General features: G+C 31.6%; 3 protein-coding genes across 3 annotated transcripts; all 3 read left to right on the top strand.

Moving 5' to 3' along the window:
* The first annotated feature begins 4,898 nt into the window (after positions 1-4,898).
* Positions 4,899-8,775, top strand: LOC132736579 (interferon-gamma-inducible GTPase 10-like). Its single transcript, XM_060723738.1, has 2 exons — positions 4,899-4,975; positions 7,102-8,775. The coding sequence occupies exon 2, from the start codon at positions 7,124-7,126 to the stop codon at positions 8,348-8,350; it is 1,227 nt and encodes a 408-aa protein (XP_060579721.1). The 5' UTR covers positions 4,899-4,975; positions 7,102-7,123; the 3' UTR covers positions 8,351-8,775.
* Positions 8,776-35,182: 26,407 nt separating this feature from the next.
* On the top strand, positions 35,183-41,822 carry LOC132736572 (T-cell-specific guanine nucleotide triphosphate-binding protein 2-like). The gene is made up of 2 exons (XM_060723728.1): positions 35,183-35,300; positions 40,577-41,822. The coding sequence occupies exon 2, from the start codon at positions 40,599-40,601 to the stop codon at positions 41,820-41,822; it is 1,224 nt and encodes a 407-aa protein (XP_060579711.1). The 5' UTR covers positions 35,183-35,300; positions 40,577-40,598.
* Positions 41,823-52,406: 10,584 nt separating this feature from the next.
* On the top strand, positions 52,407-69,712 carry LOC132736608 (amiloride-sensitive sodium channel subunit beta-like; the record flags this gene model as incomplete). Its single annotated transcript, XM_060723772.1, has 8 exons — positions 52,407-52,985; positions 60,465-60,601; positions 60,860-61,010; positions 61,762-61,955; positions 62,908-62,988; positions 65,774-65,865; positions 69,230-69,393; positions 69,623-69,712. Coding segments are annotated over exons 1-8 (1,008 nt in total), but the record flags the coding sequence as incomplete, so codon positions are not given.
* Positions 69,713-72,089: the final 2,377 nt, after the last annotated feature.

Genomic DNA, 72,089 nt, shown 5'->3' with positions numbered 1-72,089 from the left:
TTAACAGATCAAAAATGACTGCTTTTTCCGCAACTTCATATGCAAGTGGGACTCGCCTTTGTCTTTGTTTAAATAGAGGTGCATCTGCAGTGTCAATTAAGTGTTCTGCAAGTAATGTCAAGTCGATGTCCCATTTGTCTTTTGAGAAGGTTTCACTATTGCAAGTCCCGCTACAGCATTTTTTCTGATTCACTTTTATTAGCTGTGGATTTCTCAAATAGGTTTTGCAAATGATCCGGTACTTCATGAATATTAAAGTTCAATACATCAGAATTACTTTTACTGACTTTCATTATGATGTTGAAACGACATAATTATGGAAGTTTTCACATTCTCCTTTATCCCCCTTATCAGTTAAAAAACTTACTATACCCTCTACTTGCTTCTCCAATTTGTGCATTCTTATACAGTGTCACATCTGCTGGCATTGGATTCAGTTCCTTTACTTTACATGTGGGACTTCTGTTAATATTTACAAATGATGAAGCCATAACTAACTGATATTTCTGCCTAAAGATTTGACCTGGTTCAACTATATACTCTTGATGAATATCATAAGCATGAGGTTTCTCTCTTTCTACAAACACGTCTACCAACATCTCATATCTCCCTGGTATACAAACATCATCCGCAACTGTAACTCTTCTTGATCTTTTCCCCTTTCCTACCTGGAAACAAGGAATTTCTACATCATTCAATTCTATTACTTCTCTACTCAACAGCAAATTAGCCGGCCCATGTACAGCTCCCTTTAATGTATAATACCCTCTTAAGGCATCATCTTCAATATCAGTAACTATCATTTCTTTCTTCATTTATTATGACCCCATTGTAATTCTGAATTCGCCTTTACCCAACTCCTTTGTAGGTGCATCATTAGCATCACAAAGATTACTGCATTCTGTAACTTGGGGCTCTTACTCAAATCTAAGTTGCTGTAGCCCCTTTCGGACAGTCTAGACTTAAATGCTGCTGTATCAGCAGTAAATATTATGTCTACTCCTTGTATGCTTCCCCTAAAATAAACCCTATCGCTGAGCCCCTTATTTTGTTTTGGCTCTTCTTCTACCTTTTCACCCTGCAGGTTTTTTCTTTGGCCCTTACTCTCTAGTTGGACCCCATCCTGGCTACATGGGCAGGTCCCTGAAATTTTGAATTACTGATCACCTTTGTTTTCTTATCATTCGTTCTATTCCTTTAGTTTCTCCTAGATATATCTTTATCTGGACAATCTCTAGCATAGTGACCTGTGTCAAGTCAACTAAGGCATTCTACTTGTCTCTTGTTTTGAGTTGGAGGATTTTTGACTTGATATCCTCATCATTCCAATGGTACCAATCGGCAATGGTCTCAAACCTGGTAATGCAATCATGCAAGTCTTCCATACCAGTGAATATGAGAATTTTGATGTTATCAAATCCCTTATTGCGCAAACCATAACCACTATTATTCACTTGGTGATATATGTTCAAAGTGGTTATCATTTTCCCCGTAGTTTCTTCGGTTGATTATTCTACCATAAGAGTTATTTGTATATGAACTTTCATTCAACTGTGACACATCTGAATAACGGTTATACCCTACCTCGGTGTCATGTCATCATCTTGAAAACTAAACATTTCTATTTATATATTGAGCATGTTCACATAAATTATTGAAGCTCTGGTTTTCAGAAGGCCTATTAGATGATAAATTATTTGTCTAATTATAACCTTGCAGAATTGTCTGTTAAAGGACTCTTAAGTTTTTGGACTTCTTATTTGAGATATTGCTTGAGTCTCTTGAGCAGACCCTATTCTAATTACTTTGATCATTAGATGTGTTGACTGCTGTTGCTGTATATGATCTTGACAAACATCAACATCAGACAGTGTATTGTTTGTATGCAAGCTTTGAAGACGACTGGTCCTAGATATTGACCCCTGATTCTCAGAACGCCTAAAATACTTCAGCATCACTGCCGACAGGTGTATGAAAATCCATATCTCTATCTATTTATGTACTTGATAATGGGTTGAAGCATGTGTTCGAATCTCAGGATCCTCTTCAAAGTCAAAATGATCCCACCGCTGCTATCAAAGATAATGTTGCACGGCGGTGATGTCAATGTATTGGTAGCGCAAAGAAGCACCGACCTCGCAACAATGTGTTTCTTTTGTTCCACACAATGTCGTAAAGTTGAAGTCTCTGAACCAGTGAAGCTCAATGCCACAGGTTATACAAGCTGATCTTTTCTGATGCTGAAGACTTTGGTCTCCACAGGGAATTATGGATAGTCATAGATAAACAAGGGTTTTTTTTTTTATAAATTAAATGCAAAGGAAAAAGACTTATATATGGCAGTACTTTCTCTCTATTCAATATTATATTAAGTAAAAAAAAAATTGTAATGTATGCAAAATAGTCCCGAAATGTTGTTATATATATAAAAATAAATAACTCTTGTACACTAAATTGCAAGAAGGAAAATCCAAAAAAAAAAAAAAAACCTACGCAAAAATTCACAATGATCTGTCGACTATTATGGGAGTGGAGATATATCTCAATTGATAATTTATCATAAATCTTGTATTTTGCTAAATTTATGGAACAAATAGTTGTTTATCAAGAATATTACTAAAGAATGCTTCAAGGATATATTCAATTCATTTATACTATTATATGAAAGAATCCTATTCACTTAAAAATTGTATTATTTTGTTAACTTTGAAATTATCAGAGATCGTTCAATTTGTTGCTTGAGAATTGGAAAGGAATCTGACAAAGATTTACCCTAGATGTTTCTAAGTTGTGGAGACCCCGAATGACGGGAACAATCAGTTTATATGCCCGAGGACTGAGCGCAAAAATAGTTTGTGTGTGCACAAAAATAAGTGCTGGTACACAAAATTGTACATGTACAATACAGGAACGCCACTGGATGACAAGTGTAAAAACAAACTGTGAACTGGAAACCAAAAAGCGATGTCAAATTCAAAATTTATGCAATAAATATTTCCAAAAAATAATAAAATAATAAATATGACAAAAATATATCAAAGATGAAGAGTTTCTTACATTATAACTCTTTAGACTCATGTCTCCAGAAAAGTGTAAAAAAAACACTGATATTTAAACGTTCTACAGTTGCTAGGGAGAAATTTACCCAAACACCGCTTAGCAATACCCGGAAATAAATTAAATTGACAGTAATAACCGAATATATACGCCTAATAGACAATTATTTCTGTTTTGAAATAATTAAAACATGTTAGCACAAATGATATCTTAAATCATAAGATAACAATCAGCTTATTAGACCCAAGTTGATCTTTTCAAAAAGTGTCCAACATTCAGATACGCAGTTTCGTCATACAAAATAAGCTAAATGTGAACAATAGACGTATTAAAGATGAATCTTTCAAGTACATGCTTGCCAATTTAACATTTTACACAGCATTTATTTTAGTGAACACATTATTTTACATATGAACTTACCTGAGTTTGTTTTACACAAGAACTTACTGAGTTAAAAAGTTTTATTAAAAATAACAATACCACCCATTAACATACACAATCTTCTTAGTTCACCCATGCACATGAACGCATCGAAAATCACTCACATGATTCATTAAGTGTCCTTTACCGTGCTTATTGATGTGTTCAATAGCTATAATGTTTATAATTTTCATATCTTTTGCATATCACTCAAGTATTTATAAATATAATTGCCTACCGACTGCGTAGATGATGGTGATAGAAGTTCCCTTACCAATACACAACTCGTTCATTTAGAAATACATACATCTAACAGTGTTCCATATTACATACATCTAACAATGTTCCATTTTTTTCAAGATTAATAAACATTGTTAAAACTTTCCATTAATTATTCTGTCAATTCTAACAAAAGTGTTTGTACATGTTTTTGATTTTCAGTGTTTTTCAGTATTTCCCATTGTTGAAACCAAGGCCGGCTAAAAGTTTTTTTACAGAGTTATATATTTTTCAAAGCTTTTCGTCAAAGCTGTTTGCATTAAAAGAATGATAAAAGATAAAACGTTCACATCCAGTTTGCCAGAGGCTCGCATAACTTTTTTTCAAATCGTTCAATAAATTCAGTATCGGAATTACACTCATTCAATATCCTCTATTTATACCATTCAGTTTATAGATATAATCTGGATAATTATGTTAACAAACATCTTTTTGTATTGACACTTAAATTGAATAGGACATTGTGTATCAATACGTTGTCAAATATTCTTTGTCTACATTTTTTTTAAATTTCTTTATTTCAGTCTCATCTTTACATGAAATTACATATAAAACGTAAAACACATACATAAAATACATGAAAAGCCATTCTAAAAGAATTACAAAAGACTATTTATTTTTACCTCTAAGGGGTGACAAATCCATATACCATATCACAGCAGTTAACTGTTTTATGTACTGAGGAGTTGTCCCCCCTAGCTACACAAATTTCATATAATCATTATCATTCATTAAAAGGTTGTTGTATTTTAAACAAGATTGCATTTGTAAAAAATGTTATGCCACCGCATTAATACAACACTAAATAATAATGTAGGAACAGAATTGTTATGTTTCTTTACAAATGAAGATTGCCATATTGCATTTATCACTGACCTATCTAATTCTTATTATTAGATTAGTGGTTAAATCTATTGGTATTCCAATAAAAGATCAGAGTAAGAATCTATCAATGCAGTTGAGTCTAGTGAATTTTGTGATGAAGGGCCAAAATACCATGACTGTACATCTACAAAATCTAGGCCAGCTGATATCAAAGTTCACTTTACATCTTAATCTGTGCACATGGTTCAAATTTCACAGCTTCAGATAAAAGGACAAAAATTTACAAGTCTACATACATATTTATATTCATTGATATGTAACCAACTAAGCAAGCAGAGTATTTGTTTTGACTTCAAACATTTAATCTTAAACCTTGAAGAGAGGAGGAATATAGGTAAGAGTTAATACAATTTTCTTTGAAAATAAAATTTGTAACTTTGATTTGACATAAGGAATGAAAACGCCCGAAAACACACGAATAAGAAATAAATAAATTAAATAATTTCATAAAAAGTACATTGTTTAAGAGATCCCCGGAAAAAAATCATATACCTGTCAAAGGATGTTGTTTGATTTCTTAACTTTTCTACAATTTGAATAAATGTATGTCTAATATAGATTATTTCCCTAAATTCCACAAATTAAAGTAAATAATACCCACTTGTGCAATTCCGTGTATTAGACTGTTAACATGTCGTTATAAGTGAAAGAATGTAACGCTTTCTTATTTTAACGTTTAAAATAATATTTTTTTCCTAAATTATATAATGAGGTTTAATAACTTGAAAGGTAACTTGAAATAGTTTTTTTGTGATTTGATCAATATTCTCCTGCAACACTGTCGCCATAGGTTTTACCCACGACTCAGTAAAAAGCAAAAAGAATGTAAAAATGAAATGACACTTAAATAAAATGATTTGGATATTTGTAAATATGTCTTAAGTATTGCTTATAAAGTCATGATAATGCAGAATACGAATAGATAAAACATCGTGAATTTCCCATACATGTAACCGCCCATTTTTTTTAAATTACAAGAGACTCAATGTAAATAAAGCATTGTGAATAAAGTAAGATGAACAGCTTAACAAGTTAAAGAAGCAAAACACACGACAAAGGGATGAAGACTTATGTTGGTCATAATTGACAACACAAGTTTAGATTTTTTTATCGGTTGTTTATTTTCATTGAAATACATCAAGGTATGAATCTATATTTAGGTAAAAGTGGTATATTTTGTAATTATATTTCTTTTGCAATAAAAAGAACCAGATAAGTGATCATTTTCACTAACTCGTTATCATATCAAATGAAAATGTTTCAAGTAGTTATAACTAAAGATAGTAATAAATTGTTTCGACATTGACTTAAGATAATTATTAAAATCACGTGTTTCAAAGATTACATTCATTATGTCAACATGTTTATTGTAGTGGATTTTTGACAAAAAATAACGACAAAAACAGGTGCATATTGGTGAAATTATATTTCACAACGAAGTATAGATTTTATCATGCGTTGATATTCATTGAAATACAAATTTTGTATACATTAAATACAAAATTAATGATATATGTTATTAAACTATGAGATATATGTTTCCTAACTTAATCTTTTTAACTATTAGGCAAAATACGAATTTGAAAATGCCTACACTAATTAATCTGTTGCATGCACCAAGGTTATCATATCAAATTGAGATATCAATTTTGGCATCTTTAGTGTTTGCACATTGATAAAATCAAACATAGCAAACATGAAAGTTTTAAACCATCAGTTAATAAAAATTTCTTTAAAAAAAAATAATTTCATCAATGTCAGTAGAAACAAGAAGTACAAATGTTTAACATGCAAAAGTATATAATTTAAAGTTTTCCATATTAGCAATGCTTGTATTACAATGACATGATCTTTCTTGTACTTATTAAAAAAAAACCCATTTTGAAAACATTGAATTTCAGAAATTAAATTATAATACCATACTGATATTGGTGATTTGTCAAAGAAGACCAACGTCTTTTTAAGGTGACATTTTGACTTGTTTTCCGTCTGACTTCATAAATTTTGTAATCATTTACAAATAAGTCTTAAAGTTAAAAAACTATCCCCATTCCTGTACATTTAATTATAGAACTATCTTTACATTTTATTTTATATTGACACAACTATCCCTTACATTTTATTATAAAGCTATCTTTAAAATTTTATTTTAAAATTGTAAGAACTATCCTTAACTTGTTTTTACAAATTATTTTTGAATGACCAATGAAATTCACCGATTTTAGTTTCTAATTTTAAAATGACCAATAAAAATTCTACTTATATTCAGTCCTTTCCTTATAATATTACAGGAAGTCAAACCGATAACAGACGGACTTCGTCTTTAAATATAAGTACAAATAAACTCGTAAATTGGATGTTAGTTGTTTTGTTTTAAATTCGTAAATATTTGAACGAAACCAATCTTGCTGAAATCGATTTTACCGCGATTAACAAGGATGTAATTTTTATATATTTCAGTGCCATTTAAAACCAAATTTAAATGATGGCTAGCGGAAAAAAGGTTGAATATAACAACGAACGTACTGAAGAAGAAGAAGCTTTACTCGATGACGTGTTCAAAACGAAAGGTTTTGAAGGTATACAAAAATATATCAAAGAAGGATTAGATAAATGGCGTGAAACTGAATTGCATATTGCAGTTACTGGAAAATCAGGAGCTGGAAAATCGACTTTTATCAACGTCATTCGCGGACTTAAAACGGGAGAGGATGGTGCCGCTGATACTGATGTCGAAGAATGCACGAAAACTGTTCAGTCTTACACCCATCCTAAAAACAAAAAAATAGTATTTTGGGATTTACCTGGAGTGGGAACGAAGAAGTTCAATCGAGAAAAATATAGTGATCAAGTCAAACTAGCAACATATGACTTTTTCCTTATATTTTCATCACAGCGATTTTTTGATGACGATGAATGGCTGGCAAACAAAATAAAACAGATGGGAAAAAAGTTTTACTTTGTACGAACCAAAGTGTCCCGTGAAATTGACGATGAGGAAAACGGTAGGACAGTCGCACGTGGTAGAGATGTAATCTTGGAAAAAATACGGAAGAACTGTTTAAAGAACCTAGAAGAGATTGGTATATCTGACAGTTTCGTTTACTTGATCGACAGCTTTAAAACAGATGACTTTGACTTCAATAAGCTACAATCATGTCTAATCGAAGATTTACCACAACTGAAACGAGAGGTCATAGTTTTTTCAATTATTGGTAAAACCGACGATATGATGTCACAGAAAAAGAAAGAACTTGAAAAAAGAATTCCACGCATTTCACTGATATCTGCAGTGACTAGCGCGATTCCAGTTCCAGGGATTAACACGGCTGTGGATTTTTTTTTAATGAAGAATGAAGTCGACTTTTACAGAGACCAGTTTGGTTTGACCAAAGATGCGATCAACAGGAGTGCGCAAATGCTAGGAATGCGCGAAGAAGAGCTGAGAAAGGATCTTAAAATGAGAGGATTGTTCATGGATTACACAGTGAAAGGATTAATGGCGCTCTGTCAAACAATTGCCATAACGGAAGCAGTGGAAGAAGTTGCAAAATTCATGCTCCCTATTGTAGGAAGCATTGCAGCTGGAGCGATATCATACAAATCAACTCAGTACTGGATGAAAAAAATTCTTGAAGGCTTGTACCAAGACGCTTTGAAAATCAACAAAATGATGAGTATGCATTCAGCGAAATCATCGTCGGTTTAAGACTTTGTCTCTTTCTTATCATATAAAGAAAGGGGTCAACAATAATTGGTGCGAGAATATCTGAATGAGAGTGTTTGGTCTGGGGAGATGCAAGACAAGATTGATCCAAGATGTTTTGATATTTAATTAACTTTTTTGAATCTTTTCAAAATAATATATATGTCATTACATTCGTTTTAAAGTAACCATAAACACCATTATTTTAATGGTAAGAAAACGACATCGCTGAAAAACACATTGTTGAATCACAGCGACTGTTCATCTTTTGTCAAGAGAAAAAGTGCATATACATTTGTATAAGAAGTTAAATCTCTACATTATAACTGTTTATAGGGTTAAGTTTGTGCATCTAGTTTCACCTGACTGATTTAAAACTTTCCAGCAAAGAAAAACATTGTCGATTTTTATTAAATTAAGTTATTTTGAAGGCGATTTGGAAAGGAATTGGTTCTCATGTTTATTCAGTGTTTTTAAAGGTTACCAAACGGACATTGTCATTTTATTTTAAATAATGTTGTTGTGGAGAGGATTTGGATAGGAATTATTAAGTGACGCTTATCAAAAAAAAAGGAATATGAAATGCTATGCTCTTTATTTAGACGTGACGTTTTATCTTTAGCAATTGAAATCATTTCTTATGCATACTCTTCTATGAATATCCACTTATCGTAACTTTTGTTTTTGTTTTTGAGGTATTTCAGATAATAGACATATATATTATGTTATAGCTATACTATAGATAGCGAGATTTTTATGTAGAAATATCATGGCTTGGGCGACATCGAAGGTTTTCTCAACAGAAAAAAATTTAGGTCGTAAGGCCGATAACATTTGGTGAAGGGAAAACCCGAGATGCCGCTACAGGCCAATATATTTCTACATAACAGTAGAGGTCGATATATTATAACTTTTTTATTGCATGATAACTAGAAATGAGAATTATGATTAGACATAAAATTGCTTCTCTGAATTAATGAAATTCCCCACATTGAACCTCGGTTACTTGTTATGGTACATGTCAATGACCGTTTTATGTATTAATCAGATGTATGGTGGGTGTTCCTGATTGGTTGGATGATCAAAGACACATAAAAACATTGCTGTAAATAATTGTGACGCTCAAATATTAAGCTAAGCGCCTTTTGATCAGCATTTTTAATGACATGCCAACAAATGATTTCAAATTTATTTCAATTAAAACAATTATTCTTATTTCCTCGGGGACTTGGAATTGATAAAAGTGCATGTATTGCTACACATGAAAAGGTTTATAGAGAAAATGCCCCCTAGCACCAAATAGCATTCAGGAAAATGGGTTAAAAGGTTTTCAAACAAGTACGTTCATGCAACAGACAAAACTTTTTCTAAACTGAAAGCCATATCCTCAGTACCCCATTGCCTATCCCCTATCTGAATTAATACGCTTTTTTTCCAGCCAAATTTTGGTACAGTCAAATGTTTTTTGTCTTCGTTCACAGTTTTGAACCAAGTGTACTTATTTTACTGTGCTTTTTTTTTAAATAACGCACACTTTTTCTACATAAGTGTGCGTTATCTGAGATATTGTCCTATACGTTATTGCCAATAAAGCATATTACTAGTGTATAACAGTTGAGGAAATTCAAAGTAAAATCATGCGATAATAATATAATATCGGACTCTTTTTTACCGAGTTAATATCTGATGCAACATTTATAAATCATGGTATGTTACAGCTTGTGATTATGAATAAAACACGGATTTTAACGAAAATATTTTACATTTCCTTATTTCTTTGTTGATTTACTTCGATGTTTATTGACTAACGTCGCATGACTTGCGAATTTCTCACATTCAAAAAGCCTTGCATGTATTAAGGGATATATAATGTCAAGCCGGCGGAGAGTGGCTGCTAGTCCTCGGGAACAATTATTTTTCTTAAACTTAGTTACATAGAAAAATGGGTTTTCACATGCTTATCAGTACTTGGAGTTTATGTTTTCATTCTAACTCATTTATCATGGGAAAAATATTTCTTAAATGATTCTGGATACTACTGCTCCTGGTGAGTATCTTCTGTAAGACATTGCAGGTTGGGTCTGTAGAGCGAAAAATACAATTGGCAAAGTTTAAGGAATATTTATAGGAAAGGGTAACATTACCTTTGAAGCAATAACATGACTTCATATATTGACGTCACTGAATACCCACAAGGATAATTTGATTTAATTGACATCACATTGATTCTATCTTTACTGGATTAAAGTTAGAACTTATTCTAGGTCTCCATCTGGATTTCTAATCAGCACCAACTAATAATGGGTGAAATATAAGACATGGCACAAGTTTTATTTTGTAAAAAAGAAGTTAAGCTTACCAAATATCCTTCTTTGGCAACACTAAATTTAATAATATATCAAATAGGAGTCCAGGTATAGAAGCTGGAAAAAGAATTACATGTATCCATAACAATAAGCTTAAGAAACAAAATCGTAGCTGATGAAAGATTGAAAGACATGTACATGCATAATGCCGGCTTGTGGAAGATTGATTGTCGTAACTGATAAATGAATGTTGTAAAATGCTCAACAATGAAGAACTCATGGTCGTTCATGGCCGTTCACTAACGCTCGCTTTCTGAAATATATCAACAGTCTGTTGCCTGCTTATCATAATCGGTAACATTGTTTAGATGTAGCTTCCTATGACTTGAAACGGGCTATAACTGACCGGACAGTTTAATCTTGAAATAGACCATAAGATGTTAATTAGGCGGGTGCGATGTGTTGATTCTAGAATTAGAAAATCACGAGTCCGAAGTATCTTAATCGCTTGATTCCGTGACAGAATCAAGCAAGAACTAATAAAGCTCTTAATTAAAAGCTTCAGAAACTAAAATGATATAGTTTTTCCTTCTCATGAGAAGAAAGAATAATATAAGATAAGGCATTGGAAGCCATAGATTTTAGAAAGTATTATACAAACAGAAGGGTATTACCACCCGTTGTTATTGCTACCATTTCTTACTTTCAACAAAGAATCCTGTAAAACTTATTCAGAAGCCACCACCATTGTATCACGTGACTGCTCTTCTATTTCTGTGATTCTAATTGGTTCTAAGAACGAAAACTGTTTAATTGATCGTGTCAGAAGTGCTACAAGAAATCGTAACAAAACTAATAATAGAAATATGGTAATTGATCCCGATTTTGTTTTGACTCAGAACATTATTTACCGGTGTACGTTCCAATACCGTGAGTTTTAACAGCGTTGTTTGGCCTTGTAAGTATTTGTTTAACTTTAATTTTTCTATTAATATATAGTTTCATATATATTTAAAGTCTTGCCACAAACAGAAGTAAGTAAACCTTCGAACATCAATTTAGACATGTTTCTTCTTTTTTAATTTTGAAAACAAAAATGAAGTTAGACAGCGAATTTATGAAATGTAAGCGTCTCCTTTATTCATAAGTGATAAGCTTAAGGTTTAAAGTGTATATTTGAAATACTTTGATTCTGAAACAAATTAAACAGTTCGTGTTTTTTTTTATATTGAATGGATGTTTTTTTGCAGCGGAAACATTAGTTTAGAAAACTCAAGTCACCCTCAGAAGTATTTCATTTATATGAAATAACAGTTTAAGTAAATAAAAAGAAACTATTTTGATCAGTTAAAATTAAAGCTTTTATTTTATTTCATTTTTGGAAAAGATCAACCATTTTAATGTTTTCGCTATATTCGCTACTTTTCATTTGCTTTGTTTTTCTCTTCGTAAACAGTGGCGTTAAAAGTATAACGGACCCTAACGGACTTTAATAAGAATCGGCTTTTACTACCTTTATTCTTTTTTTATAGTATAAGAAACAGTAGTAAATTTCACAATTTAATTTTTAGCATTATTTATATTTCTATTACCATGTTCATTCTTTGCTTTTTATTCATATTTCTTTGACCATGGCCCAGGAATATTACTTTTTTAATGAAAAGAAATTACTCTATATATATGGTATATTTTAAAGACAACGGTGCTTTTTCTTTGAATTTCTTGGGTAACATTACAACATGGTACACGAATCATTTACCTAAACCGGGATTCGAGCCCCAGACTTCTCCATATAGGATCTGTTATTCATAAAACGTAAATGGAGGTAATTTACCGAATCAAACAATATGACAATAGACCTTTTGCAATACGATATGATCATAGAAACGATAGTTTCCGTGGTAAAATTAAGTAACATTTTTGCATTTACGTATTAAACAGGGGCTTTCAAATTCGTATACAAGCATAAGTAAGAATTTACCATCTCCTCCGGTTAATATTCTCGTTCTGTTCTCATACTTAAGGACTTTTCAAGTTATGTCACCCGGCAAACAAAAAAGTTTAGTAGGACTTTAAGCTTTAACTACGTAAAACGTGATTGTGTATTTATATTAAACATAAGAAAATATGCAGGACTTACTAATTCAATAATCCAACAACGCGTAAAAAGTCCTATGTTTCAAGTATCATTAGTCGACATTTTCAAAAGTAATTTTAATTGAAAGAGCAGGATGTTTACGATAAAACTTCATTAACCAAGTATCACTTTTCCTTTGATTATGTGCAATGGCAAGGTGGTAAGTGTCGAACAGATAAACACGAAACCTGATTTTTAGCTAGCATACAATATTATTTAACCAGGACGGTTTAGTGCCATGACATTTCTATTAATTAACGTACTATTATGATAATCGCAATTTACATATACCTATCATTTCAATGTTTGAAATTAATTTTGTGAAGTGACGTATACTGTTTGATCCATTTACCTAGATTTTGAAAATGTGTTACGATAAACTGGATAAAGTGTGTTATTTCACTACCCGTCTGGGCATTGTTCTTAACTTCTAAATGTGTTAGATTACTGAAACATATCCATGTGACAGTTTGGCAACAGAGTCAAATTGGATAAAGAAATCTGGCAACTATATACAAAAACATGAAGAATATCACATATTCTGACCTTTTTCTTCAGAATGAAAATTTACGTTATTTAAATCTCTTTAGTTTTCTTATGAGAATAATCTCAAGAAGAAAAATATAAAATATAAATATTTTTTAATCGTTTGAGCGGATTATTGATTTTTTCGTGAACATTTTTTGATAATGTCACAGTGAAAAATAATCAAAATATAATTTTACACTTTTCAATGACGAGAATTCTTTTCAAAGATTTTCCCCACGTGGTACCTCAATTTTATATTTGCTTACAATTGTGACAATGTCAGGACTGTTTAGAGAAAAGTAAAGCAGAAATTAATAAATAACTTAAATTTCAAAAATAATAAAAAGACAAACTTACTTCAATCCATTTCAATAACTAATCACCAAATATCGTCTCTTAATTTTTTTGTTCAATTTTTACAGTCTATTCCTTCCACATGCAAAACTGTTCTTGATGAAATTTGGGTATATTTAAGTATCCTATAAGCAATAACTGCCTAATGCATTTTGAACAGCAATGCCTGCCACCAGCTCGAATAATAAGAAAACAACCCAGCGTTTGTAAGACAGCTTTTCAACAACTCCATGTTTTCCAACTTCTTAGTTGCGTTTTGAATGTTAACACAGCTGTCAACAAAAATTTATTGCCTGTAACAATCCTAAAATAAGTTTTCTTTCTTATAAATAGATGATGACTTATAAATCCAAATGAAACCCCTCTGAATCAAACCCAATTATTTTCCTTCCGTGACACACCTTTTAACAAGAACTCCGCGGGTGGGATGTGTCGTCATGTCAACAGTATCACCGTAGGGTACGTGTTACAGTATCGCGTTTTCCAGTTACAATATAGAATTTCAAAGATGAAGGATTATTGGTTGGGAGGAAAGGTAGGTGACTTTTATTACGGTCCATACTACAAGTAGTTTAGTTTCTAAAAGATGTTTTGTGCTTTGCTTGAAAGGAACAGAATCTGGTATCTAGTCATATAATTCTTCAGACTCTGCACCGCAGATTTATCGCTATATTGTCTCATAAATGTGCAGATTTGACAGTTTAAAAATTTGAATCGAGTGACCAACGCATTTTTCTCCAATTTCGACATTATTTATGCATGCCTAGAAAAAGTAAATCTGCGAAACGTTAGTCCTTTATGTTAGGAAACGCTTATAAAAGTAAATGACCAGTTGAACCTATTTTCCTGTTCGTTAAATGCGTTTGAAAAAATAAACAATTTTACAGTATAGAACGAGGTGATTTGTGAAGGGTTACAGCATAGACCTAGCGATTTTTATTCGATTTTGTTACAGTTTATATCCAGATTTCGGTTACTGTTTAGACTATGATATTTTCTATATATACTAAGTAAAATGTATAAATGTTACAAAGACTTTTAAATCTCTGTGAGCTTATTGGGCCGATGGCTATTCGTCCGTCTGCCGTTCAAAAGTGTGTGCAATCTCATCCGCCCCGTAACTACTTGACTAAATGTGATGAAACTTTCTACCAATTAAGTTTTTCAAATGGTTTTGGTTGCAATCGGGGATCCGAAAACCCAAAACATAGATTTTGAACATTTAAAGACCCTTTTCATCTCAAACCAAAAGCATTCAAATCAAATCATGATCATGGCGACATTTCGAAGGCTTCTTTGTTGAAGTTGAGATTATTTTGTCATTATTAAATTAAAAGTCGTTTTTTGTGCCCCCACTTTAGTGGCGGGCATTTAGATTTACCCTTTTCCGTCCATCCGTCCGTCCGTCCGTTCTCTTTTGTGTCGCCCTCGCCTTATTGCCATTGACTTAGTAAAATTTTGCAATTTTCAACTTGTGTCGCATGTAACTCAAAAAGGATTTGACATAGAGTCATGAAACTTTACAGGAATATTGATCAGCATGTGTAGTTGTGCACCTGGGTATTTTCGTCTGGATTTATATAGTATTTTTAGAGTTATTGCCCTTGACTTGGGAATTTATTGCAATTTTCAACTTGTGTCGCATGTAACTCAAATAGGATTTTACATAGAGTCATTAATCGTTACGGGAAGGTTGCTCAGCATATTTAGTTTATGTACCTGGGGTTTTGCTTGTAGGTTTATTCAGTATTTGTGGGTTATTTCCCTTGACGTAGTAAAACCCGTTTCATTTTGTTGTTATTTGTTCCTTGAGTGCTTGAGTTAGAATCAACCAACTTTACAGGAATAATGATCAACATCACTAAATTATAGGAATAATGATTCATATCACTGTGAAGCTATTAACCTGGGACTTTGCATGTGGATCTTGTTTCAGTTCTGTTAGAGTTATTGCCCTTAACTTACAGTAGTATACATTTGCAATTTTCAACTTGTTCATGCATAGCTCAAAAAGTATGTAATTTGTAGGCCTGAAAGTTTACAAGAATGTTGGTCAGCATGTGTACTTATGCACCTTGGGGTTTGCTTGTGGATTTATTCAGTATTTGTAAAGTTCTTTCCCTTTACTTAGTAAAAGATTTTTAGTTTTCAAAAAATATTTGACCTAGAGTCATAAAATTGACAGAACAGTGGCGCGGTGGGGGCACCCGTGTCCTATGGACACATTTCTAGTTATATTTCAGACATCCTGTATAGCAGTTTTCATGCGTTTTCATGTTTCTGAAAAGGAAAATAATATTAAAAGTTAAAGAGTATAAATTAAGGTCAGACAATTACAATATCTTCTCTAATGAACCTCATGGAGGTACATAATAGTGGCAGAGTCGGTAAGGCCGTCGACTTAAAATCATCTTTCATTTACTGCTGTAGTTGAAATCCAATCATGACTTTAGATTCTTTGTATGTGAGGAATCAAGCTAATTTACGGAAGGTCGGTGGTTCTAGTCAGGTGCCCGCTCGTGTCTGAAATGTTTCACAAAAAGTATCTGGGGTCTTTCTTTACACTAAAGCAGTAATGTTTTCACATGACCTCAGTGTCGTTGAAATTTAAAATTCAAGAAAGCCAAACGTAACAAACCCTTTTAAATACTTACAAAATATATTATGGTAGATGGAAAATCCAACTTAAAATAAAATTTAAGGTTGTAGTATTGCTCACTTAAATACTGTTTAATCATTCTTAGGGTATTGCCTGCTTGTTAGTTGTGTCTTTTGACAGCTTATCTATGGTATGCAGGCTTTATAACCTCCGATCCCCTCTCAAAATTTCATGTTATTTAGTTTCACTCATTCTCGTTTAGGGCACACGCAATTTTTAACCTGGGGTAATATGCCGCTTTTAATAGAATGGCAATAACGTGTCACATTAAAGGTTCCATGATAACCGCCATATGAACACATCCACAGATGTTAAATAATCTAAAGTGTACCAGTTCATGTTTAATGTGAATTCTGCTGAAGCCGGTGCTAGGAGCCGTGGACGATAGCTTGTAGTTACAACTACCGTCCATGAACAGGTTTAATCAAACTAAGCCTGCAACATTTTCATGTTTTCCGTGTTGAACTTCTATTAAGAATTCATTTTCTCTATTTTATTTTTATAATGTGTAATGAAATCAAGCAATAACCTTTCTTCTCTCAATACAATTCGATAAAAGTTACTATTGTTGTCGTGAAAACAGTCCGTACTTAGGAAATTACTTATTCTGCAAAAAGTCTCAATCTGAAACTTAAAGTAAGAAAAATAGCACATTATAACTTATCTGCTGAAGAAAACAAGTAATACAACCTTTCAAGAATGTATTAAGTAGAAAGGTACGAATTATTTTATAAAAATAATGGATACACGAACTTTGTTTGACATTTGGCAAGTATCTAAAATGTAACCGAAATCTGGGTATAAACTGTAACACAATTGTAACAAAATTGGATAAAAGTCGCAAGGTCTATGCTGTAACCCTTCAAAATTAACCTCGCTCTAAACTGTAACATTGTTTATTTTTTCAAAGGCATTTTACCAACAGGAAATAGGTTCAACTGGTCATTTACTTTTATAAACGTTTCTAAACACAAAGGACTAACGTTTTGTAGATTTACCTCTCTTCCCATAAATAATCCTCCATCCTGAAAATTCTATACTGTAACCGAAAAACGCGATACTGTAACACGTTCCCTACGGTAAGTATAGCTGTCAGTAAGGCATTTTCTTCATAATTATCAGTTATTTTTAAACACTGCTCATGTAATGCACATGTACTGGTAGTTGAACTGATTGTAACAATGTTACCACAGGATAAATAAAACTGTTATATTGTCAACAAGTCGGATGTATCTTGTCTACACTATAGCTGTAAGTAAAGCATTTTCACCTTTAACATATATTATTCATAAGCACTGCTCTTGCGATGTAAATGTACCTTAAACTTTAGTGGCATTGAACTGATTGTAACAATGTTACGTCAGAATTAATAAAACCGTTATATTATCAAAAATAAAAGTACCATGAAAACTTTTACACTGACAGATTAAATGGAGGTGTCTGTGATGGATTCTTGTGCATTGCACTTCAGGTCGATGAATAAAGCTTGAATACCAAATTTGGAGTCAATTAAACTTATAGTGACCAAGTAAGGCTCTGGACAAGCCTATTAAGTATGAAAATGAACAAAGGGCAATAACTTAAATATCATGAAGTACAGATTGTGCAAAAATAATGTATGAACATTTTTAAAAAAGTAAAAAAACTCAAGACGTAAAAAGTGCAAACAATTCTTGCACACTGCACTTTGAATCATTGAAATAAGCTTGCATACCAAGTTTAGAGTCGATCCCACCTATAGTAACTGAGTAATGCTCCGGACAAGCCTAAGTGGATGCCGATATTAACAAAGGTTAATAATTAAAAACACATGAAGTACAGAGTACGAGTACTTGTGCTCTGTACTTGTTCTCAATGAGATACATCAGCCTATGAAGTTTCTAGTCAAAAGCTTTTTAAGTGTAGGAGAATTAAGTATGAAAGTATGAAAATCAACAAAGTGCAATAACTAAAAATCAGTACAGAGTACTGGTTTTTATGTACTGTACTTTCTTTAACTTTATGCGTTTTTAATTTTTTCCAAATAAAGTTTCTAGGTTTCTAGGAAAGCTTTTAGTTTAAAGGGAAAAATGGCCGGACAAAAAAAAGTAGGTAAATTAAAACAATAAAACCAAAAAAAACAAAAGAATGGGGCAGATAACGATTTTTAAAAACTTTCCCCTTGAAGCCTTTAAAAGAAGCAATAAAACGTTTCGGGTTTAGCCCGCCCAAATAAGTGCCCTGAGTTATCCCTCGGACAAAGGGCCTAAGGGGAAAAACCCCCCGGCCACCGACACCGGCGAAAAAGTAACCCCCTTAAAAGGGTCGACTCTTTTAAAAACCCGGTAAAAAATTTAAAACAAAAAAAAACCCCAAAAATATCAAACTATTCCCAAACTTTTTCCTTTTTTAAAAGGGGTTAAAAAAACATTAAAAATAAAATTTTCCCCTAAAATTTAAAAACCCCAATTAAATATTAAAATTTTTTTAAGGGGGTTTTGGGGGGGAAAATTTTCGATTTTTTTTCTTAACTACTTTGCTGAGAGGAAATTTAAAACCCGGGGAATATACCAAAAAATTTTATAAAAAAGTATTTTAAAAATTTAAAAATTTTTTTTCCCTGTTTTATCAATTCCTAAAAATTTAAAATTAAAAAATTTTGAAATTAAAAAACCGGAAAAATTTTTGACAATTTAAGTTTATTTAATTGTTAAAAGCTTTTGAATTTTTTTTTCCCCCAGGGAAAAGGTGACAGGGAAAAAACGAAAAAAAAAGGTGAAAAAATTCCCCTTTGAAAAAAGGGAAAAAAAAACCCAAATTTTTCCCCAAATTTGTATTTTAAAAAGACACAAACTTCCCCATAAAAAAGGAAAAATATATCTTTTATATGTGGGATACAAAACCTTTTTTTTTAAAATTTTAAAGTCAATCCCGGGGGGGGGTTTGGGCAATTTTTTTATTTTAAATAAAAAAAAATTTTTGTTAAAAATACAATCAAAATTGGGAAAAAGTTTTTAAAAAGGGAAATTTACTTAATCCCCAAAATTAAAAAGTTTTTGTGGACAAAAATATAACTCTTGTCAATATTTATCCCCCCAAATAGGGCCCAACCCAAAAAATTTTTCTTTTTTGACAATGTCTCAAAAAAAATGTCAAATTTTAAAGAGGAAAATTTATTTTATTTTACCCGGGCCCTTAAAAATTTTTGGGTTTTAAATCCAGAGCGGGATTTCTTTTTAATTATTTCATTTGAAAACCCTAATTTTTTGCACGTTGACAAAGTTCTTTTTTAATATCCAAGTATAACTTAATGGATTGTTGGAGGGAAAATAATATTGAAAAAAAGAGAATACACTTGATTTAGAAGAAATCCTATTAAAAAGGCCCGTCTTGATTTTTTTTAATTTCAGACTATCTCTTTACTGATCTTGACATACTAAGATTTTTATCTGGATATCGCACAGATCATTCTTTAATTTACATGTCATTAGAATTTGGAAAATTTTCAAAAAAGGTAATTCATATTGGAAATTTAAACAATTCCCTTCTTCGAGATGATATTTATGTAAAGACAGTAAAAAACGGTTATTTTAGATACAAAAACCCAATATGCAACAAAATATACCAGAAAATAATAATATTAATGATATTCCTCTATCTGATTTGAGATTTGATATTAATGACCAACTATTTTTTTGAGACATTTTTAATAAAATTATTAGGGGAAAGATTTAAAAATACCCCTCCCCCATAAAAAAAAAATTTGGGGTAGTTTAAGAAAAGAGTCTCACTAAAGACATAAAAGAAAATTGAAAAAAAGAAAAAATTAAATTTTAAATTATGGAAATTCTGGAGAAAAAATTAAAGCTTTTAAAAATTTAGAAAAAAAAAAAGGGGAAGGAAATTTTTATAAGACCAAAACCCAAAGGGATACGAAGGAGAGAAACCCCAAAGTATTTTGGGCAATTTTAAAAAACAAAAACCCTAAAAATTTCAAAAATTTAATAAATTAAACATAATCCCCAAAAAAATTTTGGTTAGATTTTTAAAAAAGTCAAGAAAAAATTTTTTGGGTTGAATGAAGGGGTTTTTTATGAAATTTTATACAAAGAAAAGGGAAAGTAGAAAAACCATCCCCCCTTTAGTAAAAACAAAATTGTTATTCCTAAAGGAAACAAAGATAAATTGTATTTGAAAAATTGGAGACCTGTCTCTTTACCAAATGTTTCGTACAAGATTGCATCATCCTCAATAGCTTTTAGACTGAAAAATAATTTAAAAGATATTATAAATGAAGATCAAACTGGGTTTTTGCCAGGCAGACTAATGGCTTCCAACATTAGAATGTTTTATGATTTATTATTTCACTCTGAAAAGAATAACATTCCAGGGTTATTGCTTTTAATTGATTTTGCAGCTGCATTTGATACTGTGTCATGGAATTTTATGCACATGGTCATCGAGTTTTTTAATTTTGGTCCCTCAATTAGGTCTAGGATTAGATTATTTTACACAAATACAGAATCAAGTGTTATTATTAATGGACACATGTCAGAGTGGTTCTCACTTCAGAGGGGTTGTCGTCAAGGTGATGCCCTGTCAACGTACTTGTTCATTTTATGTGCTGAAATACTTTCAATATTAATTAGGAAAAACCAAAATATTAAAGGAATCAAAATAAATGGAATTTAATATAAAATTTCTCAATATGCAGATGACACAAGTTTATCCTTAGATGGCACAGAACAGTCTCTTAAAACAACAATGCTGACTTTAAAATTATATGCTAAAACTTCAGGCCTTAATATAAACATGGAGAAAACAAAGGTAGTTTGGTTTGGTACAAATAAAAACAGTAACATGATTTTATGTCCTGAATACAACCTTGACTGGAATAATGATGTTTTTACTTTGCTTGGTGTAAAATTTTCTACGGATTTAAAGAAAATAGTTGAACTAAACTATGACTTAAAAATAGAAGAAAAAAAGAAATTATTTACAAACTGGTCAAAAAGAATACTTTCTCCAATTGGCAAACTAGTCATTATAAAATCACTTGATTAGCAAAATTGAACCATCTTATTTTAAGTATACCAAATCTATCTTTGATAAAAATAAATGAAATACAAAATCTATTCTTTAAGTTTTTTTGGAATAATGGTAGAGATAGAGTCAAAAGAAATATTATAACTCAAGAATATAAATTTGGAGGATTAAAAATGATAGACCTTAAATGTTTTATGTGCAGTTTAAAAGCTACATGGCTTAGAAGACTTTTGAACTCAAATAACAAATACTGTCAATTGGTTGAAGGAACTTATCCTTAAGTTTCATAAAACAAATGTATAAATTTGGAACAGATTATATTAAGACAAAATTACATTCAGACATTAATCCTTTTTGGAGAGATGTTATTTATAGTTATTATACACTCTCTATGAATTTAAAATTATGCAATACTAAGTAGTACTATTGTGTGAACTTATGGTATAATCCAAGCATAAAAATGGGAAACTCTAGTATTTGTCTAAATAGATGGATAATAGGTGGTATTCTTTTTATAGGAGATCTTATCAACCAAGAAGGGGAGTTTTATACATATGATGAATTTTCCACAACATTTAATGTTAGAACTAATTTTTTAGAATATAGAGGTATAATAGCATCAGTTAAAGAATTTTTAAAAAAAGAAAATGTTCAAGATTTACCAAAACAACATAAATATAACACACCTATTCCAAATCCTATATGTATAATTAATAGAGATAAAAAAGGAAGGCGTTCTATATATAGAGCAATGCAAGCTGAAAAACAGTATCCAAAATCATTACATAAGTGGAAAAATGATTTAAGGAATATAAATAACAGTGATTTTTTTTTAAAAAATTCTTTGTATAATTTGGTTTACAAATATACAGAGAACCCAAAGTTAATATGGTTTCAGTATAGAATAAACCATAGAATTCTTGCAACAAATTATTTGCTTAAGACAATGAATATTATTAATGATGATAATTGTTCATTTTGTCATAATGAAAAAGAAACATTGATTCATCTTTTTTATGACTGTGATGTAACACAATATTTTTGGGAACAACTACAAGTTTATATTAATGATAGATGCAACCTTAACATTCAAACCTGGAGTCAGTTAGATATATTGTTTGGCAGTGCACATCTTGATGAAGTTATAAATAAAATAATATTACATGCCAAATATTACATATATTACCGTAGATTAAAACAATTAAGGCCTGACATAGGAACCTTTAAACAACAACTGTGTGCCAGTTATAAAATTGATAAATATATGTCCAAACAGTCATTCAAGCATAATGAATTTGAAAAAGCATGGGAAAAATTCAATAATTTAGTGAGCCCCTTATGATTGTGATGTTTTTAAGAAATTCATTCTTCTTTTAGAACTAGATTAATTGATAATAAGTTTGTAGGGGTGTTACTTCATGTTTATAATTTATTCATAATTATTTTTAAACTCTTCCCTCACCAAAATTTGAATGTTTATAATTTAATCATAATTATTTTTAAACTCTTCCTCCACCAAAGCCCGAAAAATTCCTCCAAGAAAGAATTGCTTGCCAGTTCATTTATATGTAAGGTTATCGCTTAACGAAAACTCTAGTAGTTGGCACCAAAACCTTTTATATAGGTTTTTTTATCCTTTTTTAACAACTTTTTTTCTTCTCTCTTTTTTTTTTTACTTTTTTATAGCTCATTGTTTCAAACAAGCTGTCTAAAACATTAAAAAACCCATCAAAAATAAATAAAGAGTTTCTGTTAGCACTATTAATTTTTCAATCCCTTTTCTAGTGTGTGTAGATACCTTTAACATGTTTTACCAGTAAATGTGTATATATGATTTATTTTTTTTCTCTCCTGGTAAAGGTATATGTTGTTTATGTATTTACAAGTGAATTGTTTTGATGGTATTTCTTTAGTTGGAAAATTGACTGGTGGGATAATACCTGTATCATCTTATATTTACTGTTTTTGTTGTTGTTGCTGTAAAGACATAAGTGGGTTATGTATATAAAGGATTACTGTCAGTTGTTGTTGTTTCTAAAAGGAAATTTGAAGATATAACTGTTTATCAATAAGAACAATATAAAAATCAGAAGTGTTTTTGGAAAACATTAATTAAGAATGAAAATAGCATGCTATAATTATGAGTTTACTTCTTCTGTAAACATTTATAATGTTATAGTCAATCAAATAGTATAATCATCCAAAGTAGAAATATACTTTCTTCTCACAGTTAACAGAAAAATAAGAATAATGTTATAACATTTCTAGTTATATGTTGGACATCAAGAGTTTAATTATGGACAGCTTAGATTGTAATTTAAAAATATATTACTTAAAAAAAGACTCCCATAGAATTGTTAAAAATTAAAATCTTTAGTCCAATTAGTACTTGTAACATGTATTATATATAATTATTCTCCTTTTTTTAAAAAAAAAAGACAATTTAAGTTTGAATGTATTGTGCGTTTTTTGTATATATGTAAAAATATGCTTATTATTGGGAAAAATTAATGGGTAACCTATGGTTACTGAAATTAAAAAAAAAAAAGAAACCAGGTGTCAATGAAGTCTAATATCTTAATTTACGTTTCTTGTCCATAGCTTTTATTATAAAGGAGAAATGACTCGGACAGAAATGAAGTATAAAAATTACCAAAGAACTGAAAAAAATAGATGCTGAGTAAGGAGTCTTGTGCACTGCATTTCGGGTCATTTGCAAAAAACTTGCATATCAATTTTGGAGTCATTCAAAGTTATGGTGACCATGTTATGCTCTGGACAAGCCTATTAAGTATGAAAATTAACAAAGGGCAATAAATAATAAAAACATGAAGTACAGAGTACTAGTTCCTGTGCAATGCACTTCTTTTAAATGAGATCTATCATCATATGAAGTTTCAATAGCTGTGATAGGTTTTGAAAAATGGCTCAGACAAAAATAAAGAATGAAAATTAACAAAGGTCAATAACTCAAGAAGTTAGAAGTGCAGAGAAACAATTTTTGCGCACTACACTCTGGGCCATTTAAAAAAGCATGCATACCAAGTTTGGAGTCAATCAGACGTTAAGTGACTGAGTTATACTCTGGACAAGCCTAAGGGGCGAAAAATTGCAAAGGGGAATACCTAACAAGTCATGAAGTACAGAGTACCGGCTGTTGTGCACTACACTTCTTCTCAATAAGATCTATCATCCTATGAAGTTTCAAGTTCATTTCTGTCATAGTACAGGAGAAATGGTCCAGACAAAAAATTAAGTGTGAAAATTAACAAAAGGCTATAACTCAAAAATAAGAAATGCAGAGTAACGATTCTTGTGCACTGCACGTTTGGTCATTAAATGAAGCATGCACACCAAGTTTAGTGTGAACCCGACTTATAGTGACTGAGTTATTTCCCGGAACAGCCTAAGAGAACTCCGACGCCGCCATTGCCACCGACAAAAATAAACCTTTATGTCGCCTTTTTGAAGGCGACACAAAAATGACAGTCGCTAACATTATGAGCCTGTTCATAATAAACTCCGCCGAAAAAAAATGGAAGTAAGGTCGGCGTGGTGTGACCATATCTTCTACTAGAATTGTTTGTTTCTATTAATAAAACAAGTGATAATTCATATTTTTATTTGATAAAATAGATAAAATCATCACAATTTAACGTTGTTTATGAACTTATATTTTAGCTCAAAACTTCATGCTTTTATGAGAATTTCGTCTGAAATTGAGGGCTCGTATCAATTGGGGAAAAACAGATTTTACTATACGCGCTTGTAATTCTACAGCATCTCTCTTACATTTTCGGCCATTAACCTACACTTAAAATTTATATTGTATACTTTTACACGGAAAGAAAGAAATTCCATTGAAAAGAATTCGTGCATTCTTTTTCTTATACTTGTTTTCCACGAGGCAGGAGCAGAAGAGGAGGAACTAATAGGCAGCGATGTAAATACATTTTAATATTAACACAAGAGAGAACAACAAACTTAAAAGTAAAACTATTTTTACTTTTATAATGAACATAAAGTTGTACTAAAAATATTCACGTATGTCTATAAATAAGATCCATATTAAAAATATAGCAAATATATATTTTGTTGTTTTAAATTTCAACTTTACTCTCAAAATAGGCTCATTTCCGCTGCTTTGTTAAAAGTGTATGTGGCACACTGTTACAGCAGTAAAACACAAAATATCCATTATTTGGTCTAAATAAGTCATTTTTTCTGTAAGTGGCAACAGTTTTTATACCTTTTGAGCAGGGAAAGCGGTAAAAACACATAACAGTAGATTTTACCGCTCCAAACAAATGTAGTTAATCCTTACGATTAATTGTGGGATTCACACTTGCGTGGTTTAGAATTACGTTTCTACACGTAGAAAATAGAGTAGAGTCCAGTTGCACGGTTGTGTCCGACTTAGCTAGAATACGATATTTCGTCCAATAATTTCGGTTTGTTATCCTAAACAGTAGAAGCGGGGGCTATTTTTCTATTGTAAACGTCTAATGATCTCATTCAGCTGCAATTTGATATATAGCTTTATATAATTGTCGTGAGAATAACTTTGCAATTTTGATTTATACTACACTAATAATATTCGACCGTTATGGCGTGTTTAACCCCTTGTCCATATATTATATATTTTTTATACTACAGTATAACTTTTTTAGAATTTCTTTAAACACTATCGAAACACTGTGTCCCTGTGATCGCTGCGTCGTCATTGTCGTCGTGCAAAAACTTAAATATCAATATGAAACTTGATCATGACTAGGAGCAGTTGTTACACAAGGGGGATACTTCTGAAAGTCTCTGTGATGTATTATTGTGCACTGCACTTCAGGTCGATGGAAAAAGCTTGCATACCAAATTTGACGTCAATTAAACTCTTAATGACCCGTTGATGCTCTGGACAAGCCTATTAAGTATCCTACGAAGCATTCAAACAGAAAAAGTACATGAAAATTGCAGATTCGGTTTGTTTGAGTCTGTACATCATATTATGTCTGCCTCACCAACCTCCTCGAATATTAATAATATTTGTCATATGTTACAGAATATCCGCCCCGAGGGTACCCCGCCCATTTGGCTGTAACAAGGCTTGCCGAGTGACGGATATTTTGATCCGAACCGCAATCATATGTCAGATATTTTTCTTGCTATTTCTGCCATATTATTTCATATTTAAAATGGTTTACCTCAATAAGATATTTGTTCATGAAAATTATTTTCATTTCATCCATAACTACTTTCTTACAATTATAGCGTATGAATTTACAACTTAAATAACAAAGGCGAAGTGACGACATCCTAAGAACAAATTTCTCTTCTAAAATGCACCGAATTGACACATTTTAACACGGTTCATTCATAAAACACGCTTAAATGACGTTGTTTTATGGATGAAATTTCCAGCATGCGTAAAACTAACGGAAACGCCAGTCTGTTATGCAAAAAATACCATGTTCCTTCGACCGAATAAAAGGTTGTTATTTTTTAATTGTTCGTTTGTTTGTTACGGTGTGCATTGTTTTCTAGTGTTTTATTATTTTTTGCTAATTCAAATTATGTTTGATTCATGATCAACTGTTCAGCACTATTCAGTAAAATAATATATTTCTAACAAATATACCTTTAAATGTAGTTTTCTTGTCAAAAGTGTGTGTACATGGAAAACTGTACTTTTTCTTACGTTGCACCGGTTAGATGGCTGTTGGTTGAAAAACGTGGTTAGAAAAAATGACAATTTTTTAGAGTTTTCTAGTCATTACAAAGAACATTAAGATATTTGACTTGGCGAATAATCGTTACGTTGTCTGAAAGCAATAAAAAGCGTCGAAGGCGTCGTACTAAGGGATCAACGGGTAGCGACGGTTACTTCCCCTGGTCTGTAAAGAAAAGTTGACAAATGTACTGTGACACGAACGCACGGTCCACATTGATTAAAAATTTAACAGAGCTGTTATAAATCTGTAAATTAAAATGATTCTTAAAGGGAAAGATGGGTTTTTAATCGTACGATATCTTTAATTCTAACACGACCCGCATTGAACGTTAATAAAAAAAATTCTTTAATTTTCATATTTATCTTTTACTTACAAAAGCGTGTGTTATTATGCATTAAATTACTACTATGACGTCATTCCTTTGTTCTGACCGTACTATCTTTTTATTACAGTACAGGTAGGTGTCCAATATTAATGTTTAAGTCCAATATTAATCGTGTAACACATTAATATTAGACAGTGTGCCGTGTCTTGAAAGAAGCTTGTATGACCACAGGATTTTGTGTAAAAATTTTCCAAAGAAAAAAAAAAACAAATAGAAGAAAAAAAAACGGTAAAGTAAAATGTAACCTCTTATCTCAGAAGTTAACACAATGAATGATGCAATGTCTTTCCTTCGCCCAATACACATTTTACATAATTTTACACAAAAAAAACCAATAATTGTTATCTGGCTCATTTAACGAATTATTATTCCAAGCCTACTGATTTTTGATTTTCAAGCTCTTAACATCATATCACTGCTAACGCTTTCTAAATGAAAGATAGCGAGGGTCAGTAAGGATATAATTCTATGGGATTGTTTAATTTCTTGCCTATTTTCCGTTTTTTTCTTTCTTTTTTTAAACATACGTTTAGTTGACAATCATACTTGATTTGCTTTATTGTATGTTCGTTATATTTCAGTTAAGTCAACTTTTCAAATAATGATAATGGTCAGCTTGTCAAATAAATACAATAGAGATAAATTCATCTATTTAAACCAAACGCGTTTATATGTAAAGAAACGATTCCAGACACCTGTGGTATGACAAATATCAATTCAAAAATAAGAAAATATCATTTTGTTGCGTTAATATCCAAAATTTATACTAATGGCGATTCTTACACAACATTTTACATCCGTGATAGTTGTAGTAAAGTAAAAATAACATTTTAACACTAAATGATCAGTATAAATCCTTCTTAAAAGTCATAGATTGTTTCAGTCAATCATTTAGAATATCCGAGATTCAACACAAATTTGAAAACATTTCATTTTTATTATTTCTTGTAAACATCCCAAATGTAAATTGATGTATACTGTATGTGTGTAAGTCCAACATTTTGTGTAAATGGTATATTTTGTGTATATCATTGTGTTCATGTACATAATTGGTCATATTTCAAAACACGAACATTTCATGCTATGGATATTTTGTCATTCAAGACACAGACACTTGGGGTTATGTGCGTGGCTCCCCTTCTTGATCCGCACTTGTATACACTAGCCTATTTTTATCGTGCAAACCGTACGTCAAAATATTTTTGCATATTATTACGACTTGGTCACATGTCTTGAACATAAAACTTGTTTTCAGCTATTTTAACCACGTTTAAAAAAGTCCCTAAAATATCATAATTTTATAAAGATAACAACGATGTGAGACGACTGGAATGAGTTTTGGCACTGTTTTGCGCTTTCATTTCCATGCCAAGAACCAAACCCCGCAGCGGTTACTTCCCCTAATCAGTACAGAAGACTGACGGAAAGAGCCGAGTAGTTGCGATTGAATTTCTTTTTCCCAGCGATTTTCCCGCTATAATTTACGGGAAACATTCCAGTCGTCATGAATTCGTAAAGAAGCATGTGACACGGTTAGGAAAATGTAATTAAATGTGCAAGGCTTGGAAGAAAGGTACGATCTGATAATAACATGCACTTATTTATTAAAGGAATATATGCATAGACTGATTTACACCAGAAATAAATGTCATGCGATAACATAAATACCTGAAATATATGTAGGTCAGTTGTGTTTACATTTCGAAGCTTGGTATCTTCAGGAAATTGAAGCGTTGGTAAAAAAATGACTTCCTTAAAACGTTATGAAATCCTATTCAAATTTGTTCAAATGTTAGACACTTAACCGTCTCATACTAATATAAGCACAAATTTAAAACTAATTCTTGTAACAAACAATACTTTAAGTTTTTAATATTCAGGGGCGGAGAAGGGCGGGGTCCACACTCCAAGTGTCTGTGATTCAAGAGGCTACCTATAGGGTTTTGCAAGTAAGAAAAAGATAATTGTTAAAACATTAATATTGTACATTTTTAGCACAAAAATACATTATTTCTTATTTTTCGATAGATAACATGATATTTGATAGTAAAAGTAGGTATAAGCCTCAAACTGCCCAATAAGTAAAATATTGAATTCCCTTCGGCGCTACGCGCCTCATGAAATTCAATATTTTACATATTGGACAGTTTTCGGCTTATATCTACTACATAAAATAAATGTTATCAACCCCTGGTCCGCTTGAATAAAATGAATAGATATTCAACACTAAAAATCTTATTAGAATACAACAATATTACTGTTCTATGTGTATGACCATATATAGGCATGTTTGAAATATTAGTTTGATAGCTTATCAATGTTTAAGTATTGTCTGTCCATAGTTGATCAGTTTTCAACGGGGATTATATACTTACACGCGTGGTTGGGTCATTAAATAACGAGAAGGAGTCAATTTTCAACATTGAAAATTTATCAAAATCCGTTGAAAAATGTCCGATGGGGTCAATTTTCAAAGTGTCAAAATTAAAAGATACACCGCCATACGCCCTGAGCAATCATGATTGTAAAATTTGATTGTATATTTGAATTTACTAATTGTGCTGAATTATGGTTGAACAAAAGAAAAATTTTTGGTAAAAAAGACTATATCCTGAACTCGGCAAATGTGGATTTTCCCAATCTAATCGCGGGTTAAACAAACTATTCCCGTTATAACTTTATAGTGCAAATCTGCAAAACAGACTTGTCGGCGCGTGACACTTATTATCGGATATATTCAACAAATTTTTTTATGCCCAGATTAGTTGGCAAAACCCATATCTCCTGAATTCGGAGTATCTCTATTTTACAGTCTGGGTAAATATAACCTTTACTATAATATTCAATGTATGTTACGCTGCAATCAACATAATGTATCGTTTAGGGCAATCAGGTACTAACCAACCAATAAAAACATTGTTAGCATTTAAATAAATTATGTTTAGCATGTGTGCGTATACACTATAGAGAAGAGATTAATTGTGATTCAAAACTGAGGGGTTAGAGAACCGTTGATAAAACGACACCCTGTTTATTTTCAAAAGACTTAAACGAAATAAATGATTACTTTCCTTTTAACTTAATAAAAGCGGTAAAACGTTATTGATCAGTTTCAATTTTACTCCGTATTTTGAAGAAGTTATTGAAAAATAAATAGAGGATATTTGTTTAGTTCAGTGTAAAATAGGAATATAATTCAGCGAGTGAGCACAAAAAGGTATATTTCACGAGTTGCACAGCCAAATATGAACTTTTGGTGTTCACAAGCTGAAATATATTTCGATCTTACACTAAACTAAACAAATTTTCTTTTTATTTGTATGCAAATAAACGTTTAAAAAGATGTTGTAACCGAATGCTTAATAAAAAGCGAGCCAAATAAAATAAAAGTAACGTTATTTACGACGTCACGTCAGTAAGTCGGTTTCCAGTAATATGCACGCTGGTATTTTACTGAAATCACGTAACGGGCTTAAATTTAAAACTGTGAGAATTCTCAAATTGATAATTTTACTGTTTCAAATAGTGAAATATCAGTTATTTACATCACTGATATTTTTTTTCTATAAACCACCGAGAAGCATGTAATAATAAGAGGGAATTTGGAATAAGAGTGAAAGATGAGCAGCGGCTGTCAGCGACGAAGTAAGCATATGGATCTATTGCAAAACTTATGTAAAAATCATCTCAATGGTAAAATGATAGTAAAACGTAAGTAAAAGATAAATATGAAAATTAAAGAATTTTTTTTTATAAACGTTCAATTTCTAAAATGATTTATTATGAAATCGACTATGTTTACATGAATATGTAATAAATGCCAAAAACTGGGTTTAATATAACAAGCTGAAGGACGCATACTTTTATTGGTATATATGTAATTTTATTGATTAAAAAATATACACGATAGAAATAATATATTCTATTTAAATAGAAATAACATATTCTATTTATAAGATTTAAAAGTCACCATCAGGAAAATATCAGAAAAATAAGAACAGGATACCTGTCTATTCACTTATCATTCGCAGATGTTATCTGGTATGCCAAATATCGTTTTAGTGTTATCTTCTACAGTGTGTCTTGAAAGTTACAAATCAAATCAAGCAGTAGACACTTCTACCAAATGTGTCAGCTTTAAAAGGCACTTATCTTTAACAATGGCTTTTACCAGTTTCAATACCAGAAAAAATATCAAATATATTCGTAAAATGTTAACAGCTAGCTTTTTGCACATTTGATATCTTAGTTATTCAATAAAAATATCTTATTGAATATGATTTAGACGAAGATGAAAAAGCTTTGTAATTTTAGCCCTTTGTTATTGTTTTTATGTTTTTTTACTCGTTTAGCTTATTCAAAAAGCACTTATTATTAATACAAATTGTGCATTTACTTCTATGATAAGTCAATGTATTTAATTTAAAAGCATATTTATTACCTCTCTTTAATAGAGTATTCAGTCTATGAGGTTCATGAAAAATCTTTACATTTATATTAGTAAATATTTTTCCATTTCCACATGGTTTCAAGTAAAAAATTCTGACAATTTTTTACCCATTTAGCTAACTTATATTAAAAAGTACCTCCCTTTATAGAATATTTTCACTATGTATTTTTGTAGCAATTCTATAGTTCTTATAAATACAGTGGCGCAAAGGTGACATATGTGTGTGCTTTTATTTATCTCGTGCGCACGAGATACTACGTCGTGGCCATGAGATAGCTAAGTCGTGGCCAAGAGATACTATCTTGTGGCCACAAGTTACTCAGTCGTGACCGCGAGATAGCTAAGTAGTGGCCACGAGATTGCTAAGTCGTGGCCTGGAGATACTATGTCGTGGCCACGAGTTATTAAGTCGTGATCACGAGATAGCTAAGTCGTGGCAACGATATACTATGTCGTGGACACGAGAGACTACGTCGTGGCCACGAGTTACTAAGTCGTGGTCACGAGTTACTAAGTCGTGGCCACGAGATAACTAAGTTTTGGCAACGATATACTATGTCGTGGCCTGTAGATACTATGTCGTGGCCACGAGTTACTAAGTCATGGCCACGAGATAAATAACCAATCAGATTACAACATTTGTATGAATCCCTAGTTAACTAGTTATGTGCTTTAATACAAAGATGCCCCTACTTCACCAGCCTGTAAAAGTGCCATATATACAACTTATTGACATTTTACATTTAGCATCACTGTGACCCTGAATTTTAACCCAATGATCTTTTGATTCTGAAATTTTTAGATGTCATCAACTGTTCAGGTGCAATGATCTTTCTGGGTTATTTTAACCATGGCCTCAGATGTATGTCTATGTTGTTTCATACTGTTTTGGTGACACTTTTGCTTGTGTCCCTTGTTGTTTTTCTCGTCTACGGTAAGTATCTTCCCCATTGCCTCTAGTTTTTATTTCTTTAATTAACCCCCCCCCCCCTTCCCCCGGTCTCCTGTCCCCTTCCCCTTTGTGGGCCTATTATTATTTTCTTTGAATTCCTAATCAGTTACAAATTATTTATCATTTAATGATTAACGTGTCGTTGCCCTGTCCTTTTTATGTTTGGGGTCCGCCTGGGTTCCTTGCCATTGGTTCTTGTTGCTTGGTCATATGGGGGTTGCGTTCATTGAACGCCGCCTTTCCTTGTTGATCTTCTTTTTCATATTTTATCCCTTCTAAATTATTCATCAAACAAGGATTTTACATGAAGTGTCAAGGTTGACCACCCTTGACCTCAAACATCCTTATAGGCTATCTACTGTCCATAGGCAATGTCCCTTCCAAATAAAATAAACCAGGACTTATTCCTTCTCATGTTATCGTATAAACAAGGTTAACAGGCCGTAGTACATACAAACTGACCAATTCGATCACAAAATTGTCCCAACAAAGGGCTTTAGTCAAAGTTATTGTCTGATAGGCCTTGGAAGGTGACTTATTTATATGATCCTAAAGACAAGTTCAAAGTGAATATCTTCAGTGTTTTCAAAAATAAATGTTGCATTTTAAAGTAAGTTGTTGAGTTTAAAAAAATCATAATATATATAGTGTATTCTGATTGGCTAATTATCTCGTGCGCATGACTTAGTTCTCTCGTGGCCACGACGTAGTAACTCGTGGCCACGACATATTATCTCGCGGACTTGACCTCCAAGTAATGTACATAAAGTTTTAAAACTGCCAAAGTTCAAATTCAATGAAATCTTACAAACGACATTGTTATCCAAACTTATAAGTTGGTATGTATTTATATCAAGTATAAACACTGTTATAATAATATACTGTTGATACTTGTTATAAACTTAGAAAACTGTATAAGAATTGTATTTATTTATTTTCTGTTGATGCCGAAATACTTGTTATAAACTTAGAAACCTGTATAAGAATTGTATTTCTTTTTTTTCCCATCCTGACACATAGTATCTCGTGGCCACGACTTAGCAATCTCGTGGCCACGACTTAGTAACTCGTGGCCACGACATAGTATCCCGTGCGCACGAGATAAATAAAAGCACACACATGTCACCTTTGTGTCACCGTAAATATAAGAGTAAAAGAATATTTCAATTACCGCGCAACGTCGTATTTCTACGTTTCCCGCACTAGTATAACGTTACGTCATTGTTATATTTGTTATGATTATAGTATACGTTACTGTCTGAAGATATGTTAAAAGCGCCAACAAAAATAAACGTGTAAAGTTTAACGAATTTTATACTTTGCATTTCCCAAAAACTACTATATATATCCCGCCGTGGCGTTGTTTGCCGTCTGTCGCGTTATTCTTTGGTAATAACTCCATAATTATAGTTTATAGGTTTTCAATTTAGTTTTGCACAAACTGTCTATTGTTTTTCGGTATTCGTTTTTCCCGTATAGTTTTTCCAGCCCCATTATTGAAAATTCATTAACTGTGTGGTAGTTCGTGTAAAAATGCGCCGCTAACGGATCGTTGTACTTTGTCCGTATTCTGGATAAATTGGGAATTTGTCTTTGGTACAACGTATCCCCTGTTTCACCAACATAAATATAACGTTCGCAACGCTTACAATAGACTGCATACAATACATTGTACGAGGCCCCGTTCACACCAACAGATGTGTCTGATTCAATGACGTATGGACAAACCGCACACTTTTTAGATCTGCAAGGAGCGCAGGAATTCGGCTGTTGAAAGAATAATTTGTTGTGTTTTATATATAATTTTACATTGAGAGTAATCCCCGACTTTACCTTTTCAAATATATCACAATTGTTTTGTTTGTTGAAACCAAGGTCTGCTAAAAAGGTTTTTACAGTCTTTTATATTTTTTCAAAGCTTTCGTCAAAGCTGTTTGCATTAAATAAAAGATAAAAGATAAAACGCTCACAAGCAGTTTGCCAGATGCTCGAAATACATAACTTTATTCAACTCTTTCAATAAATTCAGTATTGAAATTACACTCATTCAATATTTTCAAAGCTTTCGTCAAAGCTGTTTGCATTAAATAAAAGATAAAACGTTCACAAGCAGTTTGCCAGATGCTCGAAATACATAACTTTATTCAACTCTTTCAATAAATTCAGTATTGAAATTACACTCATTCAATATTTTCTATAAATGCCTTATTGTTTGTTCATTCAGTTTATGGATATGGTATGTTAGACAAAAATCATTTTGTACTGACACTTAAATTGAATAGGAAAGTGCGTATCAATACATTGCCAGATACTCTTTGTATATAAATATATTTATTCATATGTAACCAACTAAGCAACCAGAGTGTTTATTTTGACTTCAAACATTAAACTTAAACCTTAGAAATAGGAGCAATAATATTAAAAGCAAGAGGTAAGCGTTTATATATTCCTCTCGGAAATTAACATTTTAATGAAGAGTTTTATAACTTCTATTTAACATGATATGATATTATGTTTATTTAACAGCAGATTATTCCTGGAAAAAGGAATAAAAACGTTGTTTCTTGTAAATGAGTAAAAATACACACAATAGACAAAAAAGTTACAACTAAATATAATGATATATTTGATTTCATAATTTTTCCTCAATTTGTCATTCGTGTCATAGGCTTTTCAAATGTCGCTAAAAGTAAACAAAATTATAAACTGGTGTTACGACTAATTGCTTACTTATTTCACGGTTTTAAATAATGATTTTTTTCAAAGCATTTTTTTCTTAGTCATTCAAGTGTTTTGATCCTCCCATAACTGGATTCGATAATCCACTGATTTAAATTTATTTATACAAACACGAATTTAGGCACACGCATTATTTTATTTGGAGACCATAGGTCGCTTGTCATTGAAATGCACGTACGTTTCACATTGAAGGTTCCATGATAACCGCCGTATGGATATATCTGCGAATGTTTCAAAATTCAAAATTTTACAAATTAATTTTAAATTTTGAATACTACTTAAGCAAGTGCTTGGGCTGGGGGGTGGGGGGTTAAATGTTGAATACTACTTAAGCAGGTGCTTGGGCTGGGGGGGGGGGGCGTCTGGGCGTTTGATTGCACTTTACAGTGCCGTTCATGAACAGGCTCAATCAGACCAGACCTGCAGCATTTACAATTTTGTCGTCTTAGGCGTTCTTTAGCGACTCCGTTCAGTTCCATTTCAGGAAACAATAACATTACATATTTGTTCAATAATGTTAACCAGTTAGTTACTTATTAAAATGAAATAATTTATATTTTTAAAGATTGATATAGCAAATGTCAGCCCCTCATGAAAACCAATATTTGCCGAAGTTATTTTATCCTCCCATTGAAAATATGTACAATTAAGCAACTGAGGTCTAACTTTTTTGTTTGTCCGATTTCACATCAATTCTACCAGTTTTTATTATTATCCGGCTATAATTTTTAAACAACTATAAGAATAGCTTTGTCAAACTATAAGCAAGATTGTCTCTCTGCAATTGAGGTCCACTAGACAATATTAAGCTCACAGTATCACATGTTTTACCCTTCATGGTTTAAGTGAACACTTTTTAAGCCTTTTAAGATTTTACAATGTCTATATAGGAAAATCAGTAACCACCCTGGACTGAGTCAATTTGATCCCTATGGATTTAATTTGTATGCAATTAAAAGAGACCTACAAGAAGATGTTTCATGCCAAATATTTTGGCTACTGACTATGTGGAGATTTTTTTAGATCGTTCTTTTTTGCCGCAACGGCAACCAGAGATTTGCATGCAATTTGTATGTAAAAAGCTTCAGACCAGGAGCATTCCAGGCACGACGGACGCAGAGTTATAGCAAAAGCTCACCTCAGAGCACATTATGCTCAGATGAGCTAAAATTTGTACAATGTTAATAATACGTGTTCTGATTGTTCACATTCAGTACATATAGATTTGGTATTCATATTTTAAACGAAGACCTTTTTGTACATAGGAGATATAGACCGAAAACTGCCCAATATTTAGATTTCATGCGCGTACATCCAATGAAACAAATCAGGTATGAATGAAAGCTAAATGTATGTTCATGTTTTAAAACACGAATCAAAGGACAACAGCAACAACACAAACAAAAAAAACAACAAAATAAAAGGCAAAAAAACCCAACAAAAAACAAACCCAAACACTCAAAACATCCCCCCTCCCCCCAAAAAAAGCCGCCAAAAACAATACAAAAAAAAACAACAACAAAAAATACAACAAAACAAACAAAAAACTGATAAACAGACCAAACAAAGAAAAGTCAGGCAAGAAATTAAACATTAATTTTAAAAATACAGTACGTTCTGAAAAAAACAGTAATGAAGTTATGGTAGTAATTTAATGACATTAATTTATATTGTATAGACATGAATAAGGGCAAAGTTCATTGCTTTTCAATACGTATCAAAGCCTTGTAAAATAGCCTTTGTATATCTTTGTTGATATGTAACCAACTTAGCAAACAGCATGTTTGTTTTGACTTCAAACATTAGATCTTAAACCTTGAAGAGAGGAGCAATAATATTTAAAGCAAGAGGTAAGTGTTAAAATAAGTGTCTTTGAAACAAATTTTGATTTGACATATATATTTTTTTTAGATATTAACTTTTATGCTTTAATTTTTGGAAATATGTCTTTCTTTTAATTCATGAAAATGACACAATGTAATAAGGTTGTGTTCTTGTGAATGTGTTTCTATAGCATTTTATCAAAAACAATCATTTTAGCAAAACAACCAACAAGAAAACGCCCGAAAACACACGAATAAATAATAAATAGATACATGATAATTTATAAGTACAATGTTGAATGACCCCCTCCCCTAAAAAAAAACCCCCAAAAAACAAACAAAAAACAAACAAAAAACAAACAAACAACAACAGCAACAAAAAAAAATAGGATTGCATATTTTATAACTTTTCTACAATTTGAATATCTCTAATCTAACAAATACACAAATTAAAGTAAATAAATCCGCTCGTGCAATTCCGTGTATTAGACCGTTAACATGCCGCTATTAGTGAAAGAATGTAACGCTTTCTTATTTCAACATTTTAAATAATAATACTTTGCTCAGTTTTATAATGAGGTTTTATAACTTGAAATGAAATTGACACGACGATGACGATTCCTGTTGGTCATAATTAAAAACATAAGTTTAGATCTTTTATCATTTGTTTATTTTTATTGAAATACATCAAGTAATATATACTATATTTAGGTAAAAGTGGTATATTTCGTAATTTTATTTATTTTGCCATAACAGGAACAACCGGATACGTGACCATTTTCACTAACTAGATTATGTATCATATGAAAATGTTTCAAGTAGCTAAAACTACTGATAGTAGTAAATTGATTTGACATTGACTAGAAAATAATTAGAATAAGATACTCATGTTTTTCAAAGATTTCACATTCATTATGTACATGTTGACAAAAAAATGGCGACAAAAAACAGGTGCAGACTGATGATAATTATTATGTTTCACAACGAAGTGTAGATTTTATCATGCGTTGATATTCATTAAAATACAAATTGTTAATTAATAAAAATGATATATTTTATTAACCTATGAGAGATATGCTTCGTAACTTAATCTAGTTTACTAGTAAGGAAAATAGGAATTTGATTACTTACTAAACTGTTGCATGCACCAAGGTTCTCATATCAAGTGATATGAGTTTTGGCATCTTTATTGTTTGTACGTTGATAAAATCAAACATAGGAAACATGATATCTTTTAAACTATCAGTTTAAAAGTATCTTTTTAAATAAATAATTTTTTCAATGTCAATAGAAACAAGAGGGCCATGATGGCCCTGAAGTCGCTCACCTGTATATAGGCCCCCCGGAGCGGGGCCAGTTTAAACCCAAGGGCTTTTATTTGAGCAAACTTGGTAGACACCCGTTAGAAGATATTTCATGCTTAACATCTAAGGTCTAGCTGGTCATTTTTTTTTCTTTACACATATAGTTAAAAACAATGACACACCTGGGGCAGGGCCAGTTTTGACCCAAGGGCTTTTATTTGAACATTCTTTGTAGACACTTATTAGAAAAAATGTTTCATGCTTAATATCTAAACTCTAGCTATTTGGGTTTTTGGGTTTTTTTCAAAGAAGATTTTTAAGTTTTTGCTATACACATATAAGGAAAATCAATGTCAGACGGGGCGGGGCCAATTTTGACCCCAGGGCTTTTATTAGAACAAACTTTGTAGACACACACTAGAAGATGCTTCGTGCTTAATATCTAAACTCTAGCTATTTGAGCTTTTTCAAAGAAGATTTTTTAAAGTTTTTGTATAACACATATAAGGAAAAGGAATGACCCCGGGGCGGGGCCAATTTTGACCCCAGGGATTTTATTTGAACCAACTTGGTAGACACTCACTAGAAGTTGTTTCATGCTTAGTGTCTAAACTCTAGCTATTTGGTTTTTTTCAATGAAGATTTTTTAAGTTTTTGCTATACACATATAAGGAAAATCAATGACCCCCGGGGCGGGTCCAATTTTGACCCCAGGGCTTTTATTTGATCAAACTTAGTAGACATCCATTAGAACATGTTTCATGCTAAATATCTTAGCTCTAGCTCTTTGGGTTCTTTAAAAGAAGAATTTTTTAAGTTTTTACTATATGCATATTGGGAAAATCAATGACCCCCTGGGGCGGGGCCAATTTTAACCCAAGGGCTTTTATTTGAACAAACTTGGTAGACACCCATTAGAAGATGTTTCATGCTAGATATCTTAGCTCTAGCTCTTTGGATTCTTTAAAAGAACTTTTTTAAAGTTTTTACTATATGCATATAGGGAAAATCAATGACCCCTGGGGCGGGGCCAATTTTGACCTCAGGGCTTTTATTTGAACAAAATTCGTAGACATCCATTAGAACATGTTTCATGCCAAATATCTAAGCTCAAGCTCTTTGGGGTTTTTAGAAGAAGATTTTTTAAGTTTTTACTATATGCATATAGGGAAATTCAATGACACCCTGGGGCGGGGCCAATTTTGACCCCAGGGCTTTTATTTGAACAAACTTGGTAGACACTCATTAGAAGATGTTTCATGCTTAATATCTTAGCTCTAGCTCTTTGGGTTCTTTAAAAGAAGATTTTCTTAAGTTTTTACTATATGCATATAGGGAAAATCAATGACCCCCTGGGGCGGGGCCAATTTTGACTCCAGGGCTTTCATTTGAACAATCTTGGTATACACTCACTAGAAGATGTTTCATGCCAAATATCTAAGCTCTAGCTCTTTGGGTTTTTTAGAAGAAGATGTTAAAAGTTTTTTCTTTTGGTTGCCATGGCCAGAGTTCTGCATGGAATGGAATTCTTTGAACAACTTTGTTAAGGCTTCACACAAGGAATATCCTTCTGAAGTTTCATTAAGATCTGCCTTATGGTTTCAGAGGAGATGTCGTTTGAAAAGTGTGAACGGACAACGGACGACGTACGACGGACGACGGACGAAGAGTGATCCTAATAGCTCACCCTGAGCATATGCTCAGGTGAGCTAAAAATGTCAGTACAAACAGACTCGTAGATTGGATGTATTTTTTTTAATTCTAAATAATTTGTACTAAACCAATCTTGCTGAAACCGATTGTACCGTGATTAACAGGGTCGTAATTGTTATATATTTCAGTGCCATTTAAAACCAAATTTAAATGATGGCTAGCAGAATAAAGGGTGAATGTGACAACGAAGTTACTGAACAAGAAGAGTTACTCAGTGACGTGTTCAAAAAGAATGGTATTGAAGGTATACAAACATATATGAAAGAAGGATTAAATAAATGGCGTGAAACTGAATTGCATATTGCAGTTGCTGGAAAATCAGGATCTGGAAAATCGACTTTTATCAATGTCATTCGGGGACTTAAATCGGGAGAAGTGGGTGCCGCTGATACTAATGTGGAAGAATGCACGATGAAATGCCAGTCTTACACCCATCCTAAAAACGAAAACATAGTATTTTGGGATTTACCTGGAGTTGGAACGAAGGAATTTAACCGGGAAAATTATAAAGAAGAAGTCAAACTAGCAAAATATGACTTTTTCCTTATATTTTCATCAGAGCGATTTATGGAAAATGATGCATGGCTGGCAAACGAAGTAAAACAGATGGGTAAAAAGTTTTACTTTGTACGAACCAAAGTAGACGATGCAATTACCAATGAGCCAAAAAGTAGGAAAGAACCGCGTGGTAGAGATGTAATCTTGGAAACAATACGGAAGAACTGTTTAAAGCACCTCAAAGAGTTTGATTTATCTGAAAGTTTCGTTTACTTGATCGACAACTTTAAAACTGAAGACTTTGACTTCATTAAGCTACAATCAAAACTAATCGAGGATTCACCACAACTTACACGACAGGCCATAGTTTTTTCAATTATTAGTAAAACCGACGATATGATGTTGAAGAAGAAGAAGGAACTCGAAAAAAGAATTCCAAACATTTCACTGATATCTGCAGTGACTAGCGCGATTCCAGTTCCAGTGATTAACGCGGCTGTGGATCTTGTTTTAATGCTGGAAGAAGTCAACTTTTACAGAGACCAGTTCGGTTTAACCCAAGATGCAATCAACAGAAGTGCACAAATGCTAGGAATGAGCGAAGAAGAGCTGAGAATGGATCTTAAAATGAAAGAAATACTCATAGATTACACAGTGAAAGGATTAATGACTGTCTGTCAAGCAATTGTCATAACGGAAGCAGTGGAAGAAGTTGCAAAATTCATGATACCTATTCTAGGCAGCGCTGCAGCTGGGGCGATTTCATACAAATCAACTCACTACTGGCTGACAAAAATTCTTGAAGGGTTGTACCAAGACGCTTTGGAAATCAACAAAAAACTGAGTGATCATTCAGTGAAATCATCGTCGGTTTAAAGATCATATAAAGAAAAGGGTCAACAATAATTGGTGCGAGTATATCTCAGTGAGAATTTGGTCTTAGGAGATGTAAGACAATATTGATCCAAGATGTTTTAGTATTTAATAAACTTTTTTGAACCTTTTCAAAATAATTTTATAAGTCATTACATTTGTTTTAAAGTAATCATCAACACTATGTTTTATGAAAGGAAAACCACATCGCTGAAAATCACATTGTTGAATCGTAGCGACTGTTCATTTGTTTTGTCAAGAGAAAAAATGCAGCTACATTTGTTTAAGAAGTTACGTTTCTACATTTTAACTGTTTACAATGTTTAGTTTGTGCATCTAGTTTCACATGACTGATTTAAAACTATTCCAGCAAAGAAAGACATTGTCGAATTTTATTAAATTTAGGGGCAATTTGGAAAGGAATTGGTTCTCATGTGCTTACTCAGTGTTTTAAAAGGTTACCAAACGGACATTGTTGATTTATTATAAATAATGTTGTTGTGGAGAGGATTTGGATAGGAATCAGTTTCGAATGCTTATCTTAAAAAGGAGTATGAAATGCTATGGACTTTATTTAGACGTGATGTTTTATCTTTAGCAATTGAAATCATTTTTATGCATAATCTTCTATGAATATTCACATATCGTAACTTTTGTCCTTGTTTTCGAGGTCTTTCGGATAACATACATTTATATTATGTCTAGCTGTACTATAGATAGCGAGACTGTTGTGTGGAAATATCATGGCCTGGGGCAACATCGAGGGTTTTTCTCAACAGAAAATGATCTAGGCCGTAAGGTCAATAACATTTTGTGTAGGGAAAACTCGAGATGCCGCTCCAGGCCATGATACTTCTATAGGACCGTAGAGGTCGATATATTATAATATTTTATCGCATGATGAATAGAAATGACAATGTGATAAGACATAAAATTTTAATTTATATGTTGCTTCTCTGAATGAAATACCCCAAAGAATGCCTCCTAGCACCAAATAGCATTCAGGAAAATGGGTTAAAAGGTTTTTAAACAAGTACGTTCATGCACCAGTGAAACAGTCTATTGTTTTTGTCTTCGGTCACAGTTATTTATGAGCCGAATGAACTTATTTTACGGTGCTTTATCTGACATAACGCACACTTCTTTTACAGAAGTGTTCTTTATCTAAGATAACATCCTATGCGTTATTGTCAATAAAGCATATTACTGGCGTATAAAAGTTGAGGAACTTCAAAGAAAAATCACCGCATCATGCGATAATAATATGATATCGGACTATTTTACCCAATTAATTTCTGATGCAGCATTTATAAATTATGTTAGTGATTGTGATTATGAATAAAACACGAATTTTGTCTAACATTTCAAAAAACAATATTTTACAATTCTTTTTTTGGGGATTTACATCGTTGTTTATTGACTAACATCGCATGACTTGCGAATTTCTCACATTCAAAATGCCTTGCATGTATTAAAGGATATAATGTCACGCCGGCGGAGAGAGGCTGCGAGTCCTCTGGAACAATTATTTTTCTCAAATTACGTTACATAGAAAAATTTGTCTTCACATGTTTATCAGTACTTGGAGTTAATGTTTTAATTCTAACTCATTTATCATGGGGAAAATATTTCTGAAATGATTCTGGGTACTACAGCTCCTGGAAAGAATCTTCTGTAAGACATTGCATGTGGCGTCTGTAGAGCGAACAATACAATTAACAAAGTTTAAGGAAAATCTGGAGTATTTATAGGAAAGGGTCACATAACCTTTCAAACAATAACGTGACTTCATATATTGACATCACTGAATACCCAAATGGATTATGTGATTTGTTTGATGGCATCACATTGTATCTATCTTTACTCATAAAATTCAGAACATATTCTAGGTCTGGATCTGGAATCTTAATCAGAAACAACTAATAATGGGTGAATTACAAGACATGGCACAAGTTTCATGAATTATTTTATAAAGAAGTTAAGCTTACCAAATATCTTTCCAGGGCAACACTAAATTATTAATACAGTTAAACTTCGTTTGCTCGAACTCGGATCGCTCGCATACCTCCCTTCGCTCGAACTCATCGCCCAGTCCCGGCAAAATGCCTATATAATACATTTTGTTCTACCTCGGATCGATCGAACACCGATTGCTCGAACTCTTGAACCTGATCTCTGGTCCCTTCGGCAGAAATATAGTGAAAATCACACCTTTTCGGTCGAACACAAAAAGACAAGTCGATATGTCCTTAATAAATGACAGTCGGCGACACATGTGTTAACACCTCGTGATCGTGACAAAGGTAATTAATGTTTATTGATACAAAATAAGAGGTGTTGTAACCAATTTGCTTGTTATGGTAATATTGTTGATTTGCCGATTATGGTAACGATAAAAAGAAAATAACTCGTGAAATAAGTAAATATGCAACAGTCAATAAAGAATGACGTTTACCCGGACGGCTTTAATTACAACCGTGGTTCAAGTGGCGTGAATTGTAACAGTGTTATCTATTTATAGAATGATACGTGTACGTGTGTTTATCATTCAACCGATGTAAACTAGATAACCTTTAGGCCTATGATCAACGTAATAATAGTTCAACCTCGGTTGGCTCGAACAACCGATCTCTCCAGGCCCTCCGAGTTCATGGGAACGAAGTTTGACTTTATATAAAACAGGAGTCCAGGTATAGAAGCTGAAAAAAATTTACATGTATCCTAAGAAACAAAATCGTAGCTGATGATAGATCGAATGACATGTACATGCATTATGCCGACTTGTGGACGATTGATTGTCGTAACTAATAAATGAATTTTTTAAAATGTTCAACATTGAAGAACTCATGGTCGTTCACTAACGCTCGCTTTCTTCAATCTATCAACAGTCTATTGCCTGCTAATCATAATCGATAACGATTTTTTAGATGTAGCTTCCTATGAGTTGAAACGAGGCCGTACAATTTAACCTTGAAATAGACAATAAGATGTTAATCAGGCGGGTGCGATTTGTTGATCCTAGAATTAGAAAGTCACGTTTCTAAATCGCTGATTCCGTGTCAGAATCGAGAGAGAACTTATCAAGCTCTTAATTAAGGAGATATTCAAAAGTTTCGGAAGCTATATTAATATAGTTCTTCCTTCTAATGGGAACGAAGAAAAATATAAGATAATGCATTGGGCGCCGTAGATTTTTAGAAAGCATTATACAAACAAAAGGGTATAATCAACAGTTGTTATTGCTGCAATTTCTTAGCAAAGAGTCTTTTAAAACTTATTCAGAAGCCGCCATCATGACTGCTCTTCTAATTCTGTGATTCCACTCGGCTGAAGATTGATTCTAAGAACGAGAACTGTTTAATCGAACGATTCAGAAGTGCTTCAAGGAATCGTTACAAAATTAATTATAGAGTTATGGTAAATCACCCCGATTTGTTTAGACTCAGAACATCTTTTTATCCGATGTACTGTCATATACTATGAGTTTTTACCGCGTTGTTTGGCCTTGTAAGTATTTGTTTTACTTTATATTTCTATTACTTACTTTATTTTTGTTTTATTTTTGGAAAAGCTAAAACATTTTAATGTTTTCGCTACATTCGCTACTTTTCATTAGCTTTTTTCTCTTCTTAAACAGTGGCATTTAAAGTTTAACGGATCCTAACTGACTTCAATCAGAATCGGCGTTTACTACTTTTGTTCTTTTTTTATAGTATGAAAATCAAACAGTAGTAAATTTCACAATTTATTTTTTAGCATTATTTATATTTCTAGTATCATGTTCACTCTTTGCTTTTTTATTACAGAAAACAAGTTCATAAACCTTTTATTTTTTACAGAAAATGTTACCTACGAGGCACATGTAGCTTATTTATCGTATAATTACTAAAAAAATATAGTACATTCATTAGATTGGTTCATTGTACTAGTAAAACTATCGAACAGTCACTAAATGACCGCTAAACCCAATAGATGCCGCCGACGCGGTAAATATGAATATTTATCCAACACTGATAAAATTTCTAAAATGCATACATAAAAGATGAAAAGTATGTATAAAAATGTTGACAACAACCGTTTATATAAATTACATAATCGCCAGAAATAACAAAGGATTTGTACGTCGATTAATATCTGTTAATATTAATATATTACGTATATTTATAAATTACTTATGATATGAAATTCTTATTTCATTTTCCGTATTTGCGCTGTGAAAATTATATTTCACTGCGGTGAAACATTTTTTCCGTAATTTTACTGGTCTTAATCCCGACTGCTTTCTTCTAAATCCATATCCAATAAATGATAGGGGACGTTTCTTGTAATCGTAAGGTTCAAAATAAGAAAGTATATAACAAACAGAAAAGTTTTGTTTATAAAAAACGGGACTTATTTGTGTTCTTCTATGGAAAATGTAATATTTGATTGTTTAAAATTTAAATCAATTCTTATTATTACACTTAATTTTTTCATTACACTTAATTTTTTTCACAAAACCTTATTTTGACCGAACACCCACTCGTTTTATCAGGAGAAATTTATAACGAACACATAATATCGAAATCAATATTTCCCATTTAACGTGATCTTTTGATCTAAAAATATAATTTTTAACAACCATTTACTTTTTTGTTGTAAAAGTATCGACATATTAAATTAAAATTTTATCACTTTGTACAACAAAGAACATAACTGCTTCATAAATAACGCAAGTCAACAGAGATAATATAGAGGTAAGTATCAGGTACCTTTGCTTTCTGATTATTCTGTTCCTGTCCTAAATCCTAACATTAATTGCATGTCAAATTTATTTCTGGGTGATGATATTCACGAGCTTTATATTCCCTTTGTGTGTATAACATTTAAATGCTGTGTTTGCAGAATTATGTTCACGCTATATAGCATAATTTTTTCACAGTAACAGTGTTGATTATGCCTCGCTTTATGTATGTAGAGCCACAAATATTTTTAGAATAAAAATAGGGTTATCACATAGTCAATAAGTAATTTAACGAAATGGATGCTTAAATACAAAACCATTGTCACTTCACTGAATTTTGGGGTCCTTTTGCCCTTATTAAAATTATCATTATGGAAACAGTGAAAGGGAGAGAGGGAATGAGCTGAAAGTTTGCACACAAATAATTGGTTAGACTTATATCAATTGGTACAAAAAATCTTGAAAAATATTTCCAGTCCTGTCATGCCGAAAACTTAAGTGGAGTCCCTGTAAATTGATATATTTATTCCCTCAATAAATAGATAATTACAAATATTTAATTGACTTGAGTTGATAACATTTTGTTCTCCTTCTCCTTTCTCTTGCTTCTCTTTCCTGCGTATAGAAAGAACCTAGCTCTTGCATATAAAAAGAACCTATTGCTTACAGAAAGAACTTCTTTGCCTGAAGATAAATCTGCATTGAAATTTGGAGGTAACATGATTATATTTCAGATTAAATTGCAAGACATGCCATCGATGTTTAATTTACAGCAAGGTTATCGTGAATTTACATGAACTAACGTTGAAATATAATCGTGAATTTACAGGACCTAAAGTCAAAAATATACAAAATATAGGTTTGAGTTTATATTCTAATTTAATGGCATTGTTCATGTTTTAGGCCAACTCCTGGATAGATGTAAGCAATTATTCAGTAGAGAAACAAACTTCTCTCTTTCTCTTTTTTTAAAAACGAAACACTGTTGTTAAAAAGCACTCACTAAGGTGACATTTTCGACACTTTTTTCCCGGCAATTAATTCGTTTTTACGAAATATTAATTCGTTATTACTAAATATTAATTCGTTTATACGAAATAATAATTCGTTATTACTAAAAATTAATTCGTTTATACGAAATAATAATTCGTTTTTACGAAATATTAATTCGTTTTACGAAATACTATTTCGCAATTACGAAATATTAATTAGTTTTTACGAAATACTATTTTGTAATAATTATTACGAAATATTAATTCGTTTTTACGAAAAAATAATTTGTAATTACGAAATATTTATTTCGTTTTTACGAAATCTTATTTAAGATCATTTTGAGCTTGACAAAGAACCTACTAATCTCATAAAGGGGTCATTTTCAAGCCTGGATCAACCTCTCGATATGCCGAATGGTTATCAAGTTATTATATTTAAGTGAACAGGTTTTTTGAGTGAGAAGCCATTCTCTATCCACAATGGCCTCTTGTTCCCCAGTGTCAAATACATGTTACTATCAGCAATGTTTAAATTTTTGAGGCAATTAACTTTTCTGACATGTTTCTTTAAAAAAGAAACATGCTATATTATTTCTATCTATTATCATATACATTAGTAAAACTAAAGGGCGAGTTGGGCTCCAGACTTTCTCTAATCTAATCAACTAAAAATATCTTTCCTTACAATTTATGTATGTACAGAGCCCCTAAGGTGACATTTTCCACACTTTTCCCCCGGAACTTAATTCGTTTTTACAAAATAATAATTCGTAATTACGAAATAATAACTCATTTTAACGAAATATTAATTCGTAATTACGAAATATTAATTTGTTTTACGTAATATTAATTCGTTTTTATGAAATATTTATTCGTAATTACGAAATGTTATTTCGTAATTACGAAATATTTATTCGTTATTACGAAATATTAATTCGTTTTTACGAAACATTAATTCGTTTTTACGAAATATTAATTCGTAATTACGAAATATTATATCGATTTACGAAATATTAATTCGTAATTACGAAATATTACACACGTCTCTTTTTGCACCTTATTTAAATACAAAATCGTTATTAATTAATGTATATACTGTATGGATATGTGTCCATTCGTACGTAAAATAACACAACTGAAACATAAATTGGACATTTAAGGAATTTTAAGGACTTTATGTAGGAAAAAATAGTTTGTATAAGTTTGAGATATAAATTAGCCGCGATATATGCTGATAATATTTACTACAACGTTAAAACACTGCTGTGCCCCCGGTAGGTCTCGAATCAATTATGTCAGTTTGAGAAGTAGATACATGTATTTTAAACACCTCTTAATCAACGCTTGCTTGGAAAGTCTAACATAAATTGTACAGATCGGAAATTGAAAATAGAGGTATTTGTTAACATGGCAAATGGTTCCATGTATAACCGTTTATTTTGCTCTATTTCTTTCTAGGAGAATGTTTTATATCGAAGGATTAACTTAAACATGGTTTTCCCTCTTGTATATTCAGTTCAAAGGCGTTTTTATTTATATTTTACTACTGACCATACTCTTAACCTAATTTAGACTTTGTACGTTGAATGAGAATAATGGTTCAGACCCTTTATTTTCTTTTTTCAACTGACTATAACCGTTACCATGTTGAATTTGTGTAATTGGTTTGTCCAGCATTGGAATTGAGAACGATCCATTCAAAGTTTATGTGATCTTTATATCGAAATACTACTTCCAACAGTAAAAACCCAGTAAGTCTACACGGATTTACATGCATGCCTGGCTCTATACTGGTGGCATAGAATAATCACTCTCCGTTTCAGAAGGTTAAGTGATCATTTTAACCAAGTTGCAAACACATCGTCCATCATCTATTAAAACCCTTGTCGGAAATAGCCGTAAAGATGCAACGAAGTGCGACTGATCCAAAGAAAGAAATGGTATGTTGTTTATTTTTATTATCAAAAACTGAACGGTATGGTGGCATTTTTCTGCCAACTGTTAACCATATAAATATCCCGTTACTATCTGATTAACTAGTTAGTGTTCGTGGTAACACGATAAATAACAGATATATATGAGACTAGATATAACTAGATATCTTTTTTGTCAGCTATATAAATAACGAATAAGTATCAAATTCCAAAAAAGTGCCAAGAACTACGGAATACCGTTAGGGCCATCGTGATTTAACTTTATAATCCAGAGGGTGACAGTGCGAAAGTGCGATGACGACAATACTACAGTGCATTGACAACTATCGTATTGTCACAATCGCATTATCGCTTTGTCGTCATCGCACTGTCGTATTGTCGTCATCGCACTGTCGCATTGTCCCCCTCAGGATTATAAAGTACCACGACGGCCCTATCGGTATTCCGTATAGAACTGCCAACACTTTCCAGTTAAATAGTAGATAATTATCTGTTTATCTATATTTTTATTTGTATTTGTAACCTAAAGTATCAGATAATTATCTGTATAACAAGATAAACTTTCACATTTCTATGCTGATACAATATATTGTCAGTTTGTAGTCAGATGCAATATAATGTATCAGTTTCCATTCAGATATTGGTATAGTACACGTTTTATGTCAGTTTTAGTCAAATAAAGATGTGTTAGTTTGCAGTCAAATACAGGTGAAACATAGTATCTATATTATGCCAAATGCAACTGTATTACATGTTCTATTAAATTCTAAAAAAAAAACATCTACACTATTAGATTGTAACAAAAATCTAACTTCATAAGGTTTTTATTGCGGTGATCATATTTCAAACATTAATCACTGGCAGCAATGCTTGTAAAAGTTTAAAAATTAAATATATCATTTACACAACAAGCCTGTAACATTATTTCATTCATTCATCTATATAGTTAATTACCTCCATTGAATCATCTGTTAAGGCTTCTCAATTTCACTTACATAACAACATTTATTATTTAGCATAGACTGATCCGGGGATTGTCTGTTTTAATATTGTAACCAGAATAATAACTCCACGTGCATCATTGTTAAACCATGTACACTGTCTTTATTCTTTTTAAAAATATTTCTTTATAGAGAAAAGATAATTCAACTTAGTCTTAGTTTTGCAACAATGAACGTTTCAAATTCTTTAAAATAAGTTATCTAAAAATATATAAATCTAATATTTAATTTATTATGTTGTTCATATTGTAATCGTCCTTTTGTTGGCTCGTTTGCTGTGTTCAGTTTCAGTTTTTTCTTCTGAATTTCAGCTCAAAAAGCGGAATATTTTGTTATAGTTAAGTATATGAAACCAGTTAGTTACCAGGATATAACACTGGCTGGGGCAACATCAAGGGATGTTTCTGCAAATAAAAAAATATGTCGAGGTCGTTTTTGCAGAAACATCCCGAGATGTCGTCTCAACCACTGTTATATCCCCGTTACTTTCGAGTTTCGTGAATTATAACTGTTGTATCGCAATTTCATCAATTTGTTTTGTTAAAGAAATCATCAAAAAAACCTTACAGCTATTTATAATAGGACATTTCTTGAATGTGTTTTCGCTACCGAAGAAAAAGAATAAAACAGTTTCAAGATATGCAATCCTTGAAAATTTCAGGACGCCAAATGTTAGAGACGGATTGTAAACTTATACCTTGTAGAGAAAGTAATATTGATTCAAGATTTAAGGGCTTTTCAAGTTTAGCGGATTTTAGCAGTTTTTAGCAGTTTTATATATGAGAATAAATTTTATTTCCTTTATTATCTTTGTTTTTATTCTTCGGAATGTCGGAATGTTCGTTACCGATGCCCCATTGGAGACTCTGTTAAAAAAAAACTCAACCGATATATAGCAGGTGCAAATTAAACTAAACCGTTATATATCAATTGTTTTTTTTCTATATATGAATCAATGAAAAAAAAACTGCACTGCTATAAATATATATATGTATCAATACAGTTTTCAAATGCTCACTAAAGTGTATAATGGGTTAGTAAGAACATAGTAAAGGTTCCAAACCATACGATATCATTCCCTGCGGTCTGGAGACCGCAGGGTATTGGTACGCGTTTAACTTTTGAGGCATGGAGAAGCACGTGACCTGTTTTCGGTACATGGAGGAGCATGTGATCTGTAAACCGTACATGATTGGTTAATTGACCTTTTCGAAATCCTAGCTAAATACCGTTTGCCGTTACGTTAGAGAGATTTACCTGTAAGGAATTAGTCCAAATTACCCCTAATTAAGAACAAAAACTATTTCGTGATTTTTCTAATTTTCTATAATTACTTTACCGTTTAAGGTGGAAAAACTTGAATGATGGGTTTGAAAATTATCAATGTTTCTTTAATATCTATCTCAAATTTTACAATTTAAATTGTTTACACTGAAAATCTACAAAGTTAAAATATTTGTAGTGGCATCTGCCATAATAAATAAAGATATTTTCTGCGTAAACTTGTGTGTTTACTTTATTTATTTTTTTTGCTCGGAATTATTCATAAAATGGTAGGCCTATTTAATCATTTTCTTAAAAAGAAATAATTGTTTTATGTTCGACTTTCTCCGGTCTTCAACGGTCATCAGTTTCCAAAGACCTAGCTTCTTCTATATTGATCGTTTATTCAATTGTCAACTATATTCTTGATACAAATGTTTATTTATCCCCCCCCCCCAAAAAAAAATAATGTTGAAAATAGTTAAATGAAATATCTTTATATCATTAAAATGTTCACCGCAGGAAACCATTTTACTTGTATAAATATTAATAAGCATTTCAGCTGTTACTAGGGGGCGTGCGTTATTACAGTCATAACTACAGCATTCACCTGATCCTAGTTATCCCACAGTACACTATTACAATAGCTAGCGATGAAGCGTGTGTAGTTTAAAATATCAAAACACACGAAACTTAATTACGAAAGGAGATATATATGTTTTAATATTAAAATCTGTTCTATTTTAGATGCATTCACATTCGGACTGTCACAAAAAGGACTGTGTTACTGAAACTATTGATGTTTTGTTTTTTAACTTTGCGTTGAAAATTAAATTGTAATTACTGCCCGCTTAGTGTTATTTCATAAAATAGAATAAAGCCAATCGCCAACTTATTGTAACCTTAACTTTGTTGATCAAATGGAGATAAATAAAATATTTTTTTCTTATTTTGACACTTTACAAAAAAACAACAATAAATAAACTAAAAATAAGACTTTTTTCATAGAAATATTTTTGTAGTGACACTTTATTAGCAGTGAAGGTTCTAACGTTTGAGGATACATCTATCTATCTTTCTTTTGATGTACACGTTCAAGTGTAATATCTAGAAATTCGTCAGGAAATTAAGTGAAACAATACTTATCTGAAAAAATGGTTGATAATGGGAAACAAAATCGTTTTCGAAAACTTCTTAAAGATGTGAAAGAGCGTGAAAAAGAAAACGGAAAAACTTTCAGGGACATTTTGAAGGTAAAACTTCAATATATAGATTTTAATAAATGATTTATAATTGAGCTATAATATGACGTGATCTTTTGTGTTTACCATAAGTCATGAACAATAGTACATTTTTGAAATAGATGATGACGTGTTTCTTAATTACAACAACAGAAATCACACAAATATATTAAAAATAGATTGTATTTGAAAATCATAATATTTGTTAGTATTTGTTTGTAGGTATATAGGTCTAGAAAGAAACTTAACCTGAGATCTTTCTTACTATCATATCTACTTTGTAATGCTATAGAATATATCGAGGGCTCGGTGCTAGACTATTCTAACTTGTAATTTGATAAGTTTTCAGGAAATGTAAAAGATATGTAACTAAAGTATTTTATTGTGATTTCCTTTTTTGAAAAAAAAAATTCACAACCAATCTTATCAAAAAATAGAAATAAGTTATGTACATGCTTCTTTTTTTCAAGAAAAGTGTAAAATATGCATTTTATTGCCTACATGTTAACATAGCCTTGTATTGCACTAGAAAAGCCACATTTTCCTGAAAATTTATTGTGCAAAACTATTTTATCTTGAGTAGGAATACTTTAACACTATAATATATGTATGTTTGTTTCCTAAATCTTGTGCAACACTATTCTATCTTAAGATAGATTACTTTTGCAATAACTTGAAAGTTAAGAATGTCTTTTATCTATCAAGTTAGAATATATGTTTACTTTTTGAAAGTAAATTTGTTTTCTTAAATAATATGTTTTGAAGGGATATTAATGTTAGGGGCTGTTCTAAGACCATATTATTTGATATTGTTACATATTTGCATAATTATTGGTAATTTATACCCTACTAAAATATATAGTAGGTATAAGTTTCATGGCAACCTCATACAAACACAAAAATAGGGTAATAATATTCATTTTAGTCTTATCTTTTGTGTTTATGCAAATTCTTAAAAGTGAAATCTACAGATTCTTTATATTAAACCTCATGTTGAGGCAGAGCCCTTGTTGCAAGTTTTTTTTTTATATGCATGACTCAGGGCATCATGTAAAATAACTGACTGCAATGACACAAATAATGAAATGATGAATATATGGTATTTGTGCTCGAAAGCATTGCATGCATGCTTGGGCTGGTTGTGAATGCATCCTTGTTGATGCACGATTAAAGAACTGCTTTAACCCAGTCTATTATAGGAATTTTACTATTCTTTAAAGCAGCACGCCTCTAGATTCATGCTAATTTTCATAAAATTTGAAAATGTCTTATAAAGTAAAATATTTTGTTCCAAGTTTGGTTTTATTGAAATATTTTGGAGGCATGAAGCTTTAAGCCTCTTATTATTATTTATTCAAATAGGTACTGGTAAAAAATACTTGATGTTATTGAGAAAATCTTTTACTTACACATTAGACATCCTGCAAATTTAAAAGATATATTATAATATCATTAATTCAATTTATAGACACATTGTTCAGCTGTGACTATAATTTTACAAACATACAAAAAAGAAAACAAATTTTCAATTTATTTCATGCTTTCTTATGGGTTTTAATGTTTTTTTCCTGCCTTTTGCCAAATAACGACATGCACAGACTCAATTGTGTCATAAAATCATGATGTCAAATTGTTCTTGTTGTAAAATAATCCTGTTACATTTTTGAAATGATATGACTGTATAGATATTTATGTGTTTCTCATGTTCAGGCACATTTTACTAATAATGGTGTTTATTCTGACGGAATTTCTATGTATTAAAGCTATATTCTTTTCATCCACATTCAGATATAGTCTGGCTGCTGTGATAATTCATTTTATAATTTCACTGTCCACTGAAAAGCATGCAATAAATGGCAATATTGTGAGAAATACACTTAGTCATAAGTATAATGTGATATATGTGAGATTTTTTTTAGCACTTACATAATTATTTGCTTATATGTTAAAAATCAAACAGAATTAATGAAATACTACAGAATTACTTTTTGAATATAAACATAATGTGATAAATTAAAAGTAATATACATGTTTATGATGATACGCAGAAAACAATTTAAGTGCCTCAAAACCAATAAAAACATATGAAATAAATGCAAAATTTGTTTATGTTGTATGTAAGATCAAATAATATTTCATTTGTGAACACCAGCAGTGTTATATTTTCACTTGTGACTGTGTCAAAATATTGCATCGGGTGTTCATTTTATAATCTTATCTTCCAATATACTAGACTAACTATGAAATATTTTGTCAAAGGAGACATTTTATTATTTTTACATAATGTACCGATATCTTGTGCTTATATGTTCAATAAACGATAGACACTGTTGAAACATAATAGAAATGGCTATTATGCACCAGAAAAACACTAAATTTTAAAAAGTTCGCCAATCACAATTTACAATTTCTCAGAAACCGACATTTTAAAAGTGAATTTAAATACAAAACACACAATTTATAAAAACTCTTTAGAACTTTAGAAGATACATTTAAGTAGTAATCAATTGTCATAATATTGTATAGTATTGATTAATTGTCATAATGTAAATGAATGTGCTGCTTTGGCATAAAGAATCCTAATTTTAAGAAATAAATCCTCAAAAACAAAATAATTTTTTACTGTAACTAATAAAGGTTGATGAAGATATATAAATTCAGTGAAAGTTCTGGACGTTTTCAAAATTAAAATTTCAAAAATTCAACATTCATAAGCTCATTACTCTGATTAAATTGTTTTTCTAGATTATCTAATATTCTAAAGTATACTTTTGTAAATATAATTATGTACAGGCCTGAAAACTTAAATCATGCTATTTGAACTGGAATAATAAGAATCTCTAGGAGTACTGGTACTAAACACAGAAATGAAGAGATACTAGAAGAGTTTCTTCTAATTTTTCTTCCCTTTTCTTACCCAACTTCAAAACAAATTATAAATTTCTTTCAAAAATAGGAGGCAATCTAGTTTCACTGTAAAAAATGAAAACTGTTGCGCATGAATTGCATGCAAATATAAGAATGGCTCCAATATGATTAAAATCAGCTCCTAGTTAACACTACACATCAGGATTTGATGATCATCAATAGTTTGTCACCTTCTCATAACCATTCAAACAGCCAATCATCACACTTTTGAAAGCGATATGGTTTCTAATTTTAATGGCTGGAAAACCATTACTGAATAGGTCATTTTCACAATCTAGGGAACAAACATGGTGTTGTCCATATAGCAGGCAGGTAAAATGGCAAAACAACAATGCCCATCAAAAATTTAGTCTTAAATTTCCAGTATATTTCACATTACTTCAACAATTTTTTTTTCTATCAAAAATCAACAATATGTTAACTTTAACATAAAACAATATTTTGATACTTCGTCTTATTCCTATTTGTAAAGGACAGTTTGATTTCATTGCTTTCCTGGGAAATACAAATCTTAATGAAGGTTAAACAAATACGGGGGAAATCAGATCTACATGTAAGAAATAAGTAGATCTGAACTTTAGTCAGACTGGAAAGGACCTTTCTAAAAAAAATGCATCCTTTTATGAACACTGATTGTCAGAAAATATAAATTATCACCCATTTTGTATACTTTATCCCGACATTTAATGTTATATACTGTTTTAATACTGTTACAGGCATATTGTTGCCTTTTTGCCTTTTCTTTTTTCTTCTCCCATATGAGTATCTAAATAGAATTTTAAAAACATCATATTTACTAAGTATTCACTGCAGAGTTGGTATAATAAATAAATGATGATAAAACTTGTAAACACTCAAATGTTCCACATACAGAAATAGACTTTAAGCATACAGTACCATATGGATGTAAATGCTTAGTGTTTCCTCACTATGGTAATTTGCCTTGTCATCTATCTCTTGTGATTGTCCAGAATTTTTGAGACACTCAAGTAATTTAAAACATACCTGTATTTATATAAATGGTGTAGATATTGGTATTTTAATTAATTTACACTTCATTCAAATAAATATTTTTTTCATTTGAATTGGATTTAATACAGAGATGATTTTTGAATGATTGTATTGACACAAAGCTTTTTTTATTCTTCTCTTGTTTTATTGAAATTTACTGAAAGCCAGTACTCTGGAGCACTAATCACTTTCACCGTCCAGTGAACTTGACTGGCCATAAACCATAAATCTTTAAATGTAAGCAACTTTAATATTCATCAATACTATAAACAAAGTAAATTTACAGACTAATAAGGGGAATTTTCTTCTAAAATTGTAAAATACTGAGTTCTGTTTTTTTACCAATTTATTTTTTGTACAGAGAATTTGAAATGTAATAAATGAGGAATCAAATTTTCTTCATCTTGGAAACAACGAACAACAGGCAAAAACACATCAGAATATGTTTAAAAACTGTGAATTTCTGTAATATATGATTAAAGAAAAAGTGTAATAAATATTCTTGGAATTTAAAACATCATGAAAACTTGTGATGACATCATCAAACTTTGTTTATTTTCTGTAAGAATATTTCAAATAGCAATAACTCCTGTTAACAGCATCTTTTATTTCGGTAGACTATTCTAACTTGAAGTTAGCATAGTCTTGCGCAAAGGTATATCAAGTTTTTAACTTAAAAGTGATTGTCAAACTGTTTTAACTTGACTTAGAATAGTTTTTTACTGAATATATTATATCACCAGATATTAAATATGTAAAACTTAAAAATAAGTGGGAAAGTCATTATGTCTTTTTAACAGAACATGCATTGAAGGAATTTATACAAGAAAATGTCAAAAAACCATTTTCTGAAAAATATTGAGTTAGAATAGTCTTGCGCTGAGCTCTCGATATGCTATTCGAACAAAAATTCTGTATATTGTTCTTTTGCTCATTTCTCTTCATTTGTATTTTGTTTTTGAGATTTTCACCACTTTAAAGTTGGATATTATATAAAAGTTTATTTATTGTTTTTTGAAAGTTTGACTTAAAAAGTCTTTTGAGAAGTGTATTGTGTTCTTTCATATAAATTGTGGGCGTTTTATTTTAGTTTATAACTGAGGTGAATTGTTTACAAGCATATAATATGGCAAATATGCAATGTAAAATGTACCTTTTTAACCCAATTTGCTTTTATTGCATTTAGAAACAAATGTCTATCACTTTCAATGTGTTTTTATTCTGTTTAATGTTGTTTTTTCTCTGTCTTGTTTTCTCATAGAAAATGAAACTTTGCTTCATATCATTCATCTTATCATTCGCCGAGTTTACATATGCTGAAATAGGGCATATGTTTTTCTGTCAATGTAAATGATTTATCACATAAGAGAAAGCTCTCTGTGTTGCCAGTTATTCTGTTGCAAGTTTATGATCCACGTTAAGCAAACTTATTGGTCTCCAGAGTTTTTGCAAGGTTTTGGCTTTGACTGAAAGATACCATTCATTGTCTTTGAAGAGTCTTTAATTTTGTTACTTTAAATGAGTAATCAATTGAATTTTGACCCTAGAGGCATAATTTAAATAATATTTATAGAGGACCACTAGATCATGTTACAAACCAAAAATCAAGGCTCTACACTTTGTGATTTTTAATATTAAGAAGCTTTTTAAAAGTTTTTTTTTTATAAAATATTTTGGTTGCCATGAAAACCAGATGTCTTCAAGGAATTTATTTATTTTCATAACTTTGGTAGGGCTTCATGCAAGGAAAATCCCTGCAAAGTTTCAACAAATTTGGCCAAGTGATTTAGGAGCTGATATATTTAAAGAAATTGTTGACGCACGGACGCACGGACGATCGATGGACGACGGACAATGGACCATCAGAAAAGCTCACCTTGAGGATATTGTCCACAGGTGAGCTCAAAACGTTTACGATCTCTAATAATTTCGCTGGATTTTTCGTTGCACCAACACTGTGAAGGTCACACGAAAACTTTCCAGTTTTATTGGTCCAGGAAGACCCCAGGTGCCCTGCCGTAAATAAATCAGACACAAAGGAGCACCATAGTAGAACAACCTACGTTACGTAGCTGTACATAGCTTCCTCACATATAAACATCCCTTGCAGGTTTCAAACCCCAAGTGGGGAGAGGTCAACTACCTTAATCATTTTTCAAAATGGTATTTCTATTATCTTTGAAGTATCCGCCTGTAAACACAAGTGTGTACAATACCACAAGGTTATTAAGTATTGTTATATCTCTCATTAAAAATGAGGCCATATTGGGTTTTAATTTATAATCCCTTATGTAGAATTATGTTAATTTTGTATATTTCAAACCCTTAAAACATGAATCGATAATTTCTGATTTCCTATAATAGTTTTATAAGTACATATATTGAATAATTAAAGAACAGTGCATGGTTGTAGAGGGACATGAGGACCATCAAGACCTTGACACCCATTGTTAAAAGCTGGAAATAACGTTTACATTGTACTTAATATACGTTGGTAATTGTAGTACTTAAACTTTCTGGAATTCGTCACTAAATCAATTTAATGATATATTTTACCAGTTTATGATAAATTATATCTCTTAACATTATCAAATAAGTATATTTCAGTGTCTTTCATATACACACATATATACATAACAACATATTAATATTGATAAAAATGTACATAAGACCATTCTACAATAGAATTATAAGAGACTTTATACTAGTAGTATACTTATATAGGGGATATTTGTTTAGTTCAGTGTAAAATCGGAACATATTTCACCGAGTGATAACAAAAAGGTATATTTCACGAGTGGCGCAGCCACGATTGACAATGAACTTTTGGTGTTCACGAGGTGAAATAACAAATTTCTATCTTACACTAAACTAAAACAAATTGTCTTTTTATTATATTCAATGAAACGTTTAAAAGGTAGTTATTTTTAATAACATGATACTTAATGAAAAGCGCACCAAATAATAATACAACGTGATGTCATTTAGGACGTCACGTTATTAAGTTGGTTTCCAGTACTGTGCACGCTGGTATTTTTACTGAAACAATATAAGGAGCTTAGACATCAATACAGTGAATTTCTGTGAAATATACAGCTAAACAAATATCCTCTAAATAATGCATTGATATATATTTCTATAAACCACCCAAAAGCATGTAATAAAAGTATATACATGCATGTGAACTCTCCCAATTTGAGCGGGAGACACCCTCTTTCTCCTGTCAAATTTAACAATTTTTCTTAGAATAAGGGATGGTTTAAAAAATAAAGAAATCTCCCTCTTTTTAATTTCAAAATTTCTACTATGTCTATTGTCAATAAAAATTCTCCCTCTTTTTGAAGTAGATTCTCCCTCTTGAACATTACAAAAAAGTTCACATGTATGTATATAATCGATAGTTAGGCCCTACTGATAACAATAATGCAACATTACAAGATCACTTTACATCATCAATGTGAGATTACCACCACTGACCTTCCATTTAAAAATTACAAATTTAAAAATGATAATGATGCCTAAATTATATTTTTATTTTTTGTTTTCGGCCAGGATTTAGCAGACTCGAGTTCTCTTCACGGAATTCCGAGAATTGTCGCCTCACGGCAGACTACAGTAAAAGTGTTATGGTCCTTACTTTTCATAGCCACGTGCTCGCTCCTTGGATATCAGCTGCTGGGATTGTATAAGTAAGAGGGTGCATCACAATGTTAAACACAAAAGTTTGTCAGATTACCTATTCATTCATATTTCATATGTTTGCTTTTTTACACAATTTACAAGTTTAGATATACATGTTTATTTTAAAAATAGAGAGAGAAATGAACATACTTTTATAAAAAAACAGATAAATTTAAACTTCAAAATAGAAAAAAAAATGTTACAGGTTCTGATAAGATAATTAATTTCCATTAATACATGTTGTAATTTTTGATGCTCTTTTTCAGCAATTATTACTCCTATCCGATACAAACTGTTGTAAAATTGGATTCAAGTGCCATAAAATTTCCCGCCATTTCTTTGTGTAACATGAACCCAGTGAAATACTCTGAACTGATTCAAATAGATAGTTTGAACTTCATACTGAATGAAAACACGGTAATATATATCATTATTTATAAATAAACAACATCATGAAATGGGATCTTATATTGTTGAAATAAAAATATATATACAATACTCGTTTAATTGTCATAAAATATATTGTTTCTTTTTTCTTCCCTCTTTTCTTTGTGGTTGTTATTGTTTCAGTCGTTTCGTGTTTTTGTTGTAAAATTCACACAACCTTACTTTAATTTAGCAATATTATAATTCAAGTGTTGTGCAGATATATCCTTTTCGGACAATAGCTTAATAATACAAGTACATGTACAATCAAACCCTATGTTACAGACCACTTCTGAATAAAGATCACCCTGTGAATTAAGACCATTTTTCAACAACCGTTTATTGTGTAACCACCAAATAGAGACCACTTGTCGGTTAAGGCCATGTTTTGTCTCTCCTTTATGTGGCCATCGTTTACAGGTTTGACTGTGATCAAAGACCAACAATTCCCTATTAGCGAAGAGCCTTCGTGGTTATTTCTTTTTTTAATAAGCATAGCTTTTAAAAACAATAATGTCTACTTTTTACAGACTGTAAACAAGACTAAGGTTCAATGAAAACAAAGTACGCTTTTCATGTTTGGAAACCGTTGTCTTGTAAAATGTCGTCTGCTTATTGTTTTTTTCCAAATTTTACGAAACCTTTAAAATAATAGTGACTGTAGAGGATCTTTGTACTTGACACATTGTGAACATTCTTAGCAAGCAAAGAGCTTAATTCATTGCCATTTTTTCAAAAACAGCATCAAGCAAATTCGACGGAACCTACCACTTCATTGCCGGATGGTGATTATAATTATGATTATTTTGATGACCAGAATGACTGGGACAGCTCCGTCAATACTGACAGGTATTTAGATCAACAGCTCAGTGGTAACGTTGGTGAATGGACAAAGAGGGTCAATAAGTTCAAAGTTATCCATAGGGGTTTAGATTTGTGAGTGTTCAAAGTGCATATTCTATTTGTTACGATTTTTTCCTCTTTTTTTCATGTTTATTTCTTTGTCAGCTACGATCATTGTCTATTCTAAGGCTTTTCATTTGTACTAAATTGATTTGTTTATGTCAGCAAGAATAATTACTAATTCTCATTTGTCTTTGTCGGCAAAAAATATCTTTTATTTTTTTTGTCAGCAAGAATACTATTTGTTCGAATGATTCTTTGTTTGCAAGAATTATCATTTATTTTAATTTGTCTTTGTCGGTATGATATTAGTCAAGGGTTACACATATCTTATGTTTGTTATTATTTCTTCCTTACCGACTTAGATAAATAAATTTCGTATTGTATGGTTTTATTGACACAATTCCATTTTATTTCACAAAACAATATTTTCTTTATTCAAAGAAACATTCAGAAATGTAAACAAATCTGATCTTCATTTATTCCATGTATTTAATATATATCTATAATTATAACGGTGAACTTGTAACGGTCGGAACAAGTTGTTTATATAAGCATATTGTAATTTCCTATCGCAGAAATGTACTATACATTTATTTTTTTTTTCAGAATTTTTATTGGCATTTGAATTCTTACTCGCAGTTTAATACTATAGTGATGTTGGGACGAGAAACATTTCGTCATAACACTATACGCGTTTCAAAAAGGTTTCATAAATTGGTTTGTGCAATAAGATTTTACAAGGGAATTATTTTTAAACACTATCATAAATGAGAATATGTTTGTGTCCGAAAGGTCGTAAAATATTCAAAAATACATGTATTATAAGGAACTTGCGGGACTTGCCAGATACATTTGGCCTTTGTTAAAGACAAAATCTCAAGCAACTCAAAGTGTGTTGAAATTATCGCTACATCTTTTCATTTACAACAGTAATGTGCAAAAAATATTTGCTTCTAAAATGCGTTTTGAATCATTTTTCAAGGGAATTGCGGACAAAAGCGGGTCATCAACTAAAAGAGTTCATTTTTTCGGTAGATTATGCGGGGACTGAAGTGAATGTATCGTAAGTTTAATAATATTATTTTTATCTTAAAACATAGCATTATATGACGAGTAATTTCTAAAGTAACAATCATTATCATTACTGTTAGTATTACATATATTATTATCAAAATTATCATAACATCTACTATCATGATGATCATGATGATGATGATGATGATGATGATGATGATGATCATCATCATCATCATTATAATTATTATTCATCATCATGATCATCATCATCATCATCATTATCATCATCATTATTATCAGCATCATCATAATTATTATTAGTCTTCTTCTTATAATTATTAAAGATAATTAATAATAATTATCAACAACGGTTTACGTTTTGTATTTGATGGTACAACCCTCTAGCTGTTTAACGTTTTGTATTTGAAAGTGAACTTTAGATGGTAACTTTTTGATTTTGATAATTTGACTCTCTAGGTGGTTACGTTCTGTATTTGAAAGTAAAACCGTCTAGGTGGTTAACGTTTTGTTTCTGATAATTTACTCTGTAGGTGGTTAACGTTTTGCTTTTGATAGTAAAACCCTGTTTGTGGTTAACGTTTTGATTTTGATAGTGAAACCATCCAGGTGGTTAACGTTTTGTTTTTGATAGTTAAAGCCTCTAGGTCGTTAACGTTTTGATTTTGATAGTTAAACCCTCTAAGTGGTTAACGTTTTTTTTTTTTTGATAGTTAAACTCTGTAGGTGGTTAACAATTTGTATTCGAAAGTGAGGTCCTCTACTTGGTATACTTATTGTTTTTTATAGTGAAAACTTTTGGGTGGTTAACGTTTTGTATTTGATAGATAAACCCTCTAGTTGGTATACGTATTGTATTTGATAGTGAAACCTTTTATGTGGTTAACGTTTTGTATTTGATTGTGAAACCCTCGAGGTGGTTATTGTTCAAAAATTAATAGTGAAACCCTCTAGTGGGTTAATGTTATGCATTTTTAAGGGACCCTCTAGATAGTTAAACTTTGTATTTGAAAAAGAAACCTTCTTGGTGGTTTAAGTTAACAACAACTACAAAAACAATCAAAGGGCTGCAAGCTCTGTTTTTTTCTGATCTTTGCAATCTAAACCGTACTGTATTTCTGTATGTACTTTCCTGTACAAGTTTATTAAGTTTTACTATAAATCATCTTGCAGGGCACCGAGTTGCAGCGACTGCGTTTAGACTTTTTTCTATAACAGTTTATGTTTGATACATACGGAATTTAACATGACCAGAGTTTCTTAGTAGTTGCCTTGACTGGGTAGACCTCTCACTTAACGAGCATATTACCCGTGGACAACGATGACGTTATAACAAAAACCATCTGAAGCAAACCAAATGATTCTTAATTTAGAATTTCCATTAGGATTTGTAATCCTTATTAATTTCGAAATATTACCTGTTGTTTAATACTTATGTAAATCATTTAGCAAACATCTTCTCGCCCAAACAGTCCCAGGTATAGTCGCTGTCAGATTTATTTGAAGTGTTGCCATATCATCGACATCGCTAAAACTAGCGCTTTTTATTTTATGCTTTTCAATGGATTACTGATTTATCTGTGAAAATTATATTTTATAATTTCACAGTGAAAGCTATCAAAATATAATTTAAAGGTTTTCCCCACGTCGTACCTCAATTTTATTATTGTTGACAATTCTGACATTGTTAGGTCTGTTTAGACAAAAGAAAACCTGAAGTTGATTAATAACTGAAATTTCAAAGATAATCAAAAGAAGAAAAAAAACTTACTTCAATTCATTCAAATTTCCAATCACCAAATATCGTCTCTAAGTTTTTGTTTCATTTTAACAGTTAGAAAAAATACAATTCCTTCCACATGCAAAACTGCTCTTGATGACATTTGGGCATATTTCAGTATCCTACGAGCAATAACTGCCTAATAACTTTAAAAGCAATGACAGGCATCAGCCCGAGGAATAAGTAAACCACCAAGCGTTCGTAGGGCAGCATTTCAAAAATTCCATTTCCTAGCCGTTTTATTTTGAATGTTTATACATCTTTCAACACTTATTTATTGTCTGTAACAATCCTCAAATAAGTTTATTTCTTCTAAAAAGATGTATGACTAACAAATCCAAATGATATCCCTCTGAATTAAACACAATTATTTTCCTCCCGTGAAATACACAACTTTTAAAACTTGCGGCCGCTTACATTTCACAGAGCAAGGTCTAATTCGCCGTCAATAACAGAAATAAGGATAGATGGTTTGACTTTTTCTCCAACTAGAATTGTTTATTTTTATTATTAAAACAAGCGATCATTCATATTGTTGAATAAAATGAATAATATCATCGCCATTTAACGTGATTGTCGAACTTATTTTTCAGTCCAATACTTCTTGTATTTTATATTAAATTCGACTAAATGAGGCTACCGATGGGGAAAACAGATTTTAATATTAAAGTTAATTTTAAGGAAATTTCATTTAAACTTGTTTTTAAGCATAAAATAAAAAGAGAATTTGTTTATTTGTTGTGTAAGATGTAATTTTATTTCATCTCATGAACTTTAAAGAACTGTTTTGTATAATAATATTATAATAATACTGTTTTTAAAGCTCACTCGATGAAATAAAATTTCATCTTACACACAAACAAACAAATATCCTCTATGTATGCGTGACCGTTTCTTATGGTAGAAATTGATTATCGATCGTCGACTGCCCTAAATTCGTCCCTGTCCTAGAGTCAACATTATTGATAAATAATTAAGAAAATACAAAAACAAACTGCCTTTTTTCACAATTATAATTCATCATCTTTTTAAGGAGACTACAGCACTTCACATCCCCGATATATGGAAACTGCTTCACTTTGTCCTCTAGACAATTTATATCCTTGAAAAGTGGCCCAGCCAATGGTAGGTTATTTACTAGACCGCTACTTATAAAAGAGCCGGTAGGTAATCAAAAATTTAATGATATTATATCTCGCTAGCCTGAGTGACATAATGATGCGCATCCAAACGACAAACATTGATTTAAACAAGCGATAAAGTCACCGATTTGGATATATTTTTTCGATTCTAACACGACATCAACAACGAAGGCTGCCGTGCTGAATTGCGCGCGTTGGTTATGTCACATGTATAATCATTACGTCCATGACTAAATATAGAACGTCAACCGTGATTTTATTGCATATTTTAACACGACCCACATTTTCAAACATGTAGAAGAACCGAAAGTATGTGTTATTATGCAACAAAATCGCTGTTGACGTTCTATATTTAGACTTGTGGCATTATCATTATAGATCTGACATAACCACTAAAATGAGGCGCTTGAAAATAAGTATGGAAACAAATCAGGCGCAATTTAGCTTAATATCAGGTACGGCAACATTTATTTGTTGATGTCATGTTAGAATCGAAATGATATTTACAAGTCGGTCATTTGATCGCTTGATAACATCACTGTTTGTCGTTCGGATGCGAATCATTATTATCACTCGGGCTATGCCCTCCTGATATAATTCCTCGCATCCGAAATCCAAACAGTGATGTTATTGAGCGATTTAATCACTGTTTGGGATATATTGTTTCTTAAATAACACACACTTTCGGTTCTTCTATGTTCAATAGGGAAAAATCCGGGTCGTGTTGAAATATAAAATAACGTATTTTATGTTTAAAGATTACAATTTTGCATATAAAGTGGTGTTATATTGTTATATATATATATATATACAGCTGTGTTATATTTAAGAAATAATATATCCCAAACAGTGATTTTATCGCTCAATAACATCACTGTTTGGAGTTCGGATGCGAGGAATTATATCACGAGGGCGTAGCCCGAGTGATATAATGATGCGCATCCAAACGACAAACAGTGATGTTATCAAGCGATAAAATCACTGATTTGGATATATTATTTCGATTCTAACATGACAATAACAAATAAATGTTGCTGTACTTGATAGTTAAGCAAAATTGCGCCTAATTTGAGTCCGAACTTATTTTCAGCGCGTCGGATTTTTAGTGGTTACGTCACGTGAATAATGATTACGTCACATGTCTAAATATAGAACGTCAAACTGTGCATCTGTTGCATAATAACACACACTTTCTGTTCTTCTATGTTTAATAGGGAAAAATACGGGTCGTGTTAGAATGTTATATATAACGCTGTGTTATATTGTTATATATAATGCTGTGTCATATTGTTATTTTTAAAAACAGTGTTATATTGTTATATATGAAGGCGTGTTTTATTGTTATATATAAAAGCTGTTTGTATTATTAGATATAAAGTTGTATTATATTGTTATATATAAAGCTGTGTAATATTGTTATTTATAAAGCTATGTAATATTGTAATATATATTGATGTGTCATATTGCTATATGTAAAGATGTGTTATATTGTTATATGTAAAGATGTGTTATATTGTTATATGTAAAGATTTGTTATATTGTTATATGTAAAGGTGTGTTATATTGTAATATGTAAAGGTGTGTTATATGTAAAGGTGAGTCATATTGTTATTGTAAAGCTGTATTATATTGTTATATGTAAATCTGTTTAATATTGTTATATATAAAAAGCTGTGTTATATTGTTATATATAAAGTTTTTTTATATTGCTATTTTTAAAACTGTGTTATATTAAGAGATTAATACACGGCAGAGTTGGGCTGGAAGGTGATAATCGGCCCGCAAAATGAACAATAGCCCCCGAGGGCTTCAGCCCGAGGGCATTATTCATTTCAGGGTCGATTATCACCTTCTGGCAAATTAATGTCTTTAATACACTTGGTAGATTTAATTGTAGCATTTTTCTATTAAAAAATACTTTGAAATTTCTTTCGTTCAAATTCCTGTCTACAATTCTACTGTAGACTTAACTCTACAGTTCAATAACTTCTACAAAGTGTGTTAAAAGTACACTACTGTAGGATCTAGAAGCAAGTTCTATTTTCATTTTTTTCGGAAAGAATTTGTCGTATTATTATGCTCCCCGAAAACTTTCGGGTTGTCCGTCCGTCTGTCAGTCCGTCCGTACGTACGTACGTACGTCCCGAATTCGTGTCCGGCCCATAACTTTGTTATTTGAAGTCGGATTTAAAAACTATTTCACTGAAATGATCACCATATTGAGACGACGTGTCGCGCGCATTATTTGGGTCGCTACCTTGAAGGTCAAGGTCACAGCATGACCTTGCAACAAAATCGTGTCCGGTCCATAACTTCATTATTTGAAGTCGGATTTTAAAACTATTTCACAGAAATGATCACCATATTAAGACGACGTGTCGCGCGTAACATTTTGGTCGCTACCTTGAAGGTCAAGGTCACAGCATGACCTTGCAGCAAAAGCTTGTCTGGCCCATAACTTCGTTATTTGAAGTCGATTCTAAAACTTTTTCACAGAAATGATCACCATATTAAGACGACGTGTCGCGAGCAACATTTGGGTCGCTACGTTGAAAGTCAAGGTCAAAGCATGACCTTGCAGCAAAATCGTGTCCGGCCCATAACTTCGTTATTTGAAGTCGGATTTTACAACTATTTCACAGAAATGATCACCATATTGAGACAAACTGTCGTGCACAACATTTGGGTTGTTTTTACACTTTGAACTTTGTCTGTGACATAACTCTGACACTACAAGAGGTATACCTTCCTGTGTCCAAAACCTATTCGGGGAGCATCACCCGGTTCAACCGGCTCTTGTTTCTTTTAATTTCAATAGTAATAAAACTCGAAATACGCTTAAGCTCTCATAATAAAATCAAGCGATTCGTGCCTAAAACCTACTTTCACTTTTACAGTTAACTGTTTGATGACGTATTATGACGTCATTGTTTCAGTTTGTGCACGTGTACATGTTCGGCGGGCTGATAACTAGTTCTCGGCCCCGGGCCACAAACTCATAATAGGTCACGTGACACTCATAATCAGTTGAAATCATAGGCGATTTTGTTACTATATATAGTAACAAGTGTATTCACGTTACAAATAAACCTGTTTTATATTGTTAAATATAAAAAGCTGTGTTATATTGTTATAAAATTATAAAGTTATGCTATATTGTTAATTTTTGAACTGTGTTATATTGTTATATATAAAACTGTTTTATATTCTTAAATATCAAAACTGTGTCATATTGTTATACAATTATAAAACTGTGTTATATTGTTATATATAAAACTGTGTTATATTGTTAAATATAAAGCTGTGTGATATTGTTATATATAAAACTGTGTAATATTGTTTTACAGGGATCACAATTACTTTAAACTTGGAGACGGATGAATATGTAGAACAACTTTCAACAGGGTATGGTGCACGTTTAGTATTGCATGAACCCGGAACATACCCCTTACCATATGACGAAGGCATAACTTTAAGTCCAGGAACTGAGACAAACCTTGGACTGAAAATGGTATTTATAAACAAAAGAAGACATTTTGCATGAAAATATGCAACAGAATTACAAAAGAAATATATTTCTTCCTCATTTTGCTTGTTGTTTGTCCATTAAATTTGGATGAATTTTACTTTCAAATCTATGGTCGTAATATATATACTTTGAAAGGGAGACTGAGTAGAAAATGTCTGTTTATCAGCCGTAGAAGATGCAGACACCCCACATAAATATCTTTGTTTTGTAGGTACGTATATCGAGACTTGGTCAGCCGTACGGTATCTGCACAGCCGGAGACGAGTTTCAGCGACAATACAAAAAGAGATACAGCGTGGCGGTAATATTTTCGATTTTTCTTTTATACGTATTTACCTTTGCAATTATTGGTGTATTAACATCTCCAGGATAAATGAGCCGTGTCATGACAAAACCAACATAATGGGTTTGCGACCTGCATGAATCCAGACCAGCCTGCGTTTCTGTGCAGTCTGATTAGGATCCTTGCTGTTCGCTATCAGTTTCTCTACTTGTTATAGAGTTTGTAAGCAAACAGCATGGATCCTGATCAGACTGCGCGGATGCGCAGGCTGGTCTGGATCAATGCTGGTCGCAAACCCATTATGTTGGTTTTGTCGTGACGCGGCTCAAATGTAATCTGGAACTCGGCAAATGTTGGTTTTTCCAACAAAATTCCCAGGAACAAACCACAGGAGCTTGAAATTCGATGAATACTCGTTCTTAAGTCCGATTAAAAAAAAATCCATACCTATATATAAACAAACACAAGTAAGAAAACAACAGTTTTACCCCAACCACTTTAGACAACAGCAATTTACCGATAATATCATTTGTCACGTAAATGTCCGAGCTAAAAGAAATTAAGTAAACATGCAAACATTATTTAACTATTAACCGTTATCAATTTCGGCCTAGTGATACAGATTCCTCACGTAAACCAGATGTTGACGTTCAACACAGGTTCCATTTACCTTGTTGTTGTTTTTGTTGTTCAACGGACTGAATTAACGGAAATAACTTGCGGTGTATCTGGACAATAGTAATCCCCCTTGCCCTATTTTGAGTTTGAGGTTTTCCAATTTTGTGTATTGTTTTTTAGAAATCTCTTAAAACTAAAGTTTGAATAAGTTATAAAAAATCACTATTTAACACAAATATTGAGAACAATAAACACATGTTTAACACGTGCTACTGTCGTATAGCTGGTTGCACAGGCTAATGAGTCATACACGCTATATTAAAAAAGAATGACAAGTCAACATGTATATACATATATTAAGGTTTTTATTTAGTAATGTGCACTATGGAACATGACATGATTTATGAGTATTGTAGTGCATTATACATGCGAACTGATCTTATGTCAGAATGATTAATATATGTAACTCTAAAACGTGTGTGTTTATATACATTGTAAAATGTCCTTAGGACAGGTTGATATTATATATACTATTCTCAAAATGTCAGAGTGGACGAGTTCGACTTTGGTATTCCACTCGTTCACTTGTGTGTTTGTATTTGTATATTAAAAGTATGTAACATCCGTGAGTTCTTTCTCCGTTATACGACACTACCGGCACATTTTTGTAACAATGTAATAAACAGTCAGTAGCAGAACAACAACAACCCGGTAAATGGAACCTGTGTTGAACGTAAACCTATGGTTTGCGTAAATCATCTGCGAGGGTTATATGACTGGAGGTATATTTTTGTTGAGGTTATATAACCTAAGGTGTAAGCGGAGGAATATATTTCCGGATTTGTAATCCAATGGTCATATGACATGATGTCATATAATGTAACTTTTTTTTTCAAAAGCAATTAATGATTGGAATTCCTTGCCTACATGCATTAAAAATAATAAGATCGGGTATTACAAAAGCTCAGTAAAGGCCCATTTACTAGAACAGTTAGGAATTCATTATTAAATTCACTTGAATGACTTGATATTGATCTTCTTTTTTATTGTTTTCCAGTTAGTAAAGTAAAAGAAAATATTAACGTTTAATATAATACTATATGACATCTTCCAGTTTCAAAAGTTTGTTTTCAAGTGTTTTTTTCTTCTTCGTTTTTTGTATTGTATATTCTAGACAGTATATATCCAAGGACCCCATGGGAAATAAGCCTTTCATAGGCAACCCGAGATTATTGCACACTACTTTATACATGCTTCCACCTACGTCGTCACATTATTATCATTTCGTAAATTGAAATCTGGTCATAGGAAAGAAAGATAAATTTAGTATTGTCTACATTGTATTTTTTTTCAGATTTTTGTTCTTTGTTATCATTATTTATTATTTTTAAATGAGCCTCCTGTGATATTTATGTTTGACAAACTTCCGAAATATTTTATAACAATTGTTATATTCCGAAATATTTTATTACAATTGTGTTATAAGTGTTTGTATTAAGTATATGTGTGTGTTTAACATGAATAAATATCTATATATCTATCAAGATGTATAATCCAAGGGTAAATGACCGGAGATGTAAGATGAGCGTTAAATATGACCGAATATATTAGCCTGTGGTGTATTAACTGTATGCGTAATCCGATGGTAATATTACCGGATCAGTAATCCGAGGGTTAAATGACCGGATATATAATTCGAAGGTTATGTGACCAGGTGTGTAAGCCGAGGGCTATAATTTTGACCGGAGGTGTACGCACGGGGTTATAAAGATCTTTT

This window comes from Ruditapes philippinarum, unplaced genomic scaffold (genome assembly GCF_026571515.1).
Source record: "Ruditapes philippinarum isolate M1 unplaced genomic scaffold, ASM2657151v2 ctg1303_1_1_1_1, whole genome shotgun sequence".
In the NCBI taxonomy this organism is placed as follows: Eukaryota; Metazoa; Mollusca; class Bivalvia; order Venerida; family Veneridae; genus Ruditapes; species Ruditapes philippinarum.
This window is presented reverse-complemented; position numbering and strand designations above follow the sequence as displayed.

Bases quoted from the DNA above. Each gene is read 5' to 3' on its own strand.
- LOC132736579 (XM_060723738.1), top strand. From the start codon at position 7,124: ATGATGGCTAGCGGAAAAAAGGTTGAATATAACAACGAACGTACTGAA.
- LOC132736572 (XM_060723728.1), top strand. From the start codon at position 40,599: ATGATGGCTAGCAGAATAAAGGGTGAATGTGACAACGAAGTTACTGAA.